Consider the following 69,406-nt stretch of genomic DNA (forward strand, 5'->3'; position numbering starts at 1 on the left):
AGATTACTGGCCTGAGCAGTGAGGGCCTGGCACGGTGCCAAAAGGCTGGTTTTGATGGGGCTGTGGTACGGACACTGCAGGCCTTCCTGAGTCGCCAAGAGGGCCCCATTTGCCTTGTGGCCCACAATGGCTTTGATTATGACTTCCCCCTGCTGTGCACAGAGCTGCAGCGCCTTGGTGCCCACCTGCCCCGGGACACTGTCTGCCTGGACACACTACTGGCACTGCGGGGCCTGGACCGTGCGCACAGCCATGGCACCCGGGCTCAAGGCCACAAGGGCTACAGCCTGGGCAGCCTCTTCCACCGCTACTTCCAGGCTGAGCCGAGCGCAGCCCACTCAGCTGAGGGTGATGTGCACACCCTGCTCCTGATCTTTCTGCATCGCGCTGCTGAGCTGCTCGCCTGGGCAGATAAGCAGGCCTGTAGCTGGGCCCACATCAAGCCCATGTATGTGCCACCTGACGGCCTGAGCCTTGATGCCTGAGTGCTAACCTTGTCCAGCCAGCCAGTCCCTAGGCTTGGAGCTGGAGCCGACCAGGGCCTTCCTCCGTAGCACTTTCCAGGCCTTTCCTAGCCCTGCTCTAACTGGCCACAGCCCTAGAGCCTTCTCCCAGCCCCACCTGCCAGCTGTGTGCTCTCTGGCCAGTCCATATGCTGCAGCAGTTTGCGGCTTTAGGGCTTCTACCCTTCCTCCTGTCTCTCAATAAACACCAACTACTCACCAGCTGACTTCCTGACTGGTCTTCCTGCCTGTGCCCCACTTCCTGCCCAGAACTCAAGCAGGAAGCCATGTCAGGGACTGTGACCTCTTCCTGTGGTGAGTCCTGTGGGTATATAGTGAGGGGAGATGCCAGCACTCAGGCTGTTCCAAGGGGCTGACAGTTTGGGCCTGTGGACCCTGAGATGTTCTCCCTGGCAGGTCTCTCGTCATCACCTTGATTATTGCCCTTCTATGTTTTTGCTCCAGAGGCCCAAGAGATCAGTGAACAGGGCCTGGGAGGTGAGCAGGAGGGAAACTGAAGGGTAGCTGAACCTGCAGGGCTGGCACCTGCCTGCCTGGGTGCCAAGCCCAGCTTTAGCCCTTCCCTTTCTTGGCCTGTGCTCTGTGGAAAGCAGGGAATTGGTATGCCCACTCAGGAAAGGGAGGAACCCTCCTCTTATATGCAGAGTTCGTGAGTGCCACAGGAGGGCCACCCAGGCAGGCCAGGCTGGAAAGCTGAGCTGAGGAACAGAGGCGAGATGGGGTGGCTGGCACAGAAGGCACAGTCCTAGGAGAGCTGGACTTCAGGTTGCTGGCTAACTTGCCTTTGGGGCCCCACCCTGAGGCACTCCTGTCTTGGGGGGTGGGCAAGGAGAGGCCTGTGTCACTGAACGCTGGGGTAGGTAAGAAGGGGTGGGGAGGCCACACCTGAAAATGACTCCATTGAGCAAAGCCTCCAGCCTTGAGCTAGCCGGGCCCGTTCCAGGAACTCTAAGTAGGTCAAAATGACTAGAACTGCTGTGAAGTACAAGGTGCCAGGATGGTGAGGCCGGGGCATAGGCAGCAGCCACATCAGACCATCCTCATGACCTGGCCAGGACTGATGCTGACAGCAATGGGGAAGCCTCAGAGGTCTATAAGCAGAAGAGGGGCAAGATCTGGTTTATGAGGAGAAGGGACTAGAGTGGGTCTGGAGAGGGGAAGGTGGCAGTTAAGTGACAGGAAAGGAGAAAGGTTTTGGACTTTATTGGAGGGAGAAGTGGCAACCTGGGCAAGAATGGAGTGGTGGGATTGGGGAGGGGTGCAGTAAGGGGGAACCCCACAGAGGCTAGTTTGGGGATGTGGTCAGTAGCCAGAAGGTCTTGTCATAGCCAAGCTTTCTGATGAGAGCACCCACCTGAGAAAGTGACACAAAAGCCGGGACTGGCTGGGCAGAGCCAGGCGTCAGAGTTGCTGAAGAAGTAGGGAACACAGGGCCTCCCAGATCTGCTGCCCAGACAGGGCTGACTTCCCTTTCCTTTCTGGCCAGGCTTCAGGCAGGCACCTGAACCAAGGTGGTGCCCTTAGAAGCCTGGCTTTGCACTGACAAGCCTGGCTTTGACACCGAGTGGATGCCTTCTCACTTGACGGCAGAACGGACTCAAGTCCAGGCTTACCTGCCCAATCCATGGCCAATGCCACCTCTGTAGAGTGCTCTCCAGTTTTGTGCCCTCCCAAATCCTCAGGGCTGAGGTACTTCTCACCACTCCAGGTTCCGATGGCTTTATGGTGGCCTGGCCTTGGCCACACTCCCCAAGTCCATGATCACTCAGACTGGCCAGGCCCAACATCCTGCTTCCATACAGCACAGACAGGCTGCGACCTGCCCCACTGCTGCCTCAAAGCAGCTGTGCGCTGATAAACTCGCAACTGGCTTTTCAGGAACGTGAATGCAACCTTGCATGTACATCTGTACCCCACCATCAGTGTTAGCTCTTATTACCCTTTATCTCAATAAGATGAAAGTGAAGTGACAAAGATGCGTGTTAGAACTTTATACATTCATGCTATTCACGAGGTCATGGCCATGGAGGTGACCTTCTCGTTTAATCTGCATTATTACCATCTTCCCCATCACATTCTTAAGTCTGGACAATCAACAAATAAGAAGAAACCAAGTCCTGTTGTGCCGTGGCTGGCTGATGTGGGTAGCACAAGTTCCCACCACAGTCAGTCTCAAGCTTCGCCATGTTGTCACTGAAGGTGACCCTGACCAGACATTTGAGGTTTCACATTACAACACTGATTTCCCCCAGGCACATCTGCTAGATGTATGTCAATGCATACTAACAGTGAAATATGGTCACTTAAGGTGGAATTGGCTTCGAACACGTCCTTTATTTTTAACATAAATTACTTTTCTATTTATATAATTTAATTTTAATAAATCAATCAATCAGCTCTCAAAATTCCTGGACATTTAACATCTACGACAATGACTAGAACAAAAAAGACTGACCATCCTGAGTGTTGGCAAAAATGAGGGAGACTGGAGGGTCATACACTGCTGGTGAAATTATAGTGTCCTCACTGTGAAACAGGCACTACCACATGAGTTCATCATGGTGACAGACACAAAAAAACAACTTGAAAGGACGATAGACTGTTTTGGTTCATGGTTTCAGAGATTTACAGTTTCTGGAACCTATTCAGTAATCAGCCTATTTGTTAATGATAGCCTACTCATTAATCAGTCTTATTAGGCTTTTCATCACTGTGCCAAAAACCTGAAAGAAACAACTTAAAACCAGAGAGAAACTTTAAAGAGATTTATTTTCTTTTTCTTTCAATTTCTTTTTATGACCATAAATTCATGGTACAAAGAAGTTTCATTGTGACGTTTACACATGCACATACTGTACTTTTATCAGATTCACTCCATTACTTTTTTAGACACCCCTTCCTCTCCTTCCTACCCCACCCTTTCTAAACAGTTGTAGTGGGTGTGGTCATGCTATTTCCATACACGTGTATGATGTACTTTGAGCATATCCATCCCCCATCACCCTCAAAGAGGAAAGATTTATTTTGGCTCTCAGTTTCAGAGATTTCAGTGCATGGTTGGCTGGCTCCATTGTTCTTAGGTCTGCAGAAAGGCAGAAACATTGCAGCAGCCAAAGCGTAGGGTGGAGGCTACTCACCTCATGGTAGCCAGGAAGGAGATAGTGGGGAGGAGAGGAAGGGACCAGGGACAAGATATTCTTCAAAGGCACACCTCCAGTGACCTACTGTCTCTACCAGGCCCCATTCCTACTACCTCCCAATCATGCCATGAAATTATGAATCATCAGTGGATTAATCCATTGGTGAAATCAGAGCCCTCAAGATCTAATCACTTGTCAATGATTAGCTCTACCAGTTGAGGACCCAACCTTCAAAACGTGAGCCTTCTGGGGGACACTTCACATTCAAACCGATTAAGGCTGTTTGGTTTTCTGCTATTGAGTTGAGTTCCTTGTGTATTTTGGATATTAATCCCTATCAGATATGTGCTCCCTGGGCTGACAGAGTGGCTCAAATGGTAGTGTGCCTGCCTAGCAAGCATGAGGCCCTGGGTTCAACACCCAGTCAAAAAAATTAGCAAGATATATGGTTCCCAAATATTTTCTGTCAGTCCATGGACCTCCTTTCCATTTTGTTGATGATGTCTTTTGCCATGCAGAAGCTGTTTAGCTTGACTTATGGTAGTCCTCCCTTAATCATGGAGTATATGTTGCAGAACCCCCAGTGAAAGTCTGAAACCCTAGACTGTTCCAAGACCTATCTACACTATATTTTCCCTATGCAGACATGCCCATGATAAAGTTTAATTTACAAAGTGGACAACGAAAAGATTAATGACAGTAACTGATACCAAAGTAGGCTAATTCTAGTAATACACTGTAGTAAAAGTGATTTAAAACTTATAAATTGTTTATTTCTAGAATTTTCCATTTAATATATTCAGAACAGTGTTGTCTGTGGGTGACTGAAACCATGGAAAGTGAAAGTGCAGATAAAGGCTGACTGCAGTGGTAGCACTTGTCTATTTCTGCTTTTGTTTTCTGAGCTGCTGGTGGTATATGTAAAATATCATGAACGTGACCAACATCAAGGAGACTTTCCATGCTTTTCTTTTTCTGGGTGGTATAGTTTTGAGGTCTTTTGGTCCATTTTGACTTCTGTTTTGAAGATGGTATATAAGGATACAGTTTGATTCTTTTTTCATGGAAATATTCCTTTTTCTCAGCATCACGGAGAAACTCATTGTGTCCTGTAGGTGGTTTATCAGAATTTAGATGATAGTGTATGTTTGCTTTTATTTATGGGCTCTCTTTTCTGTTCCATTAGTTGATATCTTTCTAACTCAAGAGTACTGCTCACCATAAATATTATTTTAGTTTTGGCGTAAGGCTTGCCATATATACTTGAAAATTAAAACTGTATCAACTCTTTTCTGAATTTCCATTGTACGGATGTGACCCAAGCTTTAAAAGTAATCTCATATACTTATACATTTATATACAAGCCAAAAAGCATACGCATATGCACACTTCTTCGCACATACACCATTGGGTCTGTTCCTCTATAGAGAGCCCAGCCTGACCCCAACATCTACCTGAGGAGGGTTTTTTGCTGTTGGGTTGGTTGGTTTTTGTCGATCCTGGGGTTTGAACTCAGGGCTTTGCACCTGTGAGCCAGGCACTCTACCACTTGAGCCACGCCTCCAGCCCTAAGCAAGTTCGTTTGATGTACACAGCCTGAAGCCAGTAATTTCAAGCCTAAGTACCCAAATGGAAGGGACCAAAGTGAACACTGAGCAAAGAAGCAAGTGATCTTCAAAGTGTGAAGACCAGTTTGTGGGAAAGCCTTAAAACTTTTTGAGGTACTCGGACTTGAACTCAAGTCTCATGTTTGTTAGGCAGACACTCTACCACTTGAGGCACATTACCAACACTTTTCTGCTTTAGTTATTTTTAACATAAGGTCTCACTTTTTTTTTGCTGGGAGCAGACTTTGGAACCAGGAACCTCCTATGTAGGTCACCCATGTAGCTACCAAAACAGGCATGTACCATCATGCAAGCTTATTTGTTGAGATGGAGGCCTTACTAAGCTTTTTCCTCAGGCCAGCCTGGAATCATAATCTTCCTGATCTCTGTCTCCTAAGCAGCTGGGATTACAGGTGTGAACCACTATCCTGGCTTTAAATTTTATTACAATAAATTACACAAAGGTGTTTGATGGTGATATTTCACAAAGTGGCTGTCAGAGGGGAGGGGAGGGACAGAATGTCTTTTCACCATGCACCTTCCCACAATGGTACAGTCACTGTCTCACCAAATCCTCCCTTGGGGAGTCACATTGTGTTACCTACAGCCAGGTGAGCATGGAGGAACTTCAGGTAAGACGTACACAAATTCGGTTACGGTCAAGAACAGAAAGTTTTGCTTACAGTGTGTCTGTGGGAGAGGTGTGGAGAGACACCCAATCTGTGCCTTACGATCCAACAAACGTGAACCTGGGGAGGTACGTGGGGTACCGTGTCAGTTGGGGACAGCTGTTTAAAGCATCTGAGCACATTCCTTCTTTCTCTGACCAGACCTTCTTGGCCTCCTCATCATACCCCCCTTCCCAATGGACCGGTCCACATGGGCTTTGTGATGTCTAAGCCCCTTCTGAGGCCATGGCTGGACTGGCTAGGTGAGTGGCTTGCTGACCACACAATGACAGGGTGAGACCCCTCACTGTATTGGAGGGGCTATATCTTTCCCAGTCAGGAAGCCTGGGGATATACCACTGGCAGACACTGACATGGGAAAGATGGCCAGAAAGCCACAGACACACAGCAGAGACACTGAACATCTGACCTCAAGGACCCAAGGGAAGAAGAAGAGGACTTCTTCTCAACGCAGTTGTAAAGGCAAGGTGAGCCGACCCATTTCTTGCTCCCCTTAACTCCCCACCCCCCAAGCCTGCTCCTTCCTTGTCCTTTCCAGGCCCCCCCTCCCCCGTCACACTCCTGGCATGGAGTCCCCTGTTCCCATCCCCCTTCAATTTCCATCCCCCCACCAACGCCTTTCTGTGATCTCCCTATTGTCCTTCCAGCCACGCAGGACCACAGTGAAGGTCAGCATACCCTGTCAAGGGAGTCTGAAGAAAAAAGCCTCCTCTAGAGATCACACTGCACTTGTTGAAGCTAAGAAAGGGAGAGGGCTGGTGGGATTGGACCAGCGGAATGAGCATCCCCCTCAAGATGACCCACAGCAGGACCAGAAGGATGAGGAGACCTCCACCACCTGTAGTGAGGACCTGGGCAGCAAGTAATGTGAGAGGGAATGAGGCCAAGGACTTCAGGGCTATCCTCGAAGGCTTCAGAGGCCCTGGCAGGTGGCCACCTGTGTAGACAGTGAGATTGATACCAACTGTTGTACAATGATGACAATAAAAACGACCTCTTATGAGGAGATGCTTGTGTGTTTGTGTGCCTTCTGAGGATGGGGAGGGAGCAGGACACAGAAGACAAGTTGGGGATCCACATCCCCTGTCCATCCTCGATCATTCTTATAATCTTCTTAATTGTTTGAGATTTCATCCATTTTGTTGGGATTGTGTAATATTAAAAAGCTTTTGCACAGCAAAGGAAATGATCACCAGAATCGAGACACAACCTACTTACTGGGAGGAAATCTTTGCCAGGTACCCATTGGATAAAGGATTGATATTCAGAATATATAAAGAGCTCCAAAATTTTATTTTTGCTGGTACGGGGGTTTGAACTCGGGGCCTCATACTTGTTAGGCAGGTGCTCTATCACGAGCCACCCCACAAGCCCTGTTTTGTGTTGGGTATTTTCGAGATAGGGTCTCGCAAACCATTTGCCTGGGCTGGCTTCGAAGAGTGATCCTCCTGATCCCTGCCTCCTGAGTAGACAGGATTACAGGTGTGAGCCACCAGCACCCTGCAAGAGCTCCAAAAAGTAAACACTAAAAATAAATAATCCAAGTGATAAATGTGCAAATGAATTGAACAGACCATTCTCAATGAAAATGACACTGAGATTCCAGCTCACCCAATCAGACCGGCAACCAGCAAGGCAACAAACAACAACAAATGCTGTCGAGGATGCAGAGAAAAAGGAACCCTTATTCACTGTTGGACGGAATGCAAACTAGCGCTGCCACTGTGGAAATTAGTATGGAGGTTCCTCTAAAAACAGAATTAAGATATGATCCTGCTGTACCACTGCTGGGCAGATAAGTGGAGGAATGTAAGTCAGCATACAATAGAGACATCTACACACTCAGGTTTATAGCGGCAGTATTCACAAGTAGCCAAACTGTGGAAGCAGCCTAGGTGCTCATCAACTGATGAACGCATGAAGAAAATATTCTCTATATACGTACACACACACAGGAGTATTACTCGGCCACAAAGAATTGACTTATGCCATTTGCAGGAAAATGGATGGAACTGGAGGTCATCACGTAAAGCAAAATAAGCCAGACTGAGAGAGACAAGCATTGCATGTTTGCAATCATATGCAGAATGTAGATGTAAACAAACAAACAAAACACCACCAAAAGAACTGCACGAGTGTAAAACTCCAAACTGTTTGGGGATAGGTATCAGTGGGATGGAGAAAGAGAGAGGGTATAATTATGCTTGAAGTGCTTTATATTCACATATGAAAATGGAATAATTCAACGTGTTGAAATGGTTTAAAATAGGGGGTCAAAATAATATTACAGGAGGTGATCCTGGTAAAGGCACATTATAGGCATGTATGGAAATATCACAATGAAACCCCTTGATGAATTAATATATGCTAATAATAAAAAAAAGAAAAAATTGAACTACAATTTAACAATGAAATATGGAGAAAACCCTGGAGAACTTATTTCTACTTTGTACCTACTGTCAGAACACTACAAAGAAGGGCCTTCTGAGAAGCTCGAAATAGTACTAAAGACACATGTAACAACACACACACACACACACACACACGTGCTCGTGCACACTCTTGCTTAGGATGAAGGGATAAATCTTTTACAAAAATGTTCAATTTAGGAAGTAGAATGACATCAGCAACCACATTTTCACCAATGGTCAAGGATTCACCTCTTCTGTAAAGGCTATCTTACTAAGAGCAACAGAACGTGAATGTAGTCTTTTCTCAATACTGGGACTGCCTGACTATGACGTGAACAGTGAGCAAGAGGGCTGGAATTAAGATTTTGAAACAAAGAGAAATGCAGGAGAACGTCCTTCCTGTTTTTTACCTTTTGAAAGGCATGAAGGATATTTCAGCCATGTCAGTAAAAGAGTGCCTTTAACTGGCCCATTCCAACCAAAATCTGTAATAACTTTCTGTTTATTAAACAAACTGCTTCCAATGGGGAATTTCTTATTTTGTTGTATATAAAAAACCCACATTGTAAAAGACAAACTGTAGGAATAAAGTTTTGTCAGACATAGATGAATATATGCAGTCAACTTTCTGAATACTAACTGCATATTCAGCTTGAAAAAATTTTGGTACTTTATCAAAAAGTATGAAGTATTTCAACCGTAAGCAATCGTGTGTGTATGTCAACAAAATGTCTGTAATCAGTGCTAAGGGCAGGCTTCATTTGATTAGTGGGCCAAAATCAATCACACGACACTGTGGGGTTTTTTAGTGTATGTGTCTGGAAATGATGTTCACAAATCCATGTTTTACTGCAGATACTTATATGTCTTATTCCATTATTTTGATAATTTCCGGCAGTTTAATTTATTTGGGGGCACAACCTTATGCTGCTTTTAATAACATTTGTACATCTGTACAGTATATTCCCTCTGAAATCTTATTTTCATTTGAGTATGTTCTGTAACTTAGTGAGTTTTCACGTAGGTATGTACATAAAATAGATTGTGTCTTTGCTTTTCTTCACGAGAGACAATACAACCCTCCATGTTGTGCTTTCTAACTTTGGAGAGTGATGCTGACACACTAAGACCAAACATAAAATTAAATCATCTTTATTGCCAAGAGTTAATTGGCAGCATTAAGGAGAAAAGGTCACCATTACTACCAAAGGCGTGCAAGGTTCTTACACACAGCTTTGGAATTGCTGCTGCCACATCACTGCTTAGGTTACATTTAGGTTTTAACTATTGGGATCTGGCACTGAAGAAACAAGTGAACAAAGAAGATGCAATCACTTCAGTTGCAATCTTTAAGCCACATTAGATTCATGCAGCTAACTTTATGACGGTATCCTATCACTTAGGCTGTGCTTCTTTCTTCAAGGTGTTATAAGAATGAAAGGCCTAGAAGATATTTTAGAGCACCAGTCATCTCCTTCCACTGTTGCAACATGAAAAGAGATGTTAAATGAACGATTAATACTTAGGTAAACATAACACATATTTCTTCAAGTAAAAGATTCAATGCTCAAATCAATCCTTAGATATCAATTCTAAAGGTACACTACTTACAGCTTCCATGATAAGTTTTTCTCCCAGGGCATCCATTTCTTTTCTAAGTGCATTTAGTTCACTGGTAAGAACACCTTTATGATGTTCCTCTAGGTCCTCAAGGCTCTAAAATAAAAAGCCATGCTCAGTTAGAAACCAGCACTTTTCATTTCATTTTATGGACGTGAACACCTACATTTCAAAAGGAATGAGATTAAAATTCAAGTGTGTTGTTATTTATTCCAAACAAAAAAATATCCCATGTACTACAAGAAGATCAATAAACACACTAAAGAAACCCAGAAATGTGTGACTGGGCCAAATATTGTCATAAGGGGAGACAAAGCTTTGTTCAAACAGGACAAGGAACTTTGTAATGTCAAGATGGAACAAATAAAGAAAACGAGGGTAAAGTTGTTTATGAATAAATGCAATCATTTTGAAATCCACTATTCAACTTTCAGAGTTCAAAGTATTCTAGGAAGCAAAGCATGATAGGCATGGGAGTTACTTCAGGGAAAGCTGTCAACCTGGAGGGATGGGAGGAAAGAAAGGATGTAGCAAATGAAGCTTTAAAGAGGGTGAATTGATGGGGGAGGTAGGAGAGGTGGATATCTGAATCTGTAAGAATTTAGAATGGGAAGCCACTGACAGTCTTGGACCATGTGTTAGGAAGATAATATTGCAGACCGTGAAAGGACAGATTAGAGAAGAATGACCTAGGATAAAAGCTTAATAGCACAGGCAAGGAATGATGAGGTCCTGAACTAGGGCAGCACCAGTGAGAATTTAGGCAAGTACTTTACCACTTGAGCCACGCCCCCAGCCCAGGAGAATTTAAAGACAGTGATGAGAGGACAACTGCAGAGGTGAGAATTTCAGGGCCCACTGATAACTGAATGGGAAGGATCATGACATGCAGCCCTCTAAATAACAGCAAAGCCATACCTCAAGCGGTAACATTTAGCAGTAACTTTTAAAAGTCCTCTCTCATACCTGCATGTTAATTAATAAATGGTTCTCAGGGAGGATTAAAACAATAGGCCCGCTATGCAGAAGCACTTAAAATTAACCGTTTTCCATATAAGTGCGTCTCTGTGTATTGAGCATTCTGAATGCACAGAATGACTACTTTTCCTTTTTTTAATTTTTAGCAATCATGAATGGCACAAGGGAGTTGTGTAGTGGAAACTATATAGATGGACATCGTGTACTTTGAAAAGTAGGTTGTTTCCGACCATCCCAATGAATTTGGAAGAGTGAAATTTTAACATGAACTGTGAACAAGACATATAAAATGCCTCCAAGAAGCAGCAGAAACAGAAGAGGAGGAGGATGGGAGAAAGAGGAGTAGTGGTAGTGTACAGCATGTAATTGAATTCTAAGCACACACCTGCACAGCGTGTAGGTCAACATGTCTGAAAATAAGTTGCTGAGATGCACATACAACAATGGAGCAGTCTCAAGTCTCCATGCTGGCTTTTTTCCCTCTTATATGTCTGCACCCTTTGTTAAGTGGCCATATAAGCCAATCTGTTGTCCATTCAATAAGACAAAAAGCAAATGTGCCATGAAATACACAGGAAATCAAGGATATATAGACTTCCTACTTTTATCTGTCGCTACTGTGCTGAAAAATGGATTGTAGAACAAAGAGCTATGATGAAGCTGTGGATAAAGTTTCAGTTTCCTGCAGGACATGCCTATCTCTGGGTAAAAGGACCAATTTACCAATTCCCGTTTTGAATAATAGCGACCACCACGAGTAAATCCTAAAAGTAAAATTTCATCTCGTAGTTAGGTCAAACTGGAACAAGGATACCATATGGAAAATGCTGAAGAATTTTAGAGGTATAAGCACAATTTTGTTTAAAATAAGTATGGAGAGAAAACCAGTTTTTTCACCTTTAAAATATACAGGGTATGATTTTTAAGGTGCTTTTTATAATGTATTCACTTATTTTTGGCAGTACGAGGGTTTGAGTTCAGGTCCTTGCACTTGCTAGGCAGGCTCTCTACCACCTGAGCCACTTCCACATCACAGTATGTTTTCTAAGAATACAGAGTGTTACCAAATACAACAGACCTGCATGTACTGTCCATATAACTTTTCAAAGGCCCTCTTTTTCCTGTTATGAACACTTAGAGACAGAAAAAAAGCCTTGCGTTGCTGTAGAAATATCTTCTGCAAGTATAAAAAGAAAACCATGGAATAACAATTTGGGAAAAAAATTAAAGCTTACAAAAATCATTGCATATTAAATTTAAACATAATAGCTCGAAAAGAACATTTTTAATATTTTTTGTTTAACAGACACTATGCCCAAGTTTATATAACTTGCATTTGCCAACACTGTAACAGAAACTATATAATCACCCAGTCTCCTATTCATTTAATAGGAAAGTGTCCTTCTTGACAATATTCACAATGTACACCTTAGCTCTTGAACAACTGACAAGTCGCACATCTGCTGCCTCTAAGAATGTTGGACTTTCTATCTGTTCCTCCACCACTGACCTCAATATAATACCATAGATCATTAGCCGCTGTCTTGTGGAAGAACCCGCTCCATTCTGTCATTCCCAAGAACTTTGGAATCTACGTAATAGTTTAATAGCAAGGTCTCCTACAAGAATCCTATTTCAGAAATCATCCTGAAGCAATTTAAATACACTTATCGAAGGGCAACTCACTTGATGCTCAAAACAACTCCATGAGGGAGGGAGGGACTCTCAGTGTGTCCCCTTTCACTGAGATTGAAACAGAGGTGTACAACAATTAAACTTGCCTATGGCTTCACAACTAACAAAGGTCAAAACAAAGTTGGATGCCAAACTAGGGGTTCCCGAGTCTTGGCACCTGACACTGTAGTGTGTACTGTTTCTTCATTTTTCTCAGTGTCCAGCCACTACTTCCCTGCCTTTGCACGTCACTCTCTTCAGTACTGCAGCTCAGTAGTCTAACATCCCTTGAATGGAGCACTTGTCACTGCCCAGTACCCCAGTCCTATGTCCTCCTCACTTTCTGAGCCCCAGTTTCAATTACACTATAGTCAGTCAACAGACTTGGCTTGCATATATACCCTGCCCCCTTGTCCCTCTGTCCTGCTTGTTCAAACCACAACCTCTCAGACCCAGCCCTCCACCTGCTCTGCCACAACCATGCTGAATGCTCTCACTTTACATTCATGACCACTAAGTCATAAAGCTAGGCTTGACACTAACACTGCTAGCCCATACTCCACTGGGCCAATCTCAGCAAACAAGCCAGTGCCTTCTCCTCTGCCCTAAAGGCAGCACCCACTCTGATCCCTACCCTTACTTCTAACCGAGGATGGGAGAACGACCTTGCCATCGCACTGAGAAAGCAAAGCAACCCAAAGAGGACGTCCCGTGTCCCATCACCACATCTTCCACCCGCCTCTGTCCACATAGGCCCATGTCCTCTACCTTCTCTCCCGGAGGTCTGCATGAACTATTGCTACGGGGGACTAATAGATTAGTGAAGTATAAAGCTAAATAAGCCGGATACCGACAGCTAGTTTTTCTCCTTGTTCATAGACTTTCTTCACATCTTGATCCAACAACTGAATCAAAATCTTCAGCTGATCCAAGAAGTCCTTACAAAGCTTCTGACTGTAAAAGATGACAATAAACACTGGGATGTTCCAAAACAATAAGGAGAATGGAAAACACATTCAAGGCACAGTTGATTTGCCGTGATTCATACTGCCAATGGAGGAGGGGAAAAGCTGAGCTAGCAAAATCTCCTGAGGATGGTGAACCGCACTCGATGCATTTACATATTATTTATGATACAAGATTGACCTTTTTCTACAATGTTGAATACAGTTAACTACTACAGGACTAATGGTTTCAGACATTCAACTTTAATGCAGCAAGCACATTCATGGCATGAGTACAGATTTCCTGTTAAGCAGGTTCGACCGTAATGTGAAAGGACAAAAAGGTCCTCTTTGTCGACCCCTAGCAAATACAACTCAATTCAATTATGATGTCAGGATATAGGACAAAAGCAATTATTTCCTATAGAAAAATCAAGGCAGAGCCAGGTGTGCTGGTGTGTGCCTCTAATCCAAGCTACACAGTGAGCAGAGATGAGAGGATCTCAATTCAGGGCCAGCCTGGGCAAAAAGTAAGCAAGCCCTTACTTCAAACAAACAAGCCAGGCTTGGTGATGCATACCTAGAATCCCAGCTATTTGGAGGTGGAGATAGGAGGATCACGTTCTGAGGCTGGCCCTGAGAACAAGCTAGATCCTACCTGAAAAATAAACCAAACCGAGAGAGAGAGAGAAAGAGAGAGAGAGAGAGAGAGAGAGAGAGAGAGAGAGAGAGACGAAAATCTGAGAGTGGGGGACAAGTGGTACAGCACTTGCCTAGCAAGCTCGAGGCTCTGCGTTCAAACCCCAGTACCACCAAAGGGGGGTGGAGGAGATCAAAATAAAAATCAACCCAGATATGTTTCCCAATAGTGGTTCCAACAAATAGAAGCCACAGCTATTTCTTAAAGTAGCATGTACACATGAACGGCACAAACAAATGCTACAAAGTATCTCATTCCAAAGTACTAACAAGCACACCTTCGCTCATGCTGGGTTGTCAGGCCATGGTCAATTATCTGCTGAATGGTATTGATAGAAGCATTGACTTGCATTTCGATACACTTTCTCTTTCTGATAAACAACTTCTCAAGGTCCTCTACATTGAAAGAATATCTGCATTAGCACTGATTGTCAACTCAGTAAGGTTAACGCTGGCTCAGCAGTATTGCAAAGACCCTTAGTATTAGCAAATAGCCATTCTTTCCAAAATCGAGAGTATTTGCTTCCTTTCTTTCTGTGAAAATTTATAGTGGCTACTACCTCAATTGGACATTTTCTCTTTGTAGCTCAATTTGTATTCCTTAGATGTAAAACATAGCTAAGGAAAAAAAGATTTCTATTGACCAAAACTTACAAACAGGGTCTCAAAGCAGCACTTAATTTCTTTATGAGAAAACATTTCCAGTGGCATATTGTTTACAAGCATACAAAGTATCCTCCAATTTGAGAAGGACACCTTTAGAGTGGTTACTGTTGGACAGCTTTAGGTAAACCTCGAAGTCAACCCAAAGGCACAAAGATAATTGCACGGCAAGATAACAAAACTGCATTTCAGTGAGGCTTCTAAATAAATCTGACAAGAAAAAGACCGTGAATAGTTTAAGACGAATCTGTTCAATTTCAAAATGCTGAGTATCCTTAAGACAGAAAATAATCAAAATTGGCTCTGAGTCTTTGTTCAGCGTTTGACCTTTCACACAGTTAGTGTAACTATTATCTGAGGTACCAATTTAAAACTTGGGTTCGATTGTGATCATACAACACCCCAATGCTAACAATGTTGACGTTAGTTCACCACCACATACTATTTGTGTAATTTCAACAACAAGGAGACTGTTAGAGGATTCGGTCGGACTGCCCCACCCCACAGAAAAAAAACAAGACAGGCATACAAAATAACTGAAATGAAAATACAAAAGTCTGATATTGCAAAAAGACCTATCACTTACTATGCAACAAAACCTGGCATACAGAGCATTTCATCCAATTTTCTCCTAACATTTCACAGTGTATAAAATAAAAGCATTATTCTTACCTCACCATTGTTTAATAAGTACCAATTTGAGTATATAAGTTAGAAAATCTCAGCCAGGTGTGGTGGTGCCCTGCTGTGATCCCAGTGCTTGGGAGGCTGAGGAGGGAGGATCGATCGGGAGGCTGAGGCTAGCCTTGGCTACATGACAAGACCCTGCCTCAAAAAGAATATGCAACAAAAAACCCTATAAAACTGAGTAATAAATACTCACACAACACCCTGCGTATTTGAACAAGCCATTTAACACATTTCTGCAGTCCAGTGATTAACACTTCCTGGTATCAAATAGTTCTTTGGCCTGAAACAATTTCCTTAAACTACAGCTGTCTCCGAAAACATACCTTGAAAGCTTTGCAACATTTTCTCTAATTCGATCCTGTGAAGAAATCACATGAGCTTGTAGTTAAATGTCGGAAAAACACCGTGCTTGGTTTGGAAGAAGGGTCATATTCCAAGTGTAAGTTTACAAGAATAGCGTTAGGCGAGCAGAAGTCAACTTTTCTACAGCACTTCATCAGCAGGCAAAAATCACTTTAAACACCATACCCCAGATCTCGGTCATCTGGTTCTAACAAAGAACTGTCCTCCCCACTGCTAGCAGTTCCTGGGTTGTTTGCTGCATGGACAAGGAGAAAGAAGAGAACCGTTTACAAATCAAGTGTGCTCTTTTGATCAGCATCTGCCACGGAGGAGTGTCCTCATTATGGGGTTTCTTGGGCTCTTTCTTTGCCAGAGTTTTCAAAGCAGGAATAAATATATGGATGGAATCAGTCGTGTGGAGGACAGATGAAATTAGGCCAGGGCCTGGGAACATCTTCTGGAGGCATTTGTGCAGTGAGCCTGAATTTCAGGGTGAAAGCCATGGTAAACCATGTCCCCCTTCCTATGAGACCTGTTGGAGGTGAGGACTGCACAGGCCCAGAGGAGCTGCCTCATGAGCTCTGTGCTGGTGCCACACATGGGCTGGGAACAGCCAAGGGGAAACCTACTGGCCACAAGCAGGCATGAGAAACAAAAGGCCTGGAATCCCAAGCAAGGACCCTGGACGTAAGCTGCCCTCCTGTTCCCCCTGCTCAGAGATGAGCCAGACCTTCGTCCCCTGGGGGTGCGTGTGGGGGTGGGGGTGGGGGGAGACTAGAGTCCCAAGCCCCAGGCCAGGCAGTTTTTACCTGGGCTCTGGACTTCAGGTGCCGGCAGGTGCTGAACCTGCCTCAGGGCCCTGGCAGTCGTCCCCTTGACCTTCCTTGTGGGCGCCATGGCTGTGGTCTTCCAGTACTGGTCGGTCTTGGGAGCTCAAAGCCACAGTAAAGAAAGGGGGGTGCGGTGGAGGGATAGCTGGAGGTGTGGAGTGAGGGAGGGTTAAATGAGAGCCCTGGGGAAGGAAGGGGTGGCCGGTTCCACCTGGTGGGGTGAGATGAGGGCAGCGGTGTAGCGGGGGCACGGGAGCAGGGAGGGGCAGGGAGGAGGGTGCCAGTGTCCAGTCCTGTGTCTCCAGGACTGGATGCGCAGCTTCCAGTGCCCTGCAGGTCTCAGCCCCAGTCCCCTCTGCTCCTCCCCCTGTGGTGGGACAAAGTGGGCCACGCCCCTCGGTCCCCAAAGTGACCCCGTGGTGGGGGCTGGTCCCGCGGACCCATTGGCAGCCAGCCAGCCGGACAGATGACAGACCACCGGGGGGTGTGGGGAGGGGGCGGGAGAAGGGGGGCGGAGGCCGGCACAGCAACTGTGAGCCGTGGCCAGGGGGAAATGATCCCATCCACACCTTGTCTGGGCACTCAGGCCCAGCACGCAGGTGTCCCGGTGCCGACGCCCCGCTCTGCCCCACACGGCCCCACCCGGCCCGGCCCACTCCCGTCCCACCCCCACCCCCACCCCCACCCCCACGGCCCGCCCAGACCCTCCGAGACCAGGCCTTCTGTCCGCCCAGACCTGGACTGCCGACGCCCTCAGGGGCCTCGCCAGTCCCACGCCTAGACGAGGCCCAGGGACATCGCCTCACAGGCCAGCCTGGGCTTTCCTTGAGCTCCACATCCGCAAAACCGTGTCGTCCACCCCGCTTCCCCACCGCTTGTGCCTACCCAGAGCAGAGAACCCGGCCGCCACCCACCACGGCGTCCCCGCGTCCCTGCCACCACGATGCTCCCTCGAAGGCCGAGGTCTCCTCAGTCCCAGGCTGCCGCGCTGCACACGGTACCAGCCTGCTTGGAGGCCTGGAGGGCGCAGGCGCAGGCGCGAGCGCCTTGCTGATTGGCTGGCGCCGTGCACGTGCACAAGGCGGGGCCTCGCGGGGCCACGCCCCCGGCAGCTGAGCACTAGGGTGGAGACAAGCAGAGTCAAGGCCTGACCAGCCCAGCTCTTGCTGGGGACTTGGCAGCGCTCCTCAGCCTGGCAGGCGACCCAAGGACACGGAGCAGGGGATCGGCCAGCCCTGGACCCCGTACCCTGTCAGGGAAGGAAGGACAAGTGGACAGCGCCTGCCATCTCCTCTCTCTCGCCTCCTTCGACCCACCCTTCCCTGCAGAGGAACTGCCCTCCCATGGATCCTGCTCTGGTGTCTCACGTGTCCCCTCCCTTTGGCCGGCAGGTGGCAGCACTCCTGCCGGAATCCCTCAGGTCCCGCCTGCCCTGTCCATGCCGTCGTGTGCCACCCGCTATTCTGCCACCTCTGCCTCAGTTTGACCTTCTGTCCCTACCAGACCCGGTGCTGCTGCAGGTAGCACATTGCTCCAGTGTTCCCTGCGCCGTCCTGTATATGCTTACCCCTGTGGCTACTTCGCAGGATCTGCGTTCATCTTGATCCCTGTCCTGGCACTTCTTTCCTAGTTCGAGCCTTCTCCCCAGTGACGCTATCCACTTCTAACCTCTGGCTCCCGTGTCAAGGGTTTCACAGAGTACCAAGGGGTGGAATTGCTACAGCACAGGCTGGGAATATTCTGTGACGCCCAGATGCTTCGCATTTATATCCCGCCGGCAGGTGGACGTCGCCCTGTTGCACAGACTCACCAACACGTGCCCTACATGGTGATGGTTACTAAAGGTGGCATTTTCTAAGAGATGCAAAATGATAGCTCTTTTGTGGCTCTTTCTGCATCTGCCCCGTCGCTAACAAGATACATTGAGCTGGTTTTCATGCTTGTTGACCCCCATTTGTTGCCTTTCCTTCTACATTAAAATACCTGGCTGTTTTTCAATTTGAGAAGGTGTATTCCTTTCAGATTTGGAGACGTGCTTTAAAGACTGTGATATGAATCTTTATGTCTGTGTTTTCCTGGACTTTGCTTTTAAAAGTGTGTCTTTAATCTGTGATCATAAATTATCTGCATTTTCTATTGAGGGGTTTGGGGCTTGATTTTGCATTCTCAATTCTGTGTTCATCTACAAAGTGCTTTTTGTGTCATGTAGACATCCAGATGCCATTTTTCTTTCCCTTGTGGAAATTCAAATTTCCCCATCCTCTTTAGTCGAATAATGTATACCTTCCCACCATCAGGTCACTAGCTAAAAAGAAAAAAAATAGAGTCCCCATTGACTGGAAATGCTATAGTCTTACAATAGCCTGGGTTTCCGTGTGTTGTGCAGTCTGCTTCTGGACTGTCTCTCAGGATCCCTTGCTCTGTCTATTTCCATGCCAGAACCACAACGTTTGAATTAGGGAGGCTTTGGAGTATGCTGTGACATCTGGTAGGACTTTTCTCCCTCTGAGCTGTTCCATGTGTCCCCCGGTCAGGTGAGCAGAGATGTCCCTACCCACGGTCTAGGTTCCATGGCCCTCTGTCTTCCGGGACCCTCGTATTATCCATCCCTTTATTCATTATCTCTTTCCCTCGGGTATCTTTCTCTTTCCACCTCTCCCACTCACATCGCACATCTTCAGATCTGCTCCACCATTAAGACCTCTGGGCCTTCTTCCCACCACCCTCCTCCCCTTAGCATCAGACTTTGACAAAGGGTCATCTCTGCTCCTGGCCTGGATTTCCTGACCTCCCAAGTACTCTTTAACCCACTGTAAAGCAGCCACGGCCGCCACATCTCTTCCCAGAGGGCCCTCACGCTAGAACCCCTGGCGAACCTCCATGGGAGCCAATCAAATGGACATGCCCTGGTCCTCGTCTCACTTGATTCTCAGCAGCGGTCGACACCGTTGGTCACTCTTTTTTGTTAGTTTTCTTTCCCCTCCCATCCTGCTGTGGCAGCCCAAACCGCTCGTTCCCTCCTTCTCTTCCTTGTGGCCACTCCTTGGTAACTTTGCTAGCTCTGCCTTCTCTGCTAGCTCTGCCTTCTCCGCGTGGCCCTTAGGTGATGGGATTTCCTGGGACCTAGTTTTACTCGGGTCTCATCTAGATTTGTACTCTCTCTCTCTGGACGTTTTCATACATGCCCAAGGCATACAATTACCATTTATGGACGTTTTCATACATGCCCAAGGCATGCAATTACCATTTATACCACAGTGCCTCAAAGTGTGGTTCGTGGACCGGCCTGTATCAGAATCACGGGGAATCTGCTAAAACTCAGACTCCTTGGCTCTACCTGAGACCTCCCGAATTAACTCTCTGGGAGGGGACATGGACTGTGAACTTGAAATGACTTCTCAGGTTGCTGCCACACTTAGGTTGGAGCCTCTCTCTCACTGACTGCCAGTCAAAGACATTTACAGTGGCGGCTCAACATCTCCACCTGGTGGCTTTCTAACCCCTTTGTCTTATTTTCCAAACTACAGGCCTTGTGTGCACCCAGGTTAGAAGACTACTCCAAGTGTGATAAACAAGAAAGACGCAAAGAGCAACAGACACGAATGGAGTATCTGGTGCATGAATAATCATGATTTCAGTACACGGTTCTATGGCCTCTCGAGCACCAAAGGACTCCTCTATATTGAAGTTTTGAGGGCAAATCACATGGGCACCTTTCGATTTTCCCCAAGGACACGGAAACACAGGTATTGGCCGAATCCCCTCTGTGGATCACTACAAGTCTCTGACTTGTCACGGTGGTGCCAACGCACTGAGTGACTCTCCACAGTGAGCCTTCCAGAGGGGAGTTGAGAAAAAGCCTCTCTACCTCCCACTAATGATAGAATACAGGGCACGCTAAGGTAACTGAAATTCCACTTCGAAGTCTCCATTCTAACCAGAAGCTAAATGAGCTTTCACCTTGAAATGTTACAAAAATCTAATCTAGAAGGAAATGAAATTCACCCATAAATCCCACTACTCGGAAATGATACGCCATTTAAACATGGTGTATTATCTCCTTTCATCCTCATGTAAGCACACTGATATTTTGGGTGAGGGACCATGGAGGAGCACTCCCAGATTGGACATGGTTTCCTACAGTGACTTTTACTGAAGGTTACCTGTCCTTTCTCTCCTTTGTCCATGGTAAACATCTGCAGGTTTCCCCCTCCAGCACCTCGGCATTGTACTGCTGAAACGAGTGTATGTCATCGAAAAGGACAGGGAGATTTCGCCATGGGCTCCAGGAGATGATCCGTGGGTTATTTATTACAGGCACACCAAGATCCCATGACTCATCTCAGCACCCAGTCTTCAAAGAGCACCCTGTTGATACTCCTCCACCCACAGCATTGCCCACTGACTCCTCTACTTACCTGCACTCATGACCCAGTACTTTCACCGTCTCTCGGGAGCCTGGGCTGTCCAAGCCTGTCAAGGCCATGTGACAACCAAAACATTGCATGCTTTGTTGCCTCATTCACACTCTCAAAGAACTCAAGTGAGAGTCTGGCTTCTCGAGAATTTCTCAGGCGATGAAACACTGGTGTTGGATCCTGAGGTACGAGAAGGAGTTTCACAGATAAACCTGGAAGAAAAGATGATCCAAGCATCTGCTGAGTAAAGGGCCCTAGAAGATATGCGCAACGGCAGGAATGCTTAGGGAAATACAGATAAAACCGCAATAATTCCACTTCAATCCTCATCCCTCCCCCAACTGTCATTTCAAAAAGATATTAAGCATTGTTATTGGGCCTATGAAGAAATCCAAAGCCTTAGACAGTGGGGTTGGGGGTTCACTTAAAGTGCTGCAGCCACTGTGCGAAACAGTTTTGGGGTCATTTAGCATATGGGACGTGAAATTCGCATAATGATACAGGAATTCCACTCCTAGGTATACGCCCCCCCCAAAAAACCCCAGAAATGTGAAAAGAGTCATAGAAGAAAATACATGTACCTGAATGCTCACAGCAGCACTGATTCCAACAGCCGATCGGAAGCAGCCCAAATTATCAGCGAGGGATGAAAGGATCAGCAAAGCTGGAGCACTCACGCAATGGAGTATTAGGACGTCATATACAGGAATGAAGTGCTGGTTCGTGTTCCAGCTGGGATGAACGTTGAACTCATTTTCAGTGAGACAGTCCAGACACAAAAGGTCACACGTTGTCTGTTTCCATTTATGTGGAATACATAAGCAACATAGGCAAACCCTACAGGTTATTACTCAGAAATTGGATTTTTGTTTTCATCTAACTTGAGGAGAAAGCATGACGGTGGTTTTAGGGGCTGGGGTTGGGGTGGTGGCAATGAGGAGCAACTGCTTGATGGGTACAGGGTTTCCTGGGGGCCCCCGATGAGCATGTTGTGTAGATGGACAGAAGTGATGATTTCACAATAGCAGTGAATTTACGCAATGCTCTGTTTAAGGTGGTTAACTTTGTTTTGTGAATGCCACTTGAGTAAGTGACTATTAATTAGAAAACCACGACAGTTATTAGATGAATGTACGAAAAGTCTTGAGGACTTTTTGAAAACCCTGAGCGATAGATTTCATATGACGCACAGCTATGCTTTCGTACGGATATGGCCTAAAAAAATAACTCTGCTCTTGAAGCCAAAACAAATTCTGAATTGTGGGGGGGGGGTTCCATTTTTGCCAGTCTCCTTACAGTCAGCCTGAGTAGTAGAGAGCTGGATTTTCTTAGCTACTTCTTCAATCAACCTCCTGCAATGTGCTGTTTATAGCCAAGTGCCCAGAGGCTGGGGGATTCAGAGATCCTGAGTTGGAGAGGGAAGAACGCACCAGCCCCAAAAGGTTCTCATGGCCATCTCCCCAGGGTTTGGGGAGTGACCGTTTAGGGTCTGCCAGAGACCCATTTTCTCCTGTGATGCCTCGTGAACCCTTTTGAGCGTAGACAGGCTAGCAATTCATTTGACCAAAGTGGAGGCTAGGAACAGAGACGTTAGGGTACGCAGCTGTGAGTGGCAGAGCTGAGAGTCCACCCCTTCATCAGATTTCAGAAACTCTCTCTGATTTGAAAGGATGGATAGGGAATGCACCCCTGCTCTTTGCCCTCCCTGGGAAAGTAGCTAGTCCAGAGGGTCGACCCTGAGATTGGTCTGTCTTCTCTCCACCCGAGGAACCTGATAGAGCCCTTCATTCAGTGGTGCACAGGTACAAATTGAGCCCAGCTTGGCTGCCCTGTTATGGATGGCTTGTGGAATCTAACAGTCTCCTTGCTCTACGGTCCCTGTGTCCCATGCTGTGCTGGGGCTTCCTGCAACCTCATGTGCAGAGAGCTGATTCTGGCCCCACCCACCACTTAGCGTTCAGGGAGGGGTGGCTGTTGGTGGCTTGCTGGTGGCCATGGTGGGAGAATTTACACCATGGAAACAGTAAAAGCCTGGCAACGAGAGGGGCGCCCTCCCTCTCCTGGGCCTGTTTCCAGTACATCTCTGTGTGGCACTGACCACAGCACGTTGGCTCTACTACGGAGAGGGGCAGGGCTGAAGGGGTGCATCTCAGAACCTCTCTCTCCCCATCTCCCACCTCTCTCTCCCTGTCAGTGCTCTCTATCATGGATGCCAGGCTCCAGGCAGGAGGTGTGTGCTGTGACCCAGTGATAAGTGACCTTTGTGGGAGCGAATTAGGCACGGGCCCAGTGGATTCAGGTGAATGTACTGAGAAGATCCCAAGTGGGAGAGGTTTAGCCCCATGCCTCCAAAATCCTAGGTCTCGGGCGCTTCTCTTTGCAATGAATGTCATGTGCTGAGCCTCCTATGGAGACACCCAGGACCAAGTGTAGATTCACAGTCCGTTGGGCGTGCCAAACCCTGACTTTTGGCTTTGCGTTTTTCTGGCATACAGGTGCTTTGTTTCTGCTCTGCAGGTCACTTGGGTCATTCATTTACCCTATTTATTTATTTATTTATTTATATTTTGTCTCCCTGTGTAGCTCAGGCTGGCCTCGAACACCACACTCCTTTGCCTCAGCCTCCCGAGTGCTGGGGTGGCAGGAGTGCACCACCATACCCAGCTTGAAGGTCAGTTTAAAGTGACCAAAAGGCCTTGTTGATCCCATCTGCACAAGGGCAGCTGACCTCTTGTCTTCTGGCAGGTGGAAGGGAATCCCTCTCAGGACCTGGATCCTGAGTCTGCCTCTCTGTGGAAAACAGAACCTGTTGTCCCTTGACTTTCCTTTCTCCAAAGTCCATTTTGTGACAACTCCCTGCTCACAATGCCTATTGTGTAGAGAATTTTCGGGAATGTCTCTGATACTTCATTCATGCATTCATTCATTCGTTGGACTGGATCAGGTGTAACTGACTGAGATGGAGAGCAGCCATCTACGGTGTCTCAGAAGGTGTATGAGCACTTCCTGGTTTCCATAGAAAGCTCACTTCAAGGACATGATTGGATGACACTCTGGTTTCTGTGGCAACCGGGGCAAGCCATTCCTTCCTGGTGGCAGGCACGTATCACGAGGACATTCACAGACTGGAGAGATGGAGTAACTAGAAACCTGAGGACGAGTAGGTATCTGCTGTCAAGGTGAGTGAGTGTGAACGTGAGTGTGTTTTGGGAGTTGGGAGTGGTGTGTGTGCTCTTTAATGGGACACTAAGGGCGTCATCACCCAGGCCCGGCTCACCGTCCTGAGGTGACACCTGATGTGTGAGGCCTTTTCACCTGAGTTCTGTAAAGCCAGGGTCCCCCAAAGTATTTTTGGGTCTATGCCTCTGTTTGGCAAGGATTGTCGTGTGTGCCCTTGACGACGGCTACTTTATTCATTTCACAACGCCTTATCGCAGGAAGTTATTCCGTGTGCGCGTGATCTGAGTGTGAAACTTGAAGGCAGTGAGTAATGGGACAAACGGCTGGGACTGGAAGATCCCGTGTAATGTAATGGGCCTAACCCAGGGCTGATCCTGGGAGGCTGGTCGGGAATGAGAGGACGGATTACCTCCCTGTCAGCACACCGCAATTGCTGTTCAGTAGATTAAGCTAAATCGGTATGGCATAAGCACCTTCACGAAGGGTCTGAGTTTTCTGGGTGGGCCTGTGGAACTGTGTGCTGGGGTGTCAGTCTCTTCTACCACAGAAAAGCCTAGGCTTTGTGGGACATGCTGCTGGGGTCTTTGTCAGGATCTGTGCCTTAGGGAGAAGCAGCCTCTAGGTCCAGGGTACTGAAGTCTCTCAGCTCTCAGTCTACTACTACCTGCTGCTCCCTGACTGTGGGACTCTGTCAGACCCATTGTATCTCAACCAGTCAGTCTTCTCTCTCTCTCTCTCTCTCTCTCTCTCTCTTTGTCTCCTTCTCTCTCTGTGTAGGTCTCTGTCTCTCTCTGTGTAGGTCTCTGTCTCTCTCTGTCTCTCACACACACACACCACACCCCTCTATCTCTGACTCTCCATTAACTCTACATCTGCATGCCTACCTATCATACCTCCTCCTGTCCGTAGCTCCATCCATCCATCCGTCTACCCACCCTTTCATCCATCTGCCTACTTACCTATCTATCTCTCTTGAGGGAGAGCAGACGGCTGTCTCCCCATCACTAGAGAGGATGAGCAGAACAGCACAAGCAAGGGCTCTACGCATGCCCATTAGAAGGTGTTTGGGCATGGGCCACAGTATGTGGTGAGAGGAGCAGTTAATAATTTGATCTAGCACATTCCCCTCTTGTTGTCCCTCTGCAGGAGGTATTGCCATTGTAACCTGAAAAATAACTGTCAACGGCATTTTGATTGCCTGTTGAAAGTACTCTGTTAAAGTGTTTCATACTTGAAAAGATGTGGCCAAATGGTAATTCTGAATCACATTTAAATAGGTTGCAAAAATTTATGGCCTTGTAAGTACCTTACAGAAATATACATGTATAAATGGAATAAAATTCCTGAAGCCTGTGGACTCACACCTGCAAAAGAATTCCTGTGTGATTGAATTACAATTGCTTAATAGCCGTCCTAATAGCCGTCCTATTTTGTATATATAAATATTACTCTTACCTCAAATTTTGTTGAAGAGAGAGCATAAGGCATACTAGGAAGGACCAAGGGTTTTTGCTAGTTGAGATAATATGTGTAAATGTTGTATTAGGGGTTTCCCTGTAGGATTTCAAAATCAGCTAAGAATAACATGCACGCTGGAAGCAGAAACACATGCGGGACTGTGTGGAGGCAGTAAGCATGTGTTGCACACATGCACGCCGGGCATCTTGTATTTCTAACAGTGTGTGTGTGTGTGTGTGTGTGTGTGCACGTGTGTATGCACTTGGGGTGTGGTGGGCTTTTGGGTGCTTGAGCACGCCGGCTTAGTTGGGCGAGCTGGATGAGGGGACACTGAAGCAGCTGAGTCACCTGTTATTCCTTCTCACTCTTGCTGTGTGTCCTCAGATGACCCACATCTGTGCTTGACAGCCCAGTACTCTGTGTGCTCAATCAGAGCCCGCCAAACCTGTCCGATCACACACACTCATCCAGGAAAGGTTTATTGCACATTATTCCCCAAGTGAGTCTATTTCTCCCTCATCAGACTGTTCATATTACACCTACGAGCGTATGCGACCAAAGACATGCATACATGCGTTTATGTAGGAAGCAACTTCTTCACAGCCAGGTAGTCATGACCCGAAACATAGCAATGAATTATCATACACGTTTGTACAGTGAATGGATAATAGAGAAAAGTGGAATGCATCCAACTGAGTGTTTAGGGGTGAGAAGGTGGGCAGAGAAGAGTGGTCTGTCTTCTACATTTGTTTTGGTGGTACTGGTGTTTGAACTCAGGGCCTTGTGCTTGCAAAGCAGGTGCTCTACCACTTGAGCCGCACCTGCAGTCCATTTTGCTCTGGTTATTTTAGAGAAGGGGTCTCACAAACTTGGCCTGGAGCCCTGATTCTCCTCATCTCAGCCTCCCAAGTAGCTAGGTTTACAGACGCGTTTCTGTAGTGTTGGAATTTTCGGCAGATATGATTTGGAAAACTTACGGGAACCTTGGGGCAAAGACATTCCCAGATCTAATGCAGGAAAACAGGCGTTCACAAGGAGATGTGTCCCAGTGTGCTCCTGGGTTAGGAACTCTGGCCTCACGTGCCCTGTGTATGAGGGTGCAGTGGGACGTAGAGGCCGTGCTTTGGAAGTACCCACATCCTCACAGTAAGAGGGAGAGGCTGTGATGCTGTGGTGTGTAGACCCCGTTATTTTTCTTCCTGTGCATTTCATCTTCTCTGCAAGCCCAGCTGACGTTATTCGAGAATCAGAGAAACCCTGCTTTTGTTTCTCGCGCACACACAGCACCTAGACTGCTAGTAGGAAAGCCACACGTCCATGGTAGATGCTGTCTGAAAGGAGGAGGCCCCACTGTTCTGAGGGCAGAGACTCGCCTTCAGCCTCCACAAGCAGAGGGAATGGGGTGGAACTGCGGTGAGATGCAAAAGCGGGAAGAAACTAGACATCTCCGTTATGGATGGGATTAGCATTTGACTTCGCTTTCACAAAGCATGTGCTCTGGAGTTGGGAGAGGGAGAGCCAGCACTCGGTCATCCCTTAAGTGGCAATGGTTTCCCATCTGTTTTGGATCTTCCAGGTTCACGTTAGAGGGAACAGGTTGGGGGCCCGGGGGCCCTGAATCCCTGGAAGAACGGTGCAGGTCAGAGGCCCGGAGCGGGACGAAGGGTCTACAGACAGGCAGCCGCAGCCTGGCAGTCCAGAGAGCCAGCTCAGAAACCAGACCTGCTGGGATCCACGTGACCCCGGGTAAGCCTTTTCCACGTAACAATCATTCGCATACCAGCATTTCCCATTGACTTTTCGGGGTGCCGTTTCCTTTGCTCCTCACTGCCTCTGAATATGGCATCTCCCTGATGCCCAGTGCATGTGTGCAGTAGATGTCCTCAGGCTTCCTGGGGTGGGCGGGGCAGAAGTAGCACCCCAAGAAAGAAAACATGGAAGCATCCCTTCAGGGGGCAAGCCCAAGCCAAGCCACAGGCTCCGAGCGTGCAGTACGAGAAATGGGCCCCTGACATGACGGCCACCTGCAGGTCCCACTAGGATGCTGTCCGGTGTGCAGTGTTTACAGCTGGAAGAACAAGTAGGGTTTGCAGAGGTATGGGAGCTCGCTCCTCTGGTGCCTTCTGTATGTTTGCCCCAAGGATGTGCCATTTGCCTGCCTCTCTCTGGAGGACACATTTTTGTATTTCCCTATTTTCTCTCTTCTCAATCTCACTGAGCAGGGGGCTTCTACCTTCCACAAAAGGAAGATTCTTTTCTGACACATTTCTGCTTTCCCTTCTCCAAATTCCAGTGCACTCCTGCATCCCCACTGACGCCCCATGTGCAGGTGTCTCGGCAGACTCAGGAGGGAGGAGAGCTGAAGCAGGCTGCGAGCCCCAGTGGTCCTAGGCCAGAGGAGAGCTGGGTGAGCTGCAGTAGAAGTGACTATGGCAGCCAGGAGCCTCAGGCTCTCTTAATCACCTCCTGCCACACGAGTCCAGTCACGATGGACGCTGCCGAGTACGTCCTGTGCAGATGGAAAGGCCACTTGTGGCCAGCAAAGGTATTGTCCAGATTGGGGACTTCAGCAACAAGTGATAGGGGAGGGCTGTTTCCCCTAGAAGTTGAAGTCCTCTCCACAGATGAAAAGATCCAAGTGAACAGCACAGACATCACGGCCCTCAGTGTGTCTAGAATTGAAGCCCTGGCCTCCTCAGCAGGGATGCCCTTGGCAGTCACTGACCCACCAGGAGTCGCCACATGGAAGGACACTGCCCCATCAGGACAAACAAGGGTGTACAGAAAGGCCCTTAGAGTGGCACTGGAGATTGTGCACGGGAGAATGGCCTTGGGTCAAGAAAGAACACCGCAGGAGCACGGGACCCCTCTGGCGTCCCCAAAGGGACCGGCAGAGCCAGCCCACTCAGGCCCTCGCCTTCGCCCTCGTGGTCACCTTCGCCCTCGTGCTTGCCTCTGTGCCAGCTCTTGCCCTTGCTCCCACCCGTGCCCATACCCTCGCCGTCCCAGGAAACATAGGAAACAGAAAGGGACCCTCCGTAGGAGGCTTGGGCAAAGGGGAGGCCCAAGATCCCTGCTGGTGCGGCTTCCAGAGAAGGAGGATGCCCCGCCTGGTGGGGCAGCCCAGGTGCACACAGCCGTCAGCCCTGGTGCAGCCGAAATGCAAGCAAAGGCATCCCAAAGTACCAGTGCGCCCGCAAACTCCCTGACACCTTTAGGAGCTGCTGGTGAACAGCAGGGCAAGAACAAGGCGGGCCCCTCCACACTTGTGCCCTCAAGTCCCCCCGTGGTGGGGGAGGGCGTGTGGGCTAAGGAGGAGCAGCAGGCCCCCACCGGGCCCAAAGCTCTGAAGGAAGAGGCCTGGGACCCTTGGCCAGGGACTTGGGCTCCTGTGCCCCAAGGGAGCACTACCTTCCTGAGAAGCATGGGGGAGGACCCTGGCGAGGGGGCCTCGGAGCCAGGCTTGGAAGGGGCGGCGGAGTCGCCCGAGTCCCAGAACCCGAGCCTGCATTACTCTCTCCGGATTGCAAACAGGAAAAGGAAGCACCAGCTGCCAGCCTTTGAGAGAGGACGAGCAGAGCGTGCACCTCAGGTGCGCTCAAAGGCTGCTCAGACCTTCGCCAGCATTCCCAAGCTCTGCGGTGGACTAGACGGGCGAACCGTGAGCAGGGCTTTTGGCCAGGAGCCCGGTGCCGTTGACAGAGGAGCGATGGTCTGGTTTCAATTCCAGGATCATCCGTTTTGGCCGGCCGTGGTCAAGAGTGTGAACAAAGCCACCCAGACAGCCAGGGTGCTCTTGATCCAGGCAAGCCTGCGCGGGGACTGCAGGGGCATCCGCGTCCCTCTGCGCAGATTAAAGCCCCTGCACTGCGATGAGAGATTCAAGCTCCTGAGGCGAGCCAGCAGAGCACACCTGCAGGGCTTGAACTGGTGCTTCTCGCTGATTGCCCACTACCGGGAAGGGGTGGCCCGGGGATCTTTCTCAGGCCCCTTCCTGCACTATTACGCCACCGACGCCAGCTACCCAATTCGGAAAGCCATCCAAGAGGGTGACCTGCGAGAGGGTGACTTCCCCAAGGTGAACTATGCCGAGCTGGACGATTCCGAGGAGGAGGAGGAGGAGGAGAAGACATTCCTGGGCAGGAAGGGGCCCTGCAAGAAACTTCTCCCCGACCGGATGAGGGCCGCGTGTGACCGACACAACCAGAAGCTGGTGGACTTCATCGTGAGGAGAAAGGGGGCCGACCCCCACCTCCTGGACATCGTGAAGGGCTGGAAGCCGTCCAGGTGGCTGGCATCCTTTCTGGAGACAAGCAAGTGCATGCTCTGCATCGAGACCTACCTGGAGGACGAGGATCAGTTGTTCACCATGGTCAAACATTTACAAAAGATCTACGAGCACACAGACGAGACCATACTCGCTATGATGAAGGGCGACAAAGTAAGATTCGTGGTGGAAGTTCTGCTGCCAGAAGCAATCATTTGGTCAATTGCCGAACTGGATGGAGTGGATTACAAGGAAGCAGAAGAGAAGTATCTGCAAGGGCCACCTGTGCACGGGCGTGAGAAAGAGCTATTTGACAAGAATATCTTAAAGGAGAGGAGGAGGAGGAGATCAGCAACCGCCAATCAGTCCTTCAGGTCTCCTCCTGCACCGCTAACCTAGGAGAGGGTCCCTTCGCTTCCCTCACCAGGTGGCATGCCTGTCTGTCTGTTGGAAATGTGTTACCCCCTCTCCGTGCCATGTACCCGTGTTGTGCAGATTTGAGTCTCTGTTCTGTTTGGATCCCCCTCTTCGTGTCCCTTCCTTTGTGTGGGCCTCCTTCGTTCCTTGACAGTTCTTGTTCCCACCTCTTCCCCAAGTATTTGGTCCAAAGACTGCAACCGCTCTATGTCCATCTAACCTGCCGGAGGCCTGCTGGCCAGAGTCTCTGAGGAAAACACCACTGCTTCTCATCATCACTTCACCTTTGACACACTTGGCATTTGCCAGTAAGATGTGTGCCTGTTTGCTTGCTACACAAAAAGGCACTGGTGTCAGCTATTCAGCAACAAAAAACTTTGCAGACCTTGTCTATGTTTTCCCAGAAACCTCTGGATCTTTCATTCTTCCGGAGACACATGGATATAAACTGTTGGACTCTTTCTTAAGATAATTCCTGAGTTTTCCCTGCTAGGCCTCTTTTTTACTTTTTTTAAAAGAAAAAAAAAAACAGTTCTGAGGGTTGAAACCAGCGGCAGGGATAGGTTTTCAGTGCCTTCCGGTACATCTTCAAACACCCACTTTGGGTTCCTGGATCTGCTGCTTGCTGTCCATACGGGGTGGGGGAATCATCAGCGTGCAGTGACCGTTTGTCAGCCTGGATTGTTAACTCCGTGTGCCCCTGAAATTCCACCTCTGAGAACGGCCCTTCAAGGGCTGACCGGCTTCCTGAAGCACACAGGCCACTGGCTGTCTTCATCACAGGCCACTGGGTCCTCTTCCCATGGCCTTCTGTCCCCAAGTGCAATGCACCCGGTCAGCCTGTTCAGGGGCTAGCTACTCTGCACCTGGGAGTCCCGGCTGGCTGCCGAGAAGCCCATCCACTGAGGACAAACTGCTGGAAAGCAAGCACTTTCTCCTGGATCCTGAATCCCCTCAGACGAGGTCGTTTGTTTCAAGTCACCTGAGCTTTAGCTGTTGTTCAAGGGCCAAGCTGGGCACCTTCCCACAGCACCTATGCACGCGGGTCAGTCAGTAGAAATGTACACCGGCCGGTCATGCTGCCCGTGCAGTGCATGATATCTGGGGCTGCAAACTGGAGAACAGCCTCTAGAAACAGCCTCCGTTCTGTTCAATGTGCCCCTTTCTGGACATAATTTATGTACTCCATTAAATGATGTGCTGTGAAGCCCACGGATCCTGATACCCCCTGGAAACAGGATGCTTTTGGAGAATAAATGTGAGAGAGCTGGTTTATGTCTACAACTGCCTGTGAAAATAAACACTAAGGGCTTAATAGGATCCGGAGGGCATTTGCTCCGTTCTCATGGCGCTGTGCTATGTGTTCAAGTGGCAGGTCTTTGTAAAATTAGCAAAGTAGCCGTCTGGAGTCACAAGAAAGCCATCGTGTCTTTCACCTTGAACTTCTGCCCCACCATACTTGAGACATTATACATAGAGGAAAATGGATAAATGCACCTCCAAACCCTAGCAGGTCAGAGATTATGACCCTTGCGGTTGTCACTTTTGAAGACTCGTTTTGAATTTCATTCTCATTCTAAATAAACGTTCACAGTCACACTCGGTGTCTTGTGATTTTAGATGTGGATCTCCCCAATCATGTGAGCTCCAGGCCTAACTGACCCCCGCTTTGGCCTCCTGCAGCCCATTTCTGGACTCTCCTTGAGCCATCATCTTGGCTCTGGGAATTAGGAGGACTAGAGCGCTTCCTTGCTCAGCGGGGACCCCTACACCCAGGACAGCAGACTCGAGTTGTCTAGGACACCTCCTTTCTCTGAGTCCAACATACTCCCAACCTCAGCTTTCTCGTGAAGTCATGTTGGTGTCTGGGTTCTAACATGTTCTTTGTTGCCACATTCATTCATTCATTCATTCAGTCATTCACTCGCTTCTTCATAGGTCAGAGAGCAAGCCAGATGTGGATTAAGGCTCTGCTCTGGAAGGTAAACTGCAGGTGCCATAGAAAGGGCTGGAGCTCTTGTGACGCCGGTGACAGTGTAGTTGCTAAGATCACAAGGATGGACTATTTTATACTCTTAGTGAGAAAGCCCTCATGTGCTGACTGACTGCATGTAGTTGGAACCAGACTCCCAGGTTTCCCCACATTTGTGAGGTGAGGTCAGGGGCGTCTGCTGGTTGGGGCAAAGGGAGGACAGCTGGTATCTCTGGGGGGTCATTTACACCTGAGAAGCATTCTTGCCTGGGACAAGCCCCTACTGTCCTCCTCTTCGGATCAGGCTCGTTGAATGGCGTGGAGGTGGCTGTGTGGACTGTGAGATCCCTTCCAGCCTGAGCACTTGCTGAGTCCACTCTTTAGTTGGCAGGTGTGAGGTGTGTTTGTGATGTGGGAAATCCCCACTGTCACTCACTGTAAGGTCTTTTATTAAGGAAAAGAGGAGTTGGGTAAGTTACCTGAAGTCACACAGCTCATAAAGTGTTCAGAACATGTATGTAGTCTTTGTACCTGAAGCTCTATCACCCTTTGATTTATTTATCTGTTATTTAAAAATATTTGTGAAATAAGAGGGGGCACTATCTTAGTTTAACAGGAGTTCAGAGTTGGGTATTGTGTGCATGTCTGTAGTTCTAGGTTGAGGCAGGAGGATGAGGAGTTTGGAACCAGCCTAGGCAACATAGCAAAACCCTATATCAAAAGATAAACTAACAAAGAGAACAAAAAAACCCATGAAAAAACTTTCATTAGAAAGGATAGGATAAAGTCTTAGTGACTTGAGTTTTGCAAAGATTTCTTTATGGCTCAAAAAGTACAAAGTATAAAATTAAAAATCCACACTCTGGAAGTAATTATTTGCAAAACACGTATCTGGTAAGGGCATGTGTCTAGAAGTCTTACAATTTTATAAGAAGACAATTCAAAATGTGCAGGAGATGAACCTGCATTTCATCACAGATATGTAAATGGTCAAACAGGTGCATGGAAAGATGCTCAATATCTTTGGCTATCTTGGAAGTTCAGGTGAAAACCACAGTGAGATAGCACATCCCACCCACAAGATAATAGCAAATGTGGGTGAGTATGTGGAGAAACTGACACTCTCATACAACTGCTGGTATGAACATAAAATAGTGCAACTGTTTGGGAAAACAGTTTGACAGTTCCTCAAAATTTAAACACAGTGTGTTATCATATGACCCAGCATTTCTACCCTTAGTTATATACACAAGAGAAATAAAAACATAGTTGTGTACTGAAACATGTGCACACATGTTCATGGCAACCTTATTTGTCATGGCCTCAAACCGGAAACAAACTAGCTGTCCATTAACAGGTATCAAGTAGGTGTTCTGCTCCATTTATTCGATGGGATACTACTTGGCAAGAAAAAAAATGAAGTACTGATATACACACAAGCACTGCTGGATGAACCCCAAAATAATTATACTGCGTGAAAAGACCAGACATAAACTGTATGAGTCCAGTTATACAGAACTATAGCAAATCCAAGTAATCTATACAGGCAAAAAGCAAAGCAGTGATTGTGAGGAGAGGCACAGGGAAGATCAGGAAGGAGCAGTTACTGGGGGGCATAGGCTGCTTTTGGGGGTGATGGAGGTGTTCACTGTTCTGATAGTGGGGATGGCTTCACAGGTATAGACACGTGTCAAACCCCATCCATTTATACACTTTAAAGCTGTATAGTCCATTGTATGTCTAGTATAGTTCCACAAACCTATTAAAGAAAGCTAAAAAAAATTTCAGCAATCTCCAAATCTGCACTAGGCCTTCATTTCTGGCCTCGATGTTCCCAGGTGGCAGAGAAGGAACAAGCTTAGTCCTCCTGGACACAGAAGGAGGCGCTGTGCTCCTTGGGAATGCCCATGGCCTTCAACCGGAAGCTATTTTTAATATAAGAACATGAGAATCTGCAGATGTGGTGTGGTGATTCATACCTGTAGTTCCAGAACTTGGGAGGCTGAGGCAGGAGGATCACCGAGTTCCATGCCAGATTGGGCTATATAACGAGTTTGAGGCCAGCCTGGGCTGCCTGGTGAGACCCTGTCTCAAAAAACTGAGAGAGGAGAAAGGAGTCTGCAGAACGGATGTCCATGAGGCCCAGAGGGCCCCTTGCTTTGTGCAGTCATAGACCCATTGGGGCTAGCAAGATGAAACCAACAGACTATTGCCATTCAGACCCACACGTTGACACCGCAGATATCAGATCTAGATGACAGTAGTGTATAACCTTGGTGCTTATCAAGGTGAAAATTCAAATTCAGCAGCTTTAACTTACATCAACTTCCCTTTCTAAATTGTAAAATAATTCCTCATGTTTTGAAAAATTGCTCCTCATTTGGAACCAGCTAGTCTAACCTTTTGTATGTGGCATGCCAGGTTCTCTGCACAATAGCTTCAATTGACCTTTTAACTTAGAATTTTGTGAGAGAAACCCCTTTGCCCCTCTCAGGTTTCCCCAACATACCATGTCCTCTCCTTCTTCCCCCCACAATCTGTCCCAACCCAAGCACTTCTTAGCAACCCCCCACCAAAAGTCTCTCTACCTCCTCTTCCTGTCTGGAGCTACCTTCCACACCTACAGTGGTGAGTGTGAATACTGCCTTGTTGTCTGAAGCCTGCAACAGAAAAAATCAGAAGGAAGACTTGGTGGCATTTTTCAAAGAGACTGCTGGGCGCTTTGTTAAGGAATACATCAGGCAGGCCAACCTTCCCTTCCTGGTATCAGAGTCACAGTGTCCATCTGGCCTCGGTTGGCTGTCCATTATCTTGGCCCGAGGATCCTGCACTGGACAAACTGAGGCAGTCCCCCGGAGGAAGGGTGTGCAGAGGAACACTGGCATTGGCTCTGGACTCTTTCCAGCTCCTTGCCGAGAGCCTTTCCTGTGACCTGTAACCCAACAGTTAGTTTAAACCCTCAGAATAGCCCCTCCCCACTAGGGGACCTTCCTTACTTGCAACTAACAGAAATGAGAACAGTCCTACTTTACACTGAATTCAGACAGGACATTTATTTACCAGCTGCATGGAGACACTGTTACAGCACTTACACAACTCTTGAAAAGAATCCAAAGTTTCAAAGGGTAAATGGTCGGAAGGCAAAAGGGTGCAAGATTGGCATCCAGGGAAGTTCTTGGTGAGGGGATGGGAGGGCAGCAGATGGAGGAAGGACTGGAAAGCAACAGGACTTTTCTCAATAGTTTAAGCTTTTACACTTTACTCTTCCTTCCAAAACAAGTGTGAGCCATCATCCCCATTCCCCACACAGCAGGGGGATGAGGCCCAATTCCCAGGCACCATAGGAAGAAAGGTATACGTTCTTTCAAGGCACTCTTTTATTCCATGCAAAACCTGATCAGGATCAGTTCATGCTACATACCCAATTATGGTACCTGAAAGAAATGGCTACTCATAATCACCTTGCAGTGAAAACTGATAAGCAAAAATATGTGCTGTCATTTATCTAGGCAAGCATTTGGTACCCTGGAGTTTTTCAGGGCACTCTAATGACTTGGGAGTTCAGTTTGCCCCAAGGCTTTCTTGGCAGACCCACTTTCTGCTGAAAATGAACGCACACATTCCTTCCTGTAGCAAGTCATCCTTAGGCATAAGACCAAGGTAAAGAACATGCTTATGCTTCAAATAGACTTCATGTCTCTGCTGGAACCAATGGAATGCCATTGTACTGGGGAGAGCCAACTCTACCTCAGTAGAAGCTGGTGACTAGCTTGTAGGAACTGAATCATTCATTCCTAGAGGGACAGAAATGCACACTAGAATGCATGTGATGGAGTCCATGCACACAACTTCCCAGTTGACTGGTTTCCTGTATCTGTGTTAGCCTTAGCAGAGATGGTATGAACCTCAGAAAAAACCAATCTGCCCAATTACTTCACCAGGGACTTAAAACACACTGTTGCTACTACTTCTTTTTCTTCTTGAAAACCCACAGTTGAAGATACTTTGGACTGCCTCCGGGTAAGGCTGAGTCCAATGTGCTAGGAGAACAATACTCATTTCCCATGCGCTCACCAGTGTCAGCACGACACACAGCAGCAGGCTTATGGGGCAGCTTACAGACAACAAGGCAATTATAGAACAAGGGGACAGGAATCCATTGGAGGAGGCTGAGACAAGAGCAAGTTGTAAGAACTCTGGAACTTTCCATAAAACACTTTATATATAAAACATATATCTGCATATGTATGTTGTGTGTTTATAAAATTTCTGGAATTATTCTAGTGACTAGAGCTCCAGGCAGCACTCTCAGAAGGAATCCTGGGTATCCAGGGCTTCCCACACTGTCCTGGCAGAAGGTTTTGAACCACTTCTTCTGGGAGGGAAGTGTAGCTCAGAGTCCCCATGGGTGTTCTCCACCACACTTACCACCTGCCTGCCTTTATGTATGTATGACAAAGTCCCACTCTCCCCTGGGAGTGGAGAGGGCTGGAAAGTGGCTGGCTGACTAGGACACTAGGCTGAGAGCACCAAGGGGAAGAACTTCTGGGCCTCTGGGGACAGCATGGGTGAGATAGGGCAGTGCCTACTGGCAGCTGCCTCTGGCTATCCACAAACTTTCACTTGAGAACTCCCCTTGGCTTTCACTAAAGTGCCATTTAAAAGGGTCACCCTGCCTCTGCAGGGCTGAGGGGAGAAGAGGGGCCAGGCTTGCCACCACACTCATTAGATGTGAGCCTGGAAAGGCCTCCTTTCTCCTGCCTGAGGTCTTTTCAGAGGTTGGGGAAGGAGTGTGTGTGTGTGTGTGTGTGTGTGTGCGTGTGTTGCTGTAGATGCAACCCAGGGCAAGTACTCCACCACTGAGCTACACTTCCCTCCCAGATGAGGGACTTAAATGAGGACTTCTCATTTAAGGAGTGATTCCCTGACATTCTCATATGGCAAAAATCTCCATTTTCAACTTACATTAACCCTGAATACAAAAACATTAAAGCAACAGCACCTGCAATGTTCTAAGAAATGTCATGTGAAAGGCAGCCACCCTGTTGCCCAAATGCAATTCAGGGCTTGCGAAAGTGCAAATCTCTACCCTGCCTTGCTCTCCTCCCAGTAGTCACTGCCACAAGGAGGGTGGCTGAAAGGGGAGCAGCAGATAAATTTGAAGCTTGGAGTGGGGGTACAACAGGCTCTGACAGCCTTTGCTGGGTGGACAGAAAGGACTCTGAAGCCAGGAGCATGGCAGAAGTCCGTTACCACATATTGCCCAGAGCCCACTCTTAGGAGGGACCATGGGAAAAGGCTCCTCTACCAAAACCAAGAAGCTCAGGATCCCTGGGTCTTATCCTTTCTGCAGGGGCCAGGCCAGCCACTTCCCAGAACCCCACCTCTGAGATGATGGGGCTAGGTGCAGCTCCCCCAAAAAGCAGCAGAAGGCGCCTGGGCAGGGCGCAACCCGCTATCTTTCCCCGGAGGCCTGTAGACCTTTTTGGTCAGGGCTAAGGGACAGCTGGGTGCCCTGTGCCTTCTGGCAAAGCAGCAGGCTAACTTTAGAGCCCCATTTGTAAGCTCTAAGTGGATTAAAGTGCTTTTAGTATCTTCTACCTGGAAACACTAACAACTCTTCGGGGAAGGTGAACAACCCACCCACGAGCGAGGGCATAGGCCATCCATCCCTCTGTAAACTCAAGCGCGCCCGGAGCGGGCTCTGCGCGGCTGCTTGCGACCCGAACCGGACCGCGATCCAGCAGCTGGGAGAGCGACTCGGCATACGCAAGTCGCTCACCTGGCGCCTCTCGGCACGCACACGTGGCCTGCGGTGGGCCCAGGGACAAGCAGGTGGGCCCGGGACAGTCCCTATGCGGCAATTGCAACATCAAGGACTGGGGGAGGGAGGGTCCGCACTTTCCACCCACTGGGGAAGGAGGGGCAGACTGCACTCGGGGAAGGGCGCGCCCTCCCACTAGGAGTCACCGCCCTGTCTCCCGCCGAAGGGACAGGCTCTGTCCTGGGTCTTCTCAGGGCACAGGAGGCCGGCACTGTGGCCACCGTCGCTTCCCTCGATGGGTGCAGCTTGCAGATGGTGGCTGAGCGGTGACGGTGACTTCCCCTCCACAGCTGCCGCTCTCTGGCCGCCCACATGGGGCTTCTCGCCGCCCTGGGCGCGCAGGTGGCCACTCAGCTGTGACTTGCTCTCGAAGGCCTGGCCGCAGTGCCCACACACGTGGGGCTTCTGGCTGCCACGGCTCGGCCGCGGCTCCGCGGGGCTGCCCTCCCCTCCCTCTTGGGGCCGCGGCCCGCGCGGCCCCCGCCGCTGCTCCAGCAGCATGCACCCGCGCCGCAGCCCCTTCCCGCGGCCCCGGCGCTCGGAGGCCCGCACCCCGCCGTGCACCGCCTGGTGCTTGAAGAGGTTGGCTCTGCGGCTGAAGGCCTTGCCGCACTCGCTGCACTCGTACGGCTTCTCGCCGCTGTGCACCCGCCGGTGCTGGCTGAGGCCAGAGCGGCCGCGGAAGGCCTTGCCGCACTCCTGGCACGCGAAGGGCTTCTCGCCGCTGTGGCTGCGCTGGTGGTGGATGAGCTGCGAGACGCCCTTGAAGGCCTTGCCGCACTCGGGGCAGGCGTAGGGCTTCTGGCCGCTGTGCGTGCGCTGGTGCTCGATGAGGTTGGAGCTGCGGCTGAAGGCCTTGCCGCACTCGCTGCACGCGAACGGCCGCTCGCCGCTGTGGATGCGCTGGTGCTCCAGCAGCGCGAAGCTACGCCGGAACAGCTTCCCGCACTCGCCGCAGGCGAAGGGCTTCTCGCCGCTGTGGATGATCTGGTGCTTGATCAGGTTGGAGCTGCGCGTGAAGGTCTTGCCGCAATCGCTGCACGCGTAAGGCTTCTCGCCGCTGTGGATGCGCTGGTGCTCCAGCAGCGCGAAGCTACGCCGGAACAGCTTCCCGCACTCCCCGCACGCATAGGGCTTCTCGCCGCTGTGGATGATGCGGTGCTTGATCAGGTTGGAGCTGCGGCTGAACGATTTCCCGCACTGCTGGCACAGGTACCGTTTATCCGCGCCCTTGGAGCGCTGCTGCCGTAGAACGGGATTCTGCTGGAAGCCATGGGGACTTCTCTGGGCTGGCGCTCCTGAGGTATCACCTAGCTGTGGAGGCGACCTCGCCCCCTGGCCTTCCTTTCCGCTAAGAAGGTGAGTCCCTGGGAGTCCTCTTCCAGACTGTCTCGACTTTGAAATCGGCGTCTTGCTCTTTACCCTGTCACCTGCAAAGACAGAGCGCTCCAACCAGTGCCACCCCTCCCTTTTGGTCTCTATTGAGGGTTTTGCTCTTCACTCTCATGCCAAGGCTGGGAAGAGCTGAGCAGGACATGGGAATGTCGGGAGGAGCAAGATGACCTCAAGGTAGAAAACCATCATACCGGCTGATGAGAGAACAAACAGAAAGGGAAGGAGGGGAGGCTCTCCCTTCCCCACCAGGAAGAGAGGGAAGCCCTGGAGAGGCTGCCAGCTGCCAGTAAGGAGAATTTCCCGCCCAAGGTGACCAAGCACCACACCATCCTCAGGCAAGCAGGCTGAGGATCCCTCACTCACCTGCGTGTGATCCCGTCACAGCTCCAGTTCTGCAGAGGTCTGCTACCCAGGGCCCCTCCCCTTGCTCCAGCCTGGACACCAGGTGAGGCTTAGAGAAGGCAAATCCTGTTGATGGAAACAGAAGGTCAGCACCACTCTAGTTAAGGACAGTCATTCCTGAGATAACAGAGAACAAGGACCTCTCTAGGAAGTGCCACTGGGAAGGTCCAGAGAAAGGTCGCCTATACGCTTCAAAAGCTGCCCTGTTTCACAATCCAATTCAACTGAGACTTCTGGAAGTCTCCCTGAAAGAGACATGTCCCTATCTGTCTGGTAAGGGTCAGAGAGTACAGGGTCAGATTACAGAGGTGAAGTCTGTAGAGTGGGAAGGCAGAAAGGGAGGAGGACTCAGTATCAAACGCCCCCCCAACCCCAAATGCAGTGGGGTGCCGTGGAGGAGCTACCTCTGTATTTACAGTCCATTCTTGGCAGCAAGGAAGATGCCTGAGAAGAGGAAGGCCAGAACTGGGCTGCATCTGACAATACGCTGGGCTACCTGGTAGGAACAGGCCCATTCCTGGGCTCTTGTCTTAGAGGCAGAAGGCAGGCACATCAATGTCACTTACACTCTCAGTGCTTCCGAGCTCTCTCCTGCCCAACCAGCCTGTGAATCTTGGTTTTCGCCCTTTAATTGGCAAAAATGACAACTTTTGTAGGTGTGATAAAGGTGGGAGATGGGGAGCATGTTAGGAGAGCTGCCCACTTGTAGTTACCCCAGCTCCTTTATAGATTTCCCTAGGCTTGAAAACCAAGGGTACCGCCTTGCCCTCCCATAGGATCTCCTGGCTGATTCAAGAAAAAGATGGTGCTAAATTCTATATAGGAGGATGAGTGTAAAAGTATGCATTTAAATATTCCAGTATAATTGGCACCTGTCCTTAAAAGTAGAAAGATGTTTAGTCAATCCATGCTTTTAAATGTAAAATTAGTCTGATGGGATGTTACAAGCCCACACATTTACCTAAAGCATTTATAGGTCCAAACCATTTAGCTGAAAACTCCTATTGAGACCATAGCTGGATTATAACAGTTACTGGTTGGATGGAGAAATGCATGTATTCTTGGGCTCATAGTAACAAGCAAGGAAATTCATAAAGAAATTGAGTCCAGAGACAGATAGGTGGGATTAGATGTGTGTATATGGTGGGGTCACTTACCCAGTGACACCAAATGGCTGTAGTTCTCCAGCATCACCTGCTTGTAGAGGACCCTTTGTTTAAGGTCCAGAAGTTTCCATTCTGTCTTTGTGAAGGACACAGACACGTCCTCAAAAGATATTGGCACCTAAAATAAACCAGTCTGGTTGTTGTAAGGAATTCAGGTTCCCGGATTCCAGGGTGAGCTAGCAGCAATAAAACATGGGGTGCCTCTGCCATTGGAGAATTCAGCAAGTAGGGGAGGCTCAGCTGCAAGCATTATTCAGGAAAGAGGAGCTGATGGAAATTGGATGGTTAGTGGAGTGGAAGTCAGGAAAGGCTCATGATGCTCAGGGTGGCCTAAGCTCTCCCCTGGCTGGAGAGGCGCAGGTCCATATGGAGGGGCAGAAGGAGAACTGCTAAGGGGAGATGTTAGGGCATCAACAGAGGGACACCCACTCACCTTGGGCCTTGTTCTCAGGAGGATGGCTGCCATTGCCAGAGCTCTGCCACACCGCCGTTGAGATGCTGAGGGAAGTGCAAAGAGCCTTGGTGAGACTAGGTCAACTTGGGGTAGCCACTGGCTGCTCAGAAGCCAACTGTGACTTGTTTCAAAACCTGTTTGTTTATTCTTGTCGAATGGTGCCAAACAAGGCTGGGCTGTGGTAAGCCTGAGTGAGATGGGGCAGGGAGAGAGGAGTGATCTGTTCCTAAGCGGCCCATGGGCACAGTGCCTGGGCATCCACTGCCTGCAGTCTCCTTTCAGGGAGAGGCAATGGGCCTTCTCACTCTTGTCACTTCACTGAGTCTCCTGACCATTGAACCTTCCAAATGGTTTCCTGGAGCTGCCATAACAAAGCACCACACACTGGGGTAGGGGAGGCTTAAGACTGCACATGTGTACGTATTCTGTCTCAGTTCTGGAGACCAGGAGTCAGAGATTTAGTTGCTGGCAGGCCCCCCCGCCCAGGTCCTTCCTTGCTTCTTCCAGCTTGTAGTGGTCACCAGCAATCCTTGGCTTGTGGCTGCATTACTGAATTTCTGCCTGCATCTTCACATGGCTGTGTTCAGTCTGTGTATCTGGCTCCAAATTTCTCTCATCTTATAAGTACATCAGTCATTGGATGCTTTACTTCAGTATAACCTCATCTTACCTTGATTACATCTGAAAATATCATATTTCTAAATAAGGGTACTTTCACAGGTAGCTGGAAAGAGAACATCAACGTATCTTTTTTCTTTGAGGGAGGACACAACAGAGCCCCCAATACATTCCCAAACTGGGCTTCTAGGCCCTCTTCTCTCCCAAATTGGTGGGCCATCAGCCAGGGATCCCATACCTACTTCTTGTGCAGGGAGCCTGCCTGACCAGCCTTTCTTTCTTTTTTCATTTCATTCCTTTCCTTAGCTCTCTTTCCGTCTTCCCAGCACCCCCAGTCCCAGCTTTCCAGCTATTCCTGGGAGCTCCATTGCTGATCCCATTTCTCCTTGGGTCTGGATTCCTATAGAAAAACTCCAAATGCACATGTATGACCTCCACCTGCAAACTGAGACTGGCTAGCAAGCACAAAGAGAGCAGCAGGCTGGTGGGAGGCACAGTAAAGGAAGGACCTACAGGAGCAGGGGAAGGGCTCTCTGAAGGCGTGATTATCAGGTGGAGAACTAAAGGTTGCAAGTGTGCCAAGACAGTAGCATGCTTGGGGCACATACCCTAGCCCTCAGGGGGCCTGAGCTCGTGTTTGTATTGGTGAGAATTGAGAGGGTGGGCACACAAGAGAACAAGTGTGAAACAGACAAACTGGACAAAAATCAACTCAACTTGGCCTCCGACTTCCTCACATCAGTTCTTTTTTTTTTCAGTGGTACTGGGATTTGAACTCAGGTCCTACACCTTGAGCCACTCCGCCAGCCCTTTTTGTGATGGGTATTTTTGAGATAGTGTCTCATGAGCTATTTGCCCGGACTGGCTTTGAACCCAAATACCCCTGATCTCTGCCTCCTGAGTAGCTAGGATTACAGGCATGCGCCACTGGTGCCTGGCTTCACATCAGTTCTAAATGGCAGAAGAGTCAGGTGAAAGAGCAGTTGCTCCAAGAATGTTACTTCTATCTCACTTGAGACCAACAACATGAAGGTCCTGCTTGGAGAAGCAGAGAAACCAGGCAGTACCTAGGAAGGGGAGTGGATCAAGAGATCTTTTATTTATGTTCTGATTGGTGGCTATAGCTTGTTTGTGTCAACAACAAGACCACATGAGAGGGAGAGAAGACAGGGTCCCAGGAACATGGGAACAGCCATAGTATTCACTTGGCATTTAAATCACTTCCAAATCCCTTACCATCCATGATGTGAACTGTCAATCAACATTGACTAAAAATAAAGTCATGTTTCTGATAAGGACATTTATATTAATTAGAAAAAGGATCCATTAAGATGGAAGAGAGGCCAGACCCATTAGGTGAAAGACCGAGGGAGATTGGGGCATTGCACATCAAAATGTTATGCCCTGGTTGCTGGTGGAAAGAGAGAACGCTAACCTAATTGTGGAGCAGAGGGCGGCCCAGACCTGCTGCCAGGAAGCAAGGAAAGGACTCTCACCAAAGCCATCTGACTGCATCCTAATGTGGCCTTTGCAATCAATGTCTAGTGTTCAGAGGATCATGGGGACAGAGTCACCAGTTAAACACGATAAGGAAGCCGCCTGCCGGATCTAGGTGGGCTCTTCCACAGAGCAACTGGCCCAGTCTCCTCTGAAAATCAGTGTCATGGGGAAAAAGAAGGCTGGGGAGGAAGACCCTTCTAGATGAAAAGAGTTTAAGGGGCACAACACCCAAACACAACAGGGGTCCTCCGTTAAGATGCTGACATGAATGAAAGAGTCATCAAGGGCACTGAGAATGATGCGAGGCCAGTGACTATGCAGTGGCCATCAGAGGACAGTAGGTGACCTTTAGTGCTCATGTGTTGGGTGGATAATGGCACTGGGTCTTGGAAAAAAACGTCCTTTTAAAGAAATGTATATTGAAGCACTTGAGGAAGAACTGGCATGAACCCACTTTAAACCATTCCAGAAAAACAAAGCAAAACACCAAACTGAAAAGGATGAAAGAAATAAGGCAAGATGGTGGCTGTTGCTAAGCCTGGGAGGTAGGGACCTGGGATTCATTAGACTATTCTTTCTGCTGTCTGTACAATTTATAGTGCTTGCTAGAGTTTGGATCTTAAATGTCTCTTAAAGGCCCATGTGTTTGAGGCTTGGTCCCTAGGAGGATGGTACTGGGAGGTGATGAGACCTTTAAGAGGTCATTGGGAATCAAGGATCTTAATGTCAGACCACAAACTCTAAAGTTGATACAGGAAAGAGTAGGAAATACTCTGGAGTTAGTAGGTATAGGTAAGAACTTTCTCAATGGAACCCCAGCAGCACAGCAACTAAGAGACAGCATAGATAAATGGGACCTCATAAAACTAAAAAGCTTCTGTTCATCAAAAGAAATGGTCTCTAAACTGAAGAGAACACCCACAGAGTGGGAGAAAATATTTGCCAGCTACACATCAGACAAAGAACTGATAACCAGAATATATAGGGAACTTAAAAAACTAAATTCTCCCAAAACTAATGCACCAATAAAGAAATGGGCACATGAACAAAACAGAACTTTCTCAAAAGAAGAAATTCAAAAGGCCAAAAAACACATGAAAAAATGCTCACCATCTCTAGCAATAAAAGAAATGCAAATTAAAACCGCACTAAGATTCCACCTCACCCCTGTTAGAACAGCCATCATCAGCGATACCACTAACAACAGGTGTTGGCGAGGATGCGGGGAAAAAGGAACCCTCTTACACTGTTGGTGGGAATGTGGACTAGTACAACCACTCTGGAAAAAAATTTGGAGACTACTTAAAAATCTAAACATTGATCTACCATTTGATCCAGCAATACCACTCTTGGGGATATACCCAAAAGACTGCTACTCCAGAGGCACCTGCACATCCATGTTTATTGCGGCACTATTCACAATAGCCAAGTTATGGAAACAGCCAAGATGCCCCAGCACTGACGAATGGATTAAGAAAATGTGGTATCTATACACAATGGAATTTTATGCAGCCATGAAGAAGAACGAAATGTTATCATTCGCTGGTAAATGGATGAAATTGGAGAACATCATTCTGAGTGAGGTTAGCCTGGCCCAAAAGACCAAAAATCGTATGTTCTCCCTCATATGTGGACATTAGATCAAGGGCAAACACAACAAGGGGATTGGACTATGAGCACATGATAAAAGCGAGAGCACACAAGGGAGGGGTGAGGATAGGTAAGACACCTAAAAAACTAGCTAGCATTTGTTGCCCTTAACGCAGAGAAACTAAAGCAGATACCTTAAAAGCAACTGAGGCCAATAGCAGAAGGGGACCAGGAACTAGAGAAAAGGTGAGATCAAAAAGAATTAACCTAGAAGGTAACACCCACGCACAGGAAATCAATGTGAGTCAACGCCCTGTATAGCTATCCTTATCTCAACCAGCAAAAACCCTTGTTCCTTCCTATTATTGCTTATACTCTCTCTACAACAAAATTAGAAATAAGGGCAAAATAGTTTCTGCTGGGTATTGAGGTGGTGGGGGGGGACAAGGAGGGGGCGGAGCGGGTGGTAAGGGAGGGAGTGGGGGCAGGGGTAGAAATGACCCAAGCATTGTATGCACATATGAATAATAAAAAAATAAAAATTAAAAAAAAGAGGTCATTGGGAGTGTGCCCTCAAAGTGGATAGTGACACCCTTGTGTTTCTCTTTTTCTCTTCCTTTTTTTTTTGGCTTCTGTGTGATGAGGTGACTGATTTTGCTCTGGCATGACAATCATGGGCTGAAAGCTGAAAATCTGTGAGCCAAAACAACCCTCTTCTGCTCTTTATAATCTGATTATCCCAGGAATTTTCTTACAGTAACAGAAAGCTGACTAACAGTGTTCACAATTAAAAGGAAAAAAGAGCTACTTTGATGGTTCCTCAATGAGTTAAATACAGTTACCATATAACCTAGCAATTGTACTTCTGGCTATGTACTCAAAAGAATTGAAAACATGTGTTCACACAAAAACTCATACACCCATGTTCACAGCAGCACTAGTCACAATAGCCAAGGTGGAAACAACCCAAATGTCCATCAACAGATGAATGGATAAACAAAACGTGGTCTATATAAACAATGGAATATTATTTGGCCATAAAAAGGAAGGAAATTCTGACACATGCTACATGTGGATGAACCCCAAGGACATTTTGCTGAGTGAAAAAAGCCAGACACAGACACAAAAGGCCACATATTGTATAATTCCATTTATATGATGTAACACAGTATTTCACAAGAGCTGTCTTGACCTAGTTTTGAAGCTGTGGCTGAAAACTCTTCTCTCTGTCCTTTGTAGATAGTTTTTTAATCCCCCATTCCCACCACTTCCTATATCAGAATTTTACCCTCTGTAGCAAGTAAACACACACCCCAACTGCCTCCTTATTGGGTTCCCACTCTAGGACCAGCTCTTACATAACTAGAGACAGCCCCCATCCCCAGAGCCCACAAAATTCAACTTAGCCAATCCACAGGGAGCCACTCTTACTCACAGGCCTTGCATAAGTTGCCTCTACAGTTCCAGATTGCTGTTACCCTGTCCCCAAGTGTACCCCTCTGTGTGGCCCCATGTGATAGTCTTCTCTCGTTCAGAGCTGCAAATAACAGTTCTTTCTGCTTTTCATCTGTCTCAGTGTCACTGTGTGGTGAGCCACCATCCAAAAAAATCTTTACATTTTAGAAAATATATTAGATGTCCAGAATAGGTAAACCAATAGGCAGAAAGCAGAGTGCCAAGGTCTGGGGTCTGGGGGTGAGGGGGGCCTGGTGATTTCCTCATGGGGTAATGAAAATGTTCTGTAACTAGACAGAGAGGGTGGTTGCACAACACTGTGAATTGTTCTTTCCACAATGGTGAGTTTTATGTTACGTGAATCGCACCTCAATAAAAAAGGAAGGGCAAGAGATGCTACTGTAATCATTTGGCTGTCCACAGGCCACATATTTCATTACGACACACTGTCAGACATTGGACACCTTACAACACTAAAGGTGCATGGGGAAAAATTACTGAAAATTGCAAGTGTTTTAAGATAAAACTATTGTTTTGGAAAGCAGCTTAAGCTTGTTTCTTTTGCTACCCTAACGGTCCTGCAAGGTTTCTGTCCAATTTGGAAAAGTTGGAAGGAGGAGACAGCAGTCTTTAGTCCTCCCCCCCACCCATGAAATGGGAGGAGGGAGAAAGCTGCTGGGCTGTGACTGCCTGAGGGAACACCCATGGACTGGATTCCACCTGCAGATGGAGATCAGCGCTGCAGTTCAACAGCAGGAGGCTCAGTGGAGCTGCCTGCCACACCAGGCAGCTGCACACAACAGAGTCTGTCCTTGAGACCTACTCCCTGAAAGTCAGCCATAATTTCAGCTTCTGCAAAGAGACATGACAAGTCCTGTTCTCACAGACCCAGACCTGAACCCTGGGACCCTCAGGCAGGCGAGGTGGCGTTCCTGAGTGTGGGCATAAGCAAGTTCCTGAAGGGAGCTTGGCAGAATTGGAGAGCAGCTTCCTCCCACTGGACTGGCAATCCCCTTCGAACTTCAGGGCTTCCAGAGCACAGAATAAGCTGAAGGACGATTCTAGGTCTTGATGCTCAGGTTTTCCACAACACAACACTGGGCACCCAGTGTCAGACCTGGGCCTCCGGTAAGAAGCCAAGGCCAACCAACGTATGTATCCAGCAGTCTGTTCCTGCACTGGTCCGCCTCTGCAAGGGGCCTGTGCCCTCAGGCCAGCAGCAGACACCCCCACCCCTGCTTGTGGTGAAGCTGGGTGTGCTGGGCAACCCCACTAGGGGCCGGGAGGGAGGAGGGGGGGGTAAGAAGCTGGCTGCCCCTCTGCACACCACCACTAGGTGGGGCACTTTTCCCAAACAAAGAAAAGAGAAACCAACCAAAACAACATCAAGAAAAGCATTCAAAATCCTGCTCAGTCAGATTAGATGGGAGAATTTGGACTTTTTTTCATCCCCGAGGAAGGACACACAGGGCTACTTAGGCCGTAATTTTCTTGGGGGTACAGCAGCTCAAAACCCCAACCTCTTCCTTTCAGCCTTATCAGCTTTTCCTGCCTTGAGGCCCTAGTCACCTGTCATCACCACCTGGTGGGATAGCCAGAGAAGGAGAGCTAAGGAGCTCAGAACTGAGGGCCAGAGGACCTGGGTGCCCCCACGGCCCAGCCCCAGGAAGACTCTCCATGCAGCCTTCTGGAGAGCTGCCCTACAACTGCTCTGTCCAGGCCTTGCCCTGGTTGGGGACAGATGCCGGCTTAGACACAAAGAGGGCCACCAAGGCTGCTTGCTGAGGGATCCTGAGGACAAATGGGCTGGATCCTGCCCTTTTCTGTCCACAGTCCTCCTGGGGATGCCCACCTCACCCAGAGTAAACCCACATGACCCTTCCTGACTCCTTCCTCTGCTCCAGTTATACCAGCCTCCAAGCTTTTCCTTCCTCAAGCCAGACCAACTCCTGCCTCGGGGCCTTTGCACTAGCTGTTCTCTCTGCCTGAAATGTTCTTCCAAAGCACAAGCACATGGGTCACTCTTTTACCATTCTCAAGTCTGCAGAAATGTTGCCTTAGAAATGAGACTTACACTTGCGATTGGGTCTCTCTTCCCCAGTTCTTGCTAACTTTTAACACATTGTATAATTGCTAATTTAAAACATTTTTTGCTTATTGTTTGTGTTCAGCCAACCAAAAGTGGAACCACAGAGCAGAGATTTTTGCTGCCTTGTTCCTTGATAGCTCTCAGATGTCTGAAACAACCTGGCCCATAGTGGGACTTGACAGATATTCGTTGGGTGGAACGAGTCATAACTAGCCCTGCAGGGAAGCGCTGGGCATGGTTCCCTGCTCAGCTCAGCTCAGCTCAGCTCGGCTCACTCCCTCCGTCCTTCTCCACCTTCCATTCAGCCCTGACTTCCTCTTCCTTGGCTTGGCGAAGCTTATTGCCCTTTCCGGTTTGGGTGGCATGTCCAACACAACAGGAGCCACTGAGCAACCCCCCCACCACAGCCATGGGAGCATGGTTTGGGGAGCCCTACCCACGTCTGGGACCTTCAGGGCCTGTGCCTGTGGACAGTTTTCCAGGTACCCCTGGGTAACAGTGCCACGACCTCACAACGCCAGCCTGCCTGGAGTTCCCACACCCAGAGGGTGCAAAATCCAAAGTTTCCCAGCGGATCAGCGACGGGGTGATTTTCTGCCACCCCCAGGACCAGCGGCTGAAAATCAGAGGAGCGAAACGGGAAACATGGGCTGCAGCTCCCTGGGCGCCCAGCTCAGGCCGGCCCTCTCCCCTGGCGCCCCAGGAAGGGGGCAACCCGAGAGCCAGCCCCAGCTGCTCTCCGCACTCGCCCTCCTCCCAGAATGTCTCCAACAGTCGCCGCCACTCTTCCTGCCACCTCCCTCGCCGCCTGTGCCAGCCCTTCAGCACCCTTGCTGAGAGGGGCCTAGGACCCGCTCTCCCGCATCCCTGCCCAGCCGGAATACCTGGGCTAGCGGGGTAGCTGGGACTGTCCGCCTCCCCTGCGGTCCCCTGACAGGCCTGAGGCCAAGGCTGCCGCCTCCGAGAAGCCCTCCGGGGTGCTGTCCCCAGGAGGCTGGGGGCTCGCCCAGCCAGGTCTCGACTTCTCCTCGGGGCACTGCTCAGGAGACGCGTCCTAAGCGGCGGCTGTCGGTCAGTCCGACCCGCCGGCGCTGCAGAGCAGGGCGGTAAGCGGGCGGGGCTGGGGCGGCGGCGGCGTGGGAACGGGGCGCGGGGGGGGGGGGGACACGGAGCATGCGCGGCGCTGCGGGAGGGCGGCCCGGCCAGCGCCAGCCCCACGGGGGCGTCTGGTCTCGTTCCCCACGCACCCCGGGGCACTTCCGCTTCCCGTCTGTGCAACTCCGAGGGCTTGGGGTCTTAGTGGTCACGGGACCGTAGTTTAACCTGAAGGAGACATCATTGGCCGAGCAACTCCCATGGACCAAACCCCAGGGCCTTAAGTCCATCCATTCACCCATCCATCTCTCTGGGGTCCGTGGGGCCTCTGGGATATCTAGCATCAAGTAGCCCCGCCATGGTCTCCAGGAAAGGACCACCTCTCATGACGTGAAAGGGCAAGGATCAGAAAGTGGGGGTGGGGCATGAAAGGGGACTTGGGAGACAGCTTTGGGGAGACTGAGAAGAGGAAGCCAGGAAGTGCAAAAAACGAAGACCTGCCAAGTGCAGGGTCTTTCTCTCAGGTTGCCCCACGTGATCAGCAAGCCAGTTTCCAGGGTGGGCATTAAATGTTTCCATTTTCTGACAGGAGATCGCCCACGTGGTGAAACCAGGATGGAAATCCAAGGCTGACTCAGACACTACTCTGTGGACAATTATGAGTTCCTTCAAGAAGTTAGGAGTATGAAAAAGACTAAAAGAAGGAAAGCAAAGGAAGCGCAGCCATGCTACATGCTCTAGATCTGTCTGCTGGGAACTGCCCCCCACCCCCACCCCCACCCCCACCCCCAGACTGACCTGGGGTTCTTGTCTTCAGGTGGCCCTGGGCTCTGACCAGCACAGCTTAGCTCACAGCAAGGAACACTCGGTTGGCCTGTGCTCCCAGCACGAAGGCTACCTGTCCCAGGCTTGGGTGGAAGGCTGGATACCCACTCAGGGTGCTTCTGCCTGTGGGGAGTGCAGATGGAACGGGGCCAAGTACAAGCACAGCTTCAGGGCCCCTTCCCTGGAACAGAGGCCCTGAAGCCCAAGATGCCTGCTCCCTGGGGCACTGGCTGGGCAGCTCCAGGACTTGGCTCCTGAAGGGCAGTGGGGCAATGGTGGCTTTGTCCACTCCAAAAGATGTCTACACCTTGACTTCAGTCTCTGGTCTCCAGAACTGGGAGAGTTGTTTTAAGCCCCCAGATTTGTGGTCACTTCATGTGTTCACCCCCGGACACTCCCGTGTGGGGGACCGGGGGAGCCCAGTGCCCTCTTGGGCCAGTAGAGGTGGTGGGACTGGGCCTTCGTGCCAGTATCATCTAGTCACTGGAAGGAGCTGGGTCACCTTGCAAGTCTGCTCCCTTTGGCCTTGACAGTTCCCAGGGAGCGTGGGCAGCTTTCCCAGAAGCCGGGGTGGGGGTCCTGGGGTCACACCCACATCCACTGTGGGAGGAGTGGCAGGGTGTGCTCAGCTTGCACATCTGACACAACTCTAGAAACGGTGGCCCAGGGGACCGCATGTGTGCACGACTATCTTCAGCAGCGTGGGGCTATCCTCTTGATGGTGTAGCTTTGTTGTGGTCAGTCTGCAGAGTATGCACACCTGAAGCAAACCAAAGGGACACCGAGAAACCCAGTTATATCAGGAGTTGAAATCTCTTCTAGAATTTGTTCAATGTTTTATTGGAGGAATATCAGACACTTGGCACCTGCAGAGAATGAGGGCCCATGGGTGCACCCGTTAGCATCAGCAGCCGCCCCACTGTGGTCCTCTTCTCTCCTGCCTGCTTTCTCTTATGTGGCCAGGAGTCAGGGGACCTCCTCAGATGGAGGAACCCTCACTTAAGCAGCCGTGTCCAAGGTGTCCAGGGCAGCAAACCCAGATTTAGAAAAGGGAAGAAGAGACAGGCACATACTGGGGAGGTGATACTCCTCCCCGGCTGGCCCACGCAGCTCAGCTGTCTTGCTGCTCCCCAGCTCTCTTCTCCCTTGTCCCAGGATGTTTGGACACAGCAGCTAGGGCTCAGGGAGCTGTCCTGGGGCAGCAGTGTTGCCTGCTGAACAGGGGACTTCCCCACTGGAGACTATTCTTGCCCTAAGAGCAGGTGGGCAAGCCAGGTACAGCCTGCTGGAATAGATCCCCAGGGACCCCAGCGAGGAGGTACTTGGATAAGGGATCCTAGGTGCAGCCAGACATCTATGGAAAGTGATGGAGCCCCTGTTCAGAGGCAGTAGGGGAAGGCCAGGCCAAGGGAGCCTGTGTGTTGCCTTTGGAGTAGGGCAGAGGCTGGGTGGTGCTTCCCTGGGAACCAGTGCTCATGCTCTGCTGGCCTACCTGTACAGGGAGGTAGTGTCGGGGGACATGTAGATCTTTGAACAGTGTCCTTCCAGTCCCAGGGTCTTGGGGTGACACACATAGATGGTGAGCTCATCTATAGACAGGCTGGACTAGAGAAGTAGCTTCTCCCCCTGCAACTCGGCTGGGAAGCAGCACATGGGAGGAACAGAATGTCCAAGCATCTATCTCAGGAGACAGTCGCTGTAGGGGGAGCAGTGGGTAGGAATGAACATAGCAATGCCTATGTCACCAGGCTGTGCCTTGACCCTGCAAAACAATTACACTGCTGAGTAGCTTGCAGCTCAGCTGGAATCATCACCAGCAGGTAGACTTGCAACTTCTGCCAAACATCAGTTTTTCTGAAGGCTACAGCTACAGAAAGGGTATTGAATTTTCTATGGGAGAGCAACTGTTGTCCCATCTCAGTGGGGCCAACACTGTCCTTCACTGTCCCACCCAGTAGGTAACTCTGTACCTCTACTGACTGTCCAATGAGAGCATCGCTGTTCCATGACTGCCCTTCTCTGTATGGCCAATATCTCCCTTCACTGGTCCTCTGAGTGCCCACAACTGCTCCCATTGTGCCCTCGCCCAGCAGCCTCATGGGTGACAACCAAGAACCTAGCCTCTTTCCATCTTCAGGTTTTGACTGTGCCTTTAAATGCCCCGGTGTGCTTGAGAGTGACTTTCAATGCCAACCAGGACCACATGCTTCCTTGCTCCAGCCAAAGGAAAGAGAAAACTATCTTCTGTAGAGAGATTCAAAATCACTCCCTTCACTCTCACTGGGTCATTTTGTCAATGGATCCATCACAGTGGCCCCATCAACAGCATGTGCAGCTATGCTTGGCCCATTATGCTTGGCCTCTGGCTTTGGGGATGGAGGTTACCATGACCAGAGCCACACAGGGGAGGGACAGAGACGTCAAGAAAAAGAGAGTGCTCTTAGCAAGGAAGAGAGGGGAATGGCTACTGAGAAGGAAGCCAGTAGTCTCCAGTCTCTAGGCATATGCCATCAGGTGACAGAGACCACAGCAGAACAGTCACCAATGGTGAGGACTGGAGAGCCAACCAGCCTTGCCAGAAGGGAAGGCTCAGTGTTCCAGTGGCCCAGGATACCTGTTCAGCCCAAGGTTGAGCTGGAGCTGGCCTGTACCCAGTGGTCACATTTTCCCTATAATCTTGCCCATGTCTACACATTGGGAGGAGAGTAAGAGAGGCATGCCATGAGTGGGTTCATTCTTGGGCCACCTGGAGCTTTCCATGATGCCCCATTTCTGTCCCTAGCCCAGATGGATCCTTGCAGTTCTGGCCCCGTGTGAGAGCCTCCTGCTCCTTTCTTGACATCGCCACTTGGATGCTTTCAGCACATATCCCAAACTGAACTTGATTCCCTACCAGGGCTGCTGCTCATTCAGAGTCTCCAGGTGCAGTTCTAGTGAACCCCCTACACACACCAGAAAGTAACGCTACATCCGTCGCTCGCTCAAATCCCATCGAGCATGATGAATGCTTGTTTCTCCACATGGTTAGGTCTGTTAAAGCTACCCTTTCTGCACATGATACTACCATTACTGTTTTTCAGAATGTGGGACATGTCTCACGGGAGAAGCCCAGTGCCCTCTCACCAGCCTTCTCACATCCATTCTGCTCCCCATACAGATTCTCCACAAGCGAGCCAGGGAAAGGCACTTGAAATATAACGTGGTCATGTCATTCATACACACATGTGTGTCGGTGGGGTCACTTCCAAACTTTTCAAGGTTGCCCAACTCTTGTGCAGTAAAGACCAAATTCTTCTCGAGGCCCACAAGGAGAGGATATCTGGTCACTCCAACCACACACACACACACACACACACACACACACATCTTTTCGTAAGATGAATAGAAAATGCCAAATCTGGCCTCTCCCAGCTTCCCTTGCAGCTGCGGTGTGGACACATGACCTGGACTCCCACCAATGAGATGCACTGCCAACAGAATCCAAGGCTCCAGATGGAAAGAAGCAGGAACTCACAGAACCCACTTGGGTGGGCTGGTGGTACAGGGGCAGTTTCAGCTATTTCTCAAAGAGCAGAGGCACCTGTGGTACTTGAGGCACCAGCCAAACACTGTACTGACTATGGCCAGCCATGGGGGAGAGCCACAGGGGCATCCCTCTCCCAACCCTGTAGCCAAGCAATGTGGGAGAATCAGGACCCTTGAACCTATCTTCAAAGTGCTGTAGCACCCGCTTCCCCAGACACTTGTGAGGTACCCCAGAGCCAATTCTCATGGCACCTCCACCAGTGAGTCTCTTTGTGTTGTGTGTTGCCAGGAACCTTAAGGGACCAGGACTCTGCAGATGCCATGTGATTCCCCACAGCTTTAAGTGCCCCCCTCCCTGGCATCAAGGATGCCATGTGCTCATGGTTTGCTCCTTAGACTCGGGCAGCTCATTAGAGAGTCCTTTCAGGCTCCTTTTCCTCCTCCCCTCCTTCATGGTGACCATTTGTTCATAGGCAGGTTTACAGGCTTCACATTATTCATGTATAGATGAGAGTATCTGGGCTCCACCAAATGATGCTTCCCTGGGAGAGTTTTGGTGCCATTTACTAACATAATGCTTCTCCAAAGACTGGGCTCGGGGGAATATCCTTATTGCTGCTGGAGACTTGTGGGTATTAAGGGTTATTATAATCTCAGTTATCTGTTGCTACGTAACAAATTACCTCCAGTGGTTTACCTGGGCAGTTCTAGCTTAGGGTAACTCAGCAGGTGACAGTCTTGTGGGCAGTCACCGAAGACCTGATTGGGGGTGAGGCAGGCCCACTTGAAGATACTCATGTGCTTGTTGGCAAGTGGCTCAGTTCCTCACCATAATGGGCCTCTCTATAAGGCTTGTCATGGCAAGGTTCTCGACAAAATCAGAGATCACTCGTGGGTGGGGAGAGAACAGGAGAGGAGAAGAGAGGAGAGGAGAGGAGAGGAGAAGGGAGGAGAGGAGAGGAGAAGTGAGGAGAGGAGAGGAGAGGAGAAGGGAGGAGAGGAGAGGAGTGGAGAAGAGAGGAGAGGAGAGGAAAGGACAGGAGAGATCAAGAAACAAGCTGTGTTTTGGGTTGAGAGCCTACAGTCCTTCAAAGGGGGGAGAGTCAAAGAATTTGTGGCCCTAGATTTTAAATCATGTTTTTGGACATGCATGATAAATCACGTCAGGTGGCATGAGAGGGGTGGGTTGGAGAAGAGAAAAATACTTGAAGCCAAGGGCTAGGTAGGGGCTCTTGCAATTGTCAAGGCCCAAGTCATCTTGTCAAGAAGAAGTCAGGCTTTGCCTTCAGCCATGGTGGGGTATCCCCTGTCAGACCAGCCAAGGGCCCAAGATTAAAAGCAAAACCTCCAGAAAGCACAAGGAACTAAGCAGTAGACGAAACACCACAGGAGAGTTGACATATGAAGGAAGGGACCAGCAGTAGGTGAGTTTCTTGCTCGTGGGTTTTGTGTGAGAGAGGGCCACAGAGGATGCCATGCTCAGTGTCTAAAACTCAGAGCAGACTTCAGAGTGACCGCAGGAGAGGGAAAGTGAAAGGGCTGGTTGCCGAAAAGGCAGAAACGGACTGCGAGCCCCAAACGTGCTATATTAACTCTGTTCAAATCTCTGATTGATCCCAGAGCTATCCACAGACAGGGAGTGCTCCAAGAAAGAAACGGAGTGAACACGAATAGGAACTCTTCGGGGCACTTAGAATGAAATGAAGCATTGCCTATTCAACACGAAGAAGTTCTACTGAGTTCTCTCCAGAAACAATGGAAGCCAGGGGACGGTGGAACAGAATCTTGAAAGTGCTAAAGGCAGGTGTGTGTGTAGAGGGGACTCTTTAACCCAGAACTCTGTTTCTCCATCCAGGGCAAATGACCTTCAAGAATGAAGGCAAAATGAGGGCATTTTGAGACACGTGAAAGGTAGGAGCACTCATCAGCAGAGCTGTGCTAAAGGCAATGTTAAAAAGAAGTCAGTCATCTGAGGAAAAGGGGAAACCTTGACCTCTGGGTGGAAATGAAGCACAGAAGAAATGAGCAAATATTAAAAATATTCATCTGCTCTTCATTTCTACATAACCCATGGGACGGTTTAAATGAAATTTTAATAGTGCATTGCAGGATTTAAACCATGCACACTTACAAGATCTGATAAGATAGCCTGAAGGATGAGGTGAAATGGAAATGAATCCCAGTGGTGGGAAGGTTCTTAGGTTTATGTGAAGTGGCGTACCATGAATCATTAGTGGGCAGTGGAAATGAATGATGTATTTGGTTTTGTCCGTATGGACAAAGAAGATGGTGAAGTCAAAAAGAAGACAATTCAATGAAAACGGAATTCCAAAACATTTTGCTAACCTAGGCAGGAAAGAGGCAACCATGAGACCTAGGTAGATGGGACAGGCAGCAGAAGACTACACCTAAGCCCAGCCCTGTCAAAGTCCCACTACAAATGGAAATGGAAAGGCTTCTGTGTGGGGGAATGGAGATGGGGGGAGAGGAGGGAGATGGTGGTGGGGGAGAGGGAGAGGGTCTCCCATGAAAGTAAGGCAGGTGCTGTGCAGCTGAGCTACACTCCCAGCTGCAACGAAGTTGGACAGGCTGAAGAGCACAATGAGCAGGAAGGCGAGATGGCCGTCCAGAGAGGATGGCACAACGGAGGCTCTTCTGTCCCCGGGAGCGTGTCGCACAGAAGGAGTCCCATGGCGTGACTGAGGACGGTAGGAGGATGCACGAGGATGCGCCGTGCACCGCCCCCGTCCCCGTCCCCGTCCCCGTCCCGCTGGGGGTTCTGGGAGACGGAGAGGCTTCTGGGAGCTCCGAGAGCTGCACACGGTTCCAGGCCAGACCGCCTCGACGGAGGCGGGTTCTACCCGCCTTTCCAGCCTCTCCGTGTGGAACCGCGGCGTTACCCCGAGTGGAGAAAGTCAGCAGCGATTGGGGGCGGGGGAGGAGGGTGGGACCCCAGAATTCTCACGGGAGCACCTACAAGGGAGCGCGGAGCAGTCAAGGGCGAGGCGGGGAGCGCGGCTCTGGCGGGCGCCCTGATGGCGATGGCGGTTGGAGGGGGTCCCCGGATGGGGGTCCCCCTGTGGGGTCTGGGCGGCAGGAGGTGGGTGAGCTCCCGGCTCGGGCTGGGGTCGCTCTAGTGGCGGGCTCCTTGGGAGAGCCGGTTGGAGCGGGGACAACCTGGAGGTGTGGGGTAACGGACTGCCTGTCCACCGAGGCGGGCCTGCGTGGACGGGGGACGGGGACAACGGGGAGTCGCCGCCCCGCAAAGGGCGAAGGCGAGCGAGGCCGCAGGTGCCGAGGGCGTTGGGCAGCCGTGCGCATGCGCAAGCTCGCGAGCGCCCTGAGCGGAGGCGGTTGGCGGGAAGGCGGCACGTGTGGGGAGGGCTGTGCTCCAAGCACGTTGGCGGGCTGAGCCCCGGGGCCCTAGCTCTGGGGGCGACCGGGTCCATGGGCTGAGGGGCGGGCCACTGGCTTGGCTGGCAGGACGCAGGCAGGCAGGAATGGAGGAACTGAGGGCCCCCTGGCTGGCGTCAGCCTCAGTGTGGGGAGGCGTGCTTTCTCCTGGGTCTTCAGGTTGGGGCCCATTTCTGATGCTCTGGGCCGAGACACCTTGGGTGGCGGGGTGGGGATGGGGGTGGGGTAGGGGTGGCGCGTGAGCGGGATAGGATGGTAGACAGTGCCCTGGCTGACGGGTAGGGGCGGCTTCCTGGCCCGCCTGAGGTGACCACAGACAACTCTCTGCTGCTGGTGTGTGTGCGTGTGTGTGTAGGGGTGGACCCGTGGCACCCTGAGTGGCTATTAGAAAGGTTCCAGGTGCCTCTGGTGTCCACCCCCAAGACCCGTTGCATTCTTAGTCCTATGCATTAGTTGGGCAGGGGGTTTCATTGTGACATTTCCATAGCTGCTTGCAATGTACGTTGGTTAGATTCATCCCTCCTACATTCTTAAAGCAATTTCAACACCTTTCCTTGTTCTATTTCCATACAGATATGTGAAGTCCATATTGGCCCTCTCCGCTCACCCCCCCCATCAGCACCCACCAGCAAACAGGACACCTGTTTCACATTCCCGTCCTTCGTTGTTAAGTGTATATTATTTGTTCATAGGGGTTTCCCTGTGGTAGTTCACACATGCATAGGCGGTACTTTAATCACATTAGCCCCCCCATTACTGTCTCTTTCCCATTCCCCCAGCCCCTATTATTTAACTGCTTTCAGTCTGTGTTGTTATGCCATCTCCACACAGAGATGCGACCTCTTTCGGTACTATTCACTCTCTAGCATTGTCTTTTCCTCTCCCGCCTCCCCCTACTCTCCTAAAACGCTCCCACCGTTACAAACATGTTCTCTTTCTCCATATGCACACATTTATCTTTTAGTTCTAGTCACCACATATGAGAGGGAACATGTGACCTGTGTCCTTCTGAGCCTGCCTTACTCTGCTTAACATGATCTCCAGTTCCATCCATTTACTTGCAAACCACATGATTCCATTCTTCCTGATGGCTGAATATTCCATTATGTAAACATAGCACATTTTCTTCTTCTTTCTTTTTTCTTTTGGCTGTTCTTTACATTTTCATTTGCATGTGTTAGTTGGACAGGGGGATTTCATTGTGATAGTTCCACATATGCTTAAAATATACCTTGGTTAGATTCCTCCCTTCCACTCTTCTCCCACACCCCAGTCTCCCTTTAAAGCAATTACAACAGGTCCCACTCTTCTATTTTCATACAAGTATATAGGGTCCATTGACCGTATTCGCCCTCCTTCCACCTCTCCCCTCACCCTCTCCCTCCCACTAGCTTCCCCTCCCCGAAAAGGACTCTTAGTGCACTCCTCTTCGTCATGTTGCTCAAAGGGGTTTCTCCGTGGTGTTTCACCCAGGAATATGTTTTCTTAATCTATTCATCAGTTGTAGGGCACATGGGCTGTTTCCATCTCTTGGCTGGTGTGAAGAGGGCAGCAATAAACATGGGTGTGCAAGTGTCTCATTGAATCCTGGCTTACCTTCCGCCAGATACATAGCCAGGAGTGGGATCTCTGGATCGTATGGTAGCTCTCTTTTGAGTTTTCAGGACTTCCATACTGTTTTCCATAATGGGTGTATGCCTGTGCGTTCCCACCAGCAGTTTATAAGGGTTCCTCCCCCCTCCCCACATCTTCACCAGCATTTGTCATTGTTTGTGTTCTTGACGATAGCCTTATAACATTGGGGTATGCTCCTTCTGTTCCTAGTTTCTTCAGAGCTTTTCCCATGAAAAGATGTTGAATTTTGTTAAAGACTTTTTCTGCATCAATTGAGATGATGGTGTCCCTGACTTTGTCCCTGATCCTGTTTATGGGAATACAACAGTATTACCTTTATTGATTTGTGAATGTTGAACCACTGTGCATTCCCAGAATGAAACCTACTTGATCATGCTGTATGATCGTTTTAATGTGTTGTGGGATTTAGTTTGCAAGTATTTCATTGAGGACTTTTTGTGTTCGTGTTCATCAAGGAAATTAGCCTATCACTTTCTTTTTTGACATGGCTCTACCTGGTTTTGGTATTAGGGTAATAATGACTTCGTAGAATGAGTTCGATAGCATTCCTCCCCGTTGTATGTTTTGGAATAGTTTGAGGAGCACTGTTAGTTCTTCTTTAAAGTCTGGTAGAATTCAGCAGTGAAATCATCTGGGCCAGGGCTTTTCTTTGTTGGGAGAGTTTCATTGTCCCCGTTTCAAACTCATTGCTTCTTACATATCTATTTATGTTGTTTGTGCCCTCTGCGTTCAATTTCGGAGGGTCACGTCTGTTGAGATATTTGTCAGTTTCTTGTTGATTTCCCAATTTGCTGGAGTATAGGTTTTCAAAATATTCCCCTATGATCTTCTGAATTTCATTGGTGACTGTTGTAATAGTCCCTTTTTCTTCTCTGACTTTATTAATTTGCGTCTTCTCCTGTCTTCCTTTGGTTTGTTTGTCTCAAGGTTTCTCGATCTTATTTATCTTTTCAAAGGGACAGTCTTTTGTTCCATCAAATTGTTGTAGTGTTCCTTGGTCTCCTTTTCAGAAAATCCTGCCCGGATTTTCGTAATTTCTTTCCAGGTACTACTTTTGGGGAATGGCTTGTTGTTGTTTTTCTAAGTTTCAGGTGCAACCTCAGAAGGTCTATTTGAGATCTATCTGGTTTTCAGATGTGGGCACTCATGGACATGAACTTTCTTCTTGACACTGTCTTTGCTGTGTCCCACAAGTTCTGCTAAGTTGTGTTTTTGTTTCACTTGAATCTAGGAATTTCTCAATTTCTTTGGTGACCCATTGATCAACATCATGTTGTTCAATGTCCATGAGTGTGAATGGTTTTTGTAGTTTTCCTGGCTATTGATTTTTAATTTTATTCCATTATGGCCTGTTAGGACACAGGGGATTATCTCGACTTTTTTGTATTTGTTGCGATTCGCTTTATGGCCCGAGATGTGATCTATTTTTGAGAAAGTTCCATGGGTTGCGGAGAAAAATGCTGCTATAGGATGGAATATTCTATAGATGTCTACTAAGTCCATTTCATCAGTGGTATTTTTTAGTTCCAGGCTGTCTTGGTCAATTTGGTGTCTGGATGTTCTGTCTGTTGGTGAGACTGGGGTGTTGCGATCTCCCACTACTATTGTATCTGGACCTATCTGTTCCTTTGTGCTCGGAAGTGTTTGTTTTATGAACTTGGGTGCACTGACGTTTGGTGCATATATATTTAGAATCGCTGTATCTTCTTGCTGGATTGTTCCTATCGTTCGTGCGTACTGACCTTCTTCAGCTCTTGTGGCCGATTCTTGCTTAAAATCTACTTCGTTCGACATGACAATAGCTCTTCCTGCTGTCCCTCAAGTTCCATATGCCTGGTATAACTTCTTCCATCCTTTCACTTTTACTTTGTGTGTGTCTTTGGTTGTGAGATGTGTTTCTTATAAGGAACAGATTATTGGCTCTTGCTTTTTGATCCAATCCGACAATCAGTGTCTTTTGACTGGAGAGTTGGGGACGTTTACATTTAGGGTTAGGATTGAGAGGCATTAACTGATATCCTGCATTTCTACTGTTCTTTTGTCTTCCGTGCTGAATCGGGAAAACTTGGTGGGCAGGCAAGCGGGAGGGAGGGGACGGCCCTGGACGTCAGCAGGGGTAAGGGCTGGGAGACAGAGTCGCTGGCTGAGTGGGAGTGGGATCCCTGCAGAAAGAAGGGGAGGCCATGTGGCTGCCTGGGCTGCCGTGGTGACCACAGACTCTCAGCTGCTACAGCTTGAAGTGGTGTGGGGGGAGGTGAGCTGGTGGGCCTTGGCCCTCTGCCCTTGCGTTCCAGTGTCCCTGTGGGTGTCTGTGTGGGTGGCAGTGGTGGGAGCGGACAGGACCGTGGCCTCTCAAGGACATACAGATTAATTACGGGGCATGTTGCACATTTACTTAGATATACCACACTGCAGAACGTCTTCAGAAGCCTTTCGCTGTGGTGAGTGCCTGGAGTCCCAGCTACTCAGGAGGCTGAGGCAGGAAGACAGCTGGAGCCCAGGAGTTCCAGGTCAGCCTGGGCAATATTGGGAGATTCCGTCTTAAGTTTCTTTGTCATGAATATAAAAGGATTGCACTTTTACTCAGTTCTCTGAACGCAGGGATAATCTGTTTGCATCAATAAGGGATCAACAAGGATAACAGGTCTAAATATTTGCAATCCCGTAAGTCAAAGAAGAAACCATAAAGGAGCCTAGAAAATCTTTCGGACACAATAATGAAATATTACAACTTAAATAAAATTAGGGGGAGGCGACTAAAGCAGAAAGGGACCAATCGGGAAAAGGTACGGCTTTAAATGCTCCTATTAGGAAAGAAGAAGGAGTAACAGGATCAATGACCTAAGCGTGCACCTAAAGAAGCTAGAAAAACAGGAACAAAAGTAAATCCAAAAAGAGGCAAAGGAAGAAACTATACGCATAAGAGGTAATCGGTGACAGAAGACCACAAGACAGCTAACACACAGATGTTGGTTCTTTTTCAAAGAGTAACAATATTGATCAACTCTAACAGCACTGATCAAGACAAAAGAGAACAAGCACTGATCTCCACTTTCAGGAAGCAAGGGGGGAGTAATTATGAAGGTCATAGACACATGAAGAAATAATGAAGAAATATTAAGTACAAATTTATACAAAAATTTTGAAAACTTAGAAACTTGGGAATTCCTTGGGGGCGGGGCCAAAAGCAACTTACTAAACTGCCACTAGGTAAAGTAGAATGTAGGACTAGTACTGCATCTAATTTGTTATTTAAACCCATCCTTAAAACCAAACAAAGTAGGGAGGTGGGGGAGCTTCTGGCCCCCGCAGTGTAGAGGACAACGGTGGGGGACACGACTGGGCTGTCTGGTACCAACATCCCTTTTCCCTCTTTGCACCCACAGGGCACCACAGAGACTGCGACAGTCAGCTCACAACCTTGTCCGATCATGCCCCCTTCCCCCAAGTGCACCGCCATGGCGCGGGCTATGCTGCAGGACTGGTGCAGGTGGATGGGCGCCAATGAGCAGCGCTCACTGCTCATCCTGGGCATCCCTGAAGACTGCCCGGAAGATGCATTCCAGGAGGCGGTGCAGGCTGCCCTGTGGCCCGTGGGCAGGTACCGAGTGCTGGGCAAGATGTTCAGAAAGGAACTCGGGGCCAGAGTCGCTTTGGTGGAGTTTGCTGAATATTTAAACCGAAGCTTGATCCCCCGACAGATACCAGGCCATGGGGGTCCGTGGACTGTGATCTTCCTGCCCCAGGCCCCCGATGCTGAGTTACAGGACAGCCCCGATTTCCCTGCTCAGCCCCAGGGCCAAGCAGTGGCAGGGGCTGTGGGTGAGACAGGGGCTACAGGTGAGGGAGGAGGCACGGGTCAGGATGCCACAGGTGAGAATGGAATACCATACGTACCAGGAGGTTCGGTTGAGGAACTATCAGCAGGTGTGGAAGGAGCTGCAGGAGGTGCAGGTGGGGCAGGGGAGGCAGGAGAATCAGGTGAGAAAGGGCTTGCTGGTGAGGCAGGAGATGCAGAGCAGGCAGGTGATGCAGGGGAGGAAGGAGCTACACGTGAGGCAGGTGAGGCAGGAGCTGCAGGTGAAGCAGGAGCTGCAGGTGAGAAAGGACCTGCAAGTGAAACAGGAGCTGCAGGTGATGCTGGGTTGACAGGGGATGCAAGTGTGAAAGGACCACCTACGGGAAAGGCAGGAGCTACAGGTGAGAAAGAACTTTCAGGGGAGGAAGGCGCTGCAGGGGAGGCAGAAGAATCTGGTGAGAAAGGTCCTGCAGGTGAGGCAGGAGCTCCAGGGGAGGCAGGTGATGCAGGGGAGGAAGGCGCTACAGGTGAGGCAGGTGTTTCAGGGCAGGCAGGTGATGCAGAGGAGGAAGGACCTACACGTGAGGCAGGTGAGTGCAGAGCTGTAGTTGAGGCTGGAGCTGCAGGTGAGGCAGGGGAATCAGGTGAGAAAGGACCTGCAAGTGAAACAGGAGTTGCAGGTGAAGCAGGAGATGCAGGGGAGACGTGGGATGAAGGTGAGCAAGGACTTGCAGGCAAGGAAGGAGCAGTAGTCCAGGCAGGAGCTACAGGTGAGGAAGGAACTGCAGGTGAGGCAGGTGATACAGGGGGGGAAGGAGTTACAGGTGAAGCAGATGAGAAAGAACCTGTGTGTGAATCCGGAGCTGCAGGTGAGGCCGGGGATTCAGGTGAGAAAGGACCTGCAAGTGAGGCAGGAGCGCCAGAGGAGGCAGGTGATACCTGGGAGGTAGGAGATTCAGGTGAAGCAGCTGAGAAAGGATCTGCAGATGAGGCAGGAGCTGCAGGTGGGGCAGGACATTCAGGTGAGAAAGGACTTGCAATTGAAACAGGAGCTGCTGGTGAGGCAGGAGATGCAGGGGAGACAGGGGATGCAAATAAGAAAGGTCCTGCAGGCAAGGAAGGAGCAGTAGGCAAGGCGGGAGAGTGTATTGAGAAAGGAGTTTCAGGTGAGGAAGGAACTGCAGGTGAGCCAGGAGTTGCACGAGAGAAAGTAAGTGCAGGTAAGGTAGAAGACACAGGCAAAGAGGCCATAGATCAGAAAGCAATAGCACTTGTGGCAGGGGGTACAATTCAGTTAGGAAATTCAGCTGATGAACGAGCTTCTGGAGCTGCAAGTGACAAAAGACTTGGAAGTGAAGAAGAAGCTACAGGAGAAAACGAATCTGCAGACGAAGAAGGAGCTGTAGGTGAAGCAGAAGCTGCAGGTGAGGCAGGGGCTGCAGTTCAAGATATACTTTCCAATGAAGAAGAAGGTCCAGATGAGAAAGGACCTGCAGGCAAAGAAGGAGCAGCAGGTGAGGCAGGAGTTGCAGGTGAGGAAGGAACTGAAGGTGAGGCAGAAGGTACGGGTGAGGAAGGAGCTGAGAAAAAGGAAGATATTGGAGTTGAGGCAATAGACACAAGCAAGGAAGTCTTAGGTGAGAAAGGATTACCAAGTGTGGCAGGAGTTTCATTTCAGGAAGGTGCTTCATATGAGGAAGGAACATCTGGAGAGGAAGGAGCTGAAAGAGAGTTAGGGACTGTGGGTGAGGCAGGACCAACAGGTGCTGCAGATGAAAGAACTGCAGATAAGCAAGGAGAGGCAGGAGAGGCAGGAGCTGAAGCTGTGGAAGAAGTCACAGGCAAAGTAGGAGACACAGGTGACAGAGATTTAGGTGATAAAGAAATACCACTTGTGGCAGAAGTTTCAGTTCAGGAAGGAGCTTCTTGTCAGGCAGATGCTGTAGGTGATACAGTAGCTACAGGGGATGGAGGGTCTGTAGATGAAGAAGAAACTTCTGCTGAGGCAGAAGGTGAAAATGAGGCAGGAACTGCAGGTGAGACAGAAGCTGCAGGTGAGGCCAGAGTGTCAGATGAGGAGGGAGCTGCAGGTGACATGGGATTTGCGGGTGTTATAGGAGCTGTGGGTGTGGCAGGAGCTGCAGGGGAGGCAGGGACTGCAGGGGAGGAAGGCGCCTTTGAGGCAGCAGGAGGGACACTTGGGGCAGGAGGATGGAGCCGGCAGTGGAGCCAGGCCCTGCAGCCTGTACTGGAAACCATGGCCTACCAGGAACTGAGAACCTTTTCAGGGACGCAAGAGCCAGGCCGTGAGGCAGAGTCCTTCGAGAGCTGGCTGGACCATGCCAATGACATGCTGTACCTGTGGCGCCACATATCAGAGAGGGAGAGGAGGAGGAGGCTGGTGGAGAGCTTGAGCGGCCCCGCCCTGGATCTCATGTGCGGGCTCCTGGAAGAACATCCGGACACCCCTGCACAGGACTGCCTGGCCACGCTCGTGCAGGCGTTTGGGAACAAGGACACCAAGGTGTCCGCGAGGCTGAAGTTCCTGACTTGCTCCCAGCGGCCTCGGGAGACTCTCTTTGCCTACGTGATGCGCCTGGAAGGCCTGCTGCAGATGGCCAGGGAGAAGGGAGCGATCCACCGAGCTATCGCAGACCAGCTGCGAGCCCGGCAGGTGCTGATGCGGGCCCGGCCGAACCAGATACTCCAGAACAACCTGAGGAGGATGCAGCTGGAGAGGAGGCTGCCTGGCTTCGTGGGGCTGCTGCGGCTTGTCCGGGAGACTGAGGTATGGGAGGCGGCCCTGGCTAGGAATGAGCAGTCCCGAAGAGAGGAAGGAGCCCAAGCGCACATTGGTGGGCTGGCTGCCGCCCAGGCAGCTGATGCTGAACCTGCCTCTGCCATTGATGAGACCTCCCAGGCCTCCCCTGCCAATGAAGATGCCGGTGAGCCTGCTCCTGACCCTGAGCACCCCGCTGAGGCTACCCCTGCTGCTGATGCTGCCACAAAGGCAGGCGCTGGCACTGGCACGGAAGAGGCCAAGGTCTCCCCTGCCACCCAGGAAGGAGACAATGCTTCTGCCTCTGCAGGCCTAAGCCAGGCAGGTTCCACAGAGGCTCCTGGAGGCCCCACCGCAGCCCAGATGGGCAGGGCTTCTGAGGAAGGCCCAGGGGTGCCTGGCTGGGGGCTGGAGAGCCTCACCAGGGCAGGAGAGCAGGAGGCCACTGAGGAGCCCACACTGGAGGAGCTCCAGGCCATCCTGGAGGAGTCGGGAAACGAGGATGGGGCAGGGGAGAGGAGTCACTCCGAGTCCTTTCCAGGCAAATAGTCTCAGAATGCCTCTCCTCCCAGGCAACAGAGCCCTGGAAGACGAAGGAGGCGGGGCCGGGGCTACCGCTCCAAAACAAACCCCTGTGTCCCCAGGGCCACCATCATCCCCAGCCCCTCTAAGTGTCCAGAATGACCACTATTTCCATCAAATGGGGCAGAGACAAGTGTCTTGCCCCATGGCACATCAACCCCAGTCTCAGCTCCAGACCTTGCCGAGTCAGGCAGCCTACCTGGAAACGCCCCTAGGGGGCCAGCCCTGGCCTAGATGAGGGCTCCCGAAGACATCTGCCTCTCACACAAGACTGGGAGACAAGTCAGAGGGAAAGAGGCCACCTGAAGGGTGCCAGCTGCTTGGCTCTCCCAGCAGGGAGACCCCACCCCATCCCATCCTGCATTCCTGGGCAGGCTGCTCCCTGTCCTGGGAAGCCCACCCTTATCTGTAAGCCCTTTAAGTGACCTGGCTGTCAAGCAAGTAGCCACCCCCACACTAGCCAACCTTCCTGTGCAAAGTGTGTGTGTCAACCCTGGTGGCAGTCCTGGCCCACCCGGGCACGTGCTGTGAGCTTCCGTGCCACCCAAGGCTCTGCTCACTCCTGTCCAGTGTTGTGAGCTCAACCTCTGCTTTCTCAGTGTAGATCAAGGCCAGCTGCCTTTGGACTGTTCTAGTAGACATGTGTGAGTTCTTTTCTGAGCAGTCCCTCCCCAGAAACCTTGAGACCATTCTGTCCCAGGTGCCCAAAGAAAGGGTAGATGGCAAGCGAGTGGCTGATGCTCACTCTGAGACCATGACTTCGGCCTCAGCTAGAAAGAACTGGAGCAGAGATGGGGAGGGGAGGCTGTGTTTTGATGTTCCACTCCTGTTGTTACCTGTGACTCAGTTTCTTCAGCTTGGTGGGGTGTTCCCTGCTGTTCTTTCCAGTGTCCTGTGACTGTCCTGTGCATCCATAGGGCAGGACCAACTCACAGCGGTTTGTCCCTGGGAAGGGCTCTTCCCTAAAGTGACTGGGCATTGCTGGAGGCCACGGTCCTGGCAAGAGGCAGATCTGGGGTCCTCAGGAAAGGAGAACGTGGCAGGAAGGCCCCGGGGTGGGGGACAAATGAGGAACCTCGTCAGGAGCCCGGGACCTGTGGTCTCAGGTGGTCGCGGGTAGTTCCTGTCTGTGATGTCATCCCCTTCTCTTCCATGGTTTCAGCAAATGTTTGATGCAATAAATTTCATGGATGTTCCCCCTGAGTCCCTCCTCTGCTGGGATGGGAGGGGCGATGATGGCCGGGTTAACATTGGGGAATGGGCAGGGAAGGGACCCTCAGTGGGGGGCTGTGGGATGCTCTGGGTGGGCGGGAGCCAGGTGACAGGATGCTGGTGGGTTTGGGGAGCAGTGGCCGCCTGGCTTCCCAGGGCACAAACGAAGCCCCCAGGAAGAAGTGGGTTAGGCGTAGAAGGGAGCCAGTGTGTGACACAGCAGACACCACCCCAGGATCCTGGCAGCAGGGGACAGGGGCCTCAAGGCATCCAGACGGATGACCAACGTGTGCAAGACCAGGCAGGCAAAGCAGGTTAGGGCAGAGGTCCAGAAGGGCCCGGGCATGAGGTTAGATGGCTCTGCCTGCAGGTGCTTGCAGGAATCAAGAGGGCAGAGGGTGGAGTTCACTCACCCACCCACCCACCGGGTTCAGCTGACCCTGACAGTCACCCACAGGTGGCCAGCCCCATCCGACACACCACAGGACGTTTGAGGATGGCGGGGTGTGACAGTGGGCAGAATTTTGCCCTTGAGACAGTGTGTGGGTCACACAGTGTCTCATTGCCACCTGGTCACTTTCCAAGAGCTCCTCCACGCTTGGGGGCCAGGACAGGAGGGAAAGGGCAGGCAAGGGGCTAATCCAGTCAGCCCATGGGAGCCTTGGGCAGAGTGGGCCTGCGCACGCTGTGATCCCTGAGCTGGTGTGTCACTGAGTGTGACTGATGCTGTGTGCATTCAGTTTTGAGACCTGGAAGGATCAAACAAGGGAGGTGGGAAAAGGTTCCTGGAGGCACAAGTCACAACCCCAGCAACACTGAGCAGTGAGACTCTGGAAAGCCCCAGCTGCTGGGTGTCCAGCAGGGCCATCTCTGCCCCCTTCATCCCTGTCCAGCCCTGGGATGTTCCAGTGTGAGCTCCACATTGTGTTTGGATGCATGCTGCTCTCAGGTGTCTTTGGGCAGATATTATCTGGAGACAGGAAGACCCACCCAGGTGCATTTCTGGGCCTCTGGTGTGTTGAGCCCCCTCCTCAGGTCATCTCCTGCCTTCTTGGTTCATAGAGGACTCGGGCAGCAGGTGGGGGAACCCAATCGGGAGCCAATCCTGGTGGGTGAGGCCGAGCAGAGGGGACAGAGAGTGGCCCTATGGCAGGAGTGTCTCCTGGGCTTTGATTGATAGGCACTTCCAGGTCTGAAGGGAAACATGGTTTTGGTTTTAATTCTAGGTTATTCAGAAAGTAAATGCATGTGAGTCCACGCCTTGTAACCATATATTGAGGTCATGCTGCAGACGGATAATAAGGACGAGGACAAGCTATGGGCCATGGGATGACCTGTAGTGGAGTCTCCCTCCAGCTGCTGCCTCCAAAGTGTCTTGCTGAACACCTGGCTTCCACTCGCTCCTAGACTTATGGTTGCCCAATCTTGGAGCGTGTGCGAATGTTCATTTGCCGTGAAGAGGAAGATGCTGTGGAGTGGTCACTTTCCAGCCTCACCCCCTTAGAAGGGTGCAGCTCCTTAGAA

General features: G+C 49.9%; 5 protein-coding genes across 8 annotated transcripts in view; 3 read left to right on the plus strand and 2 right to left on the minus strand.

The window, feature by feature from the left end:
• The window catches only part of Trex2 (three prime repair exonuclease 2), a 1,843-nt gene extending 1,113 nt beyond the window's left edge, over nucleotides 1-730 (plus strand). For all 3 annotated transcript variants that reach the window (XM_074064079.1, XM_020179725.2, XM_074064080.1), the window contains exon 2: nucleotides 1-730. This exon is cut by the window's left edge. In XM_074064079.1, coding sequence (XP_073920180.1) covers nucleotides 1-485 — 485 coding nt within the window. In that variant the 3' untranslated portion in view covers nucleotides 486-730.
• An 8,793-nt stretch (nucleotides 731-9,523) lies between these two features.
• On the minus strand, nucleotides 9,524-17,844 carry LOC141419593 (synaptonemal complex protein 3-like). 2 transcript variants are annotated; one of them, XM_074062662.1, is made up of 9 exons: nucleotides 17,726-17,844; nucleotides 16,791-16,956; nucleotides 16,168-16,237; nucleotides 15,963-15,997; nucleotides 14,565-14,682; nucleotides 13,498-13,597; nucleotides 12,048-12,146; nucleotides 9,983-10,087; nucleotides 9,524-9,851 (listed from the first exon to the last, which is right to left on the minus strand). In XM_074062662.1, the coding sequence occupies exons 2-9, from the start codon at nucleotides 16,876-16,878 to the stop codon at nucleotides 9,798-9,800; spliced, it is 669 nt and encodes a 222-aa protein (XP_073918763.1). In that variant the 5' UTR covers nucleotides 16,879-16,956; nucleotides 17,726-17,844; the 3' UTR covers nucleotides 9,524-9,797. The 2 variants fall into 2 exon arrangements, with proteins under 2 accessions (XP_073918763.1, XP_073918762.1); XM_074062661.1 differs by lacking the exon at nucleotides 17,726-17,844 and having other exon boundaries at nucleotides 16,791-17,263.
• An 11,173-nt stretch (nucleotides 17,845-29,017) lies between these two features.
• Nucleotides 29,018-30,533, plus strand: LOC109674925 (PWWP domain-containing DNA repair factor 4-like). Its single transcript, XM_020151786.2, has one exon. It carries the CDS (start codon nucleotides 29,028-29,030, stop codon nucleotides 30,531-30,533), a length of 1,506 nt encoding a protein of 501 aa, XP_020007375.2. The 5' UTR covers nucleotides 29,018-29,027.
• Nucleotides 30,534-35,118: 4,585 nt separating this feature from the next.
• Zfp92 (ZFP92 zinc finger protein) lies at nucleotides 35,119-50,135 on the minus strand. The gene is made up of 5 exons (XM_074062545.1): nucleotides 49,901-50,135; nucleotides 41,744-41,808; nucleotides 41,302-41,428; nucleotides 40,106-40,210; nucleotides 35,119-39,777 (listed from the first exon to the last, which is right to left on the minus strand). The coding sequence occupies exons 2-5, from the start codon at nucleotides 41,774-41,776 to the stop codon at nucleotides 38,483-38,485; spliced, it is 1,560 nt and encodes a 519-aa protein (XP_073918646.1). The 5' UTR covers nucleotides 41,777-41,808; nucleotides 49,901-50,135; the 3' UTR covers nucleotides 35,119-38,482.
• Nucleotides 50,136-62,920: 12,785 nt separating this feature from the next.
• LOC141419711 (uncharacterized) lies at nucleotides 62,921-67,077 on the plus strand. Its single transcript, XM_074063157.1, has one exon. The coding sequence runs from the start codon at nucleotides 62,942-62,944 to the stop codon at nucleotides 66,635-66,637; it is 3,696 nt and encodes a 1,231-aa protein (XP_073919258.1). The 5' UTR covers nucleotides 62,921-62,941; the 3' UTR covers nucleotides 66,638-67,077.
• Nucleotides 67,078-69,406: the final 2,329 nt, after the last annotated feature.

Source organism: Castor canadensis, chromosome X, assembly GCF_047511655.1.
Source record: "Castor canadensis chromosome X, mCasCan1.hap1v2, whole genome shotgun sequence".
Taxonomy (NCBI): domain Eukaryota; kingdom Metazoa; phylum Chordata; class Mammalia; order Rodentia; family Castoridae; genus Castor; species Castor canadensis.

What these genes read in the sequence shown, in the direction of transcription:
- LOC141419593 (XM_074062662.1), bottom strand. Translation starts at nt 16,878, where the DNA reads ATGGCGCCCACAAGGAAGGTCAAGGGGACGACTGCCAGGGCCCTGAGG. An exon ending in ACCTGAAGTCCAGAGCCCAG is followed by an intron (nt 16,238 to 16,790) that starts GTAAAAACTGCC and finishes TTGTCCATGCAG; the next exon opens with CAAACAACCCAGGAACTGCT. An exon ending in AAAAACTTATCATGGAAGCT is followed by an intron (nt 9,852 to 9,982) that starts GTAAGTAGTGTA and finishes ATGTTGCAACAG; the next exon opens with TGGAAGGAGATGACTGGTGC.
- LOC109674925 (XM_020151786.2), top strand. Translation starts at nt 29,028, where the DNA reads ATGCAAGCAAAGGCATCCCAAAGTACCAGTGCGCCCGCAAACTCCCTG.
- Zfp92 (XM_074062545.1), bottom strand. Translation starts at nt 41,776, where the DNA reads ATGGCAGCCATCCTCCTGAGAACAAGGCCCAAG. An exon ending in TCCTGAGAACAAGGCCCAAG is followed by an intron (nt 41,429 to 41,743) that starts GTGAGTGGGTGT and finishes GGTTTATTTTAG; the next exon opens with GTGCCAATATCTTTTGAGGA. An exon ending in CAGCCATTTGGTGTCACTGG is followed by an intron (nt 40,211 to 41,301) that starts GTAAGTGACCCC and finishes TTCCATCAACAG; the next exon opens with GATTTGCCTTCTCTAAGCCT.
- LOC141419711 (XM_074063157.1), top strand. Translation starts at nt 62,942, where the DNA reads ATGCCCCCTTCCCCCAAGTGCACCGCCATGGCGCGGGCTATGCTGCAG.